General features: G+C 44.6%; 1 protein-coding gene and 1 long non-coding RNA gene across 4 annotated transcripts; one reads left to right on the top strand and one right to left on the bottom strand.

Moving 5' to 3' along the window:
- Nucleotides 1–4290: 4290 nt before the first annotated feature.
- On the bottom strand, nt 4291–12445 carry DUSP26 (dual specificity phosphatase 26). Of its 3 annotated transcripts, none has more exons than XM_008979307.4 (4): nt 12141–12445; nt 9874–10167; nt 6582–6796; nt 4291–5161 (listed from the first exon to the last, which is right to left on the bottom strand). In XM_008979307.4, the coding sequence occupies exons 2-4, from the start codon at nt 10092–10094 to the stop codon at nt 4962–4964; spliced, it is 636 nt and encodes a 211-aa protein (XP_008977555.1). In that variant the 5' UTR covers nt 10095–10167; nt 12141–12445; the 3' UTR covers nt 4291–4961. The 3 variants fall into 3 exon arrangements, with proteins under 3 accessions (XP_008977555.1, XP_008977554.1, XP_054099811.1); XM_008979306.5 differs by having other exon boundaries at nt 9874–10170; XM_054243836.2 differs by lacking the exon at nt 12141–12445 and adding an exon at nt 11481–11981.
- On the top strand, nt 10195–58471 carry LOC144578854 (uncharacterized). Its single transcript, XR_013525287.1, has 3 exons — nt 10195–10271; nt 25664–26236; nt 58034–58471. It is a non-coding gene; the product is annotated as an uncharacterized LOC144578854 (long non-coding RNA).
- The last annotated feature ends 13162 nt before the right edge of the window (nt 58472–71633 follow it).

Here is a 71633-nt window from a genome sequence, read left to right on the forward strand (position 1 = left end):
GGCTGAGGCAGGTGGATCATGAGGTCAGGAGACTGAGGCCATCCTGGCCAACATGGTGAAACCCCGTCTTTACTAAAAATATGAAAATTAGCTGGGCGTGGTGGCGCATGTCTGTAATCCCAGCAATTTGGGAGGCTGAGGCAGGAGAATCACTTGAACCAGAGTTAGAGGTTGCCGTGAGCAGAGATTGTGCCACTGCACTCCAGCCTGGTGACAGAATGAGATTCCATCTCAAAAAAAAAAATGCTAGACTCTAGCTAATCTCTTCAGGATTGGGAAGGGCTGGAAGAGGAAAGCTCTAGTTAATAGAGATTATTGGGCAGGCTCCATGGCTCATGCCTGTAATCCCAGCACTTTGGGAGGCTGAGGCAGGTGGATCACTGAAGGTCAGGAGTTTAAGACCAGCCTGGCCAAGATGGTGAAACCCTGTCTCTACTAAAAATACCAAAAAATCAGCTGGGCATGGTGGTGCATGCCTGTAATCCCAGCTACTCAGGAAGCTGAGGCAGGAGAATTGCTTGAACCCAGTGAGGCGGAAGTTGCAGTGAACCGAGGGTAGGCCATTGCACTCCAGCCTGGGCAACAGAGAGAGACTCTGTCTCAAAAAAATAATAGAGGGATTATTATTATTATTACTATTATGAGACAGCAGCTCACTCTGTTGCCTAGGCTGGACTGCAGAGGCATCATCTTGGCTCACTGCAACCTTTGTCTCCAGGGTTCAAGCAATCCTCCTACCTCACCCTCCCAACTACCTGGAACTACAGGTATGCGCCACCATGCCTGACTAATTTTTGTATTTTTTGTAGAGACAGGATTTTCCTATGTTGCCCAGGCTGGTCTCAAATTCCTAGGCTCAAATGATCTGCCTGCCTTGGCCTCCCAAAGTGCTAGGATTATGATGTGAGCCACAGCTCCCGCCTATTTCCTTCTTTGCCTTTCAAGTGACATGCCAGAGTTGGGTTGGAAACTAAGCCACATTATAGAGGGCTACATAAAACCCACCTGATGAGATTTTATAGTTCATAAAAGGTGAATCCCAGGGCCCCTTAGAACGAAATTTGGGGCCAGGAAAGTGGTTCATGCCTGTAATCCCAGCACTTTGGGAAGCTGAGGTGGGTGGATCACTTGAGGTCCTGAGTTCGTGACCAGCCTTGCCAACATAGTGAAACCCCAACTCTACTAGAAATACAAAAAGTTAGCCGGGTGTGGTGGCATGAGAATCACTTGAATCTGGGAGGTAGAGGTTGCAGAGAGCCCAGATGGCTCCACTGCACCCCAGCCTGGGCCACAGAGCAAGACTCCATCTCAAAGAAAAAAAAAAGACACAGACATATGCTATCATGCCTGGCTAATTTTTGTATTTTTAGTAGAGACAGGGTTTCACCATGTTGGTCAGGTTGATCTTGAACTCTTGACCTCATGATCCACCCGCCTTGGCTTCCCAAAGTGTTGGGATTATAGGTGTGAGCCACTGTGCCCGGCTACCACTTTTTAATTTTATGTGTTTTTTAGAGAAAGTGTCTTGCTCTGTTGCTCAGGCTGGAGTGCAGCGGCAGGATCACAGATCACTGCAGTCTCAAATTCCTGGGCTCAAGAGATCCTCCCACCTCAGCCGTGGGAGGCTGGAACCATCTCTACAAACAAATGAAAATTTTAAAAATTAGCCAGGCATAGGTTTTAACCTGGCTAATTTTTAAAACCACGCTTGGCTAATTTAAAAAATTTTCATTTGTTTGTTTGTAGAGATGTCGGGGCTGGTCTGAGACTCCTGGCCTCAAGCCATCCTCCTGCTGTGGCCTTCCAAAGTGCTAGGATTGCAGGTGTGAACCACTATGCCCACCTGGTTATCTACTTTTAAGGATGCCGTGATAGGGCCCACTCAGACACTCCAGGGTAATTGCCTCATCTCCAGGTTGTCATTTTAATCAAGGGCAAAGTTCCTTTGGTCCGATAAGGGGACATATTCACAAGTTCTGGGGATTTTGGTGTGTACAGGGCTTTCTCATAAACTTTTGAAACTCTTGCCCCTTCATCCCAATCAAAAAATGGTAATAAGAACAGAAACTTATGATAAACAGGGTTCATCTTTCCTTATAATCTGGCCCATTCTTTTTCTATTCAGTCCTCCTTTTCATTTAATTTAATTTTTTTTTTTTTGAGCTGGAGTCTCTGTCATCCAGGCTGGAGTGCAGTGGTGGGATCTCTGCTCATTACAACCTCCACCTCCTGGGTTCAAGCAATTCTCCTGCCTCAGCCTCACGAGTAGCTAGGATTACAGGCATGCGCCACCACACCCAGCTAACTTTTTGGTATTTTTAATAGGGACAGGGTTTCACCATCTTGGCTAGGTTGGTCTCGAACTCCTGACCTTGTTATTTGCCTGCCTCGGCCTCCCAAAGTGCTAGGATTACAGACATGAGGCACTGCGCCCAGCCTCAGTCCTCCTTTTCTTTAAGGGATCCGTTTCTAGCAGGGCCCTTTGGTGCAGTAATGCTGAACCCAGTACAGCGAGCATAATTCTGAGCTGCCTCCCTGTGTATTTCCAGCTCCATCTGCCGAACTGGGGCTTAGAATCAGTCATTTTTGTTTTTGTTTTTGTTTTTTTTTAACACAGGAATAATAAATTTATTATAACAATCACAGATGGTGGGGTAGTGCACAGAAAAAAGTGGGGGAAGAATCAGTAGTTTTCTCTTAGCTTTATCCCTGTGGAATTTCCCAGCTGGGATTAGTTGTAGGACTGGGCAAACATCCCCCCACCTCCACAGAGACAGCAAAGGCTCCAGGGGTCTGCTGAAGGGTTTGAGTCAACATGGCAGAGCTGGAGGCTGGAGGTGATAAGGGAAGAAGGGATAGGATGACAAGACTGACTTGGATCTCAATTTCAGAGCATTGAGGCTCCCTGGGCTTGAAGCACAGGCTGAACACAAGAGCACACTTATTCCCATTAATGCTCTGGTCCACTGACTGGAATCAAATGATTAACTGCCCAAGAACAGGATGGGGAAGGCTGGATTCTTCGGTTTTGAAAGTGGGAGTGAGACTCATCTGTGACAGGTGTCACCCTCGGCCCCCTGAATGATCGGACCGATTCTACCTGTGTGACATCCAGGCTGTGGCCTCCCAGTTCTCCCCCTTGAACTACACAGATTCCTCTAGAAGAGTGTCAACGCTAGAGAACCCTCTAGAAAAGATAGGGGAATCTTCAGTCAATTGATATCTCCAGATGTAGACTCTCAGAGCTAGTAAGAGTGGGGCTGACCAGTCTGAAGTCTCAGCAGCAGTTCTCCTCCCTCCCCCAATACACACACACATACACACACCAACATACAACCTGAGATCGAGTGGAAGACAATACATAGTAGGATGATGTTATCTACATCAATTCTGGAGCCTGAGAGCGCAAGTATAAATCCTAGCTCTTCCATTTACTATTTGTGTGTCCTTGGGCAAATTAGGTGAACTCGATCTGCCCATTCCTAAGCAACTGCAATTACACATACTTCACAGGGCTCTGATGAGGATTAAATGAGTTGGTATCTATAAAGACAGAAGAGTGCCTGAGCATAGCCATAACATGGCTTTGTTAAACAATAAAAACGTACAAACTGCTTTGTGAGGATAATCTGGAAGCCCGTTCTTCGATCAAATATACTTTTTTTTTAGAGACAAAATGTCGCTCTGTTGCCCAGGCTGCAGTTCAGTGGTGCCATCACAGCTCACTGCTAGTCTCAACCTCCCGGGCTCAAGTGATCCTCCCTTGTCAGCCTCCTAAGTAGCTGGGACTACAGGCATGCTCCAACTCACCTGGCCAATTTTTAAATTTTTTTGTAGAGATGGGGTCTCGCCATGTCGCCCAGGCTGATCTTGAACTCTTGGGCTGAAACAATAGGCCCCTTTGGTTTCCCAAAGTGCTAGTATTACAGGCACGACTCCCTGCTCCCGGTCACGTTATATTTCATAACACCCGCGTGTGTGAATAGAGATCTTTGAAGCTGGGAAGGTACAGGGGAATGCCCTCTGAGCAGCAAGAGCTTGTTGCAAACCTGAAATTTCTGGTCCTCTGCTGTCCCCTTGTGGACTAGCTGGAAACAACAGCCCAAGATATGGCTGTAGGAGCGTGAAATTGGACTTGGGAGAAAGGGCACCAGAACTGGTGGAGGTTTGAAGGCTGGGAGAGGATATAAGGGAGTCAGGAACTGCACTTTTTCCCAGCAAGGCCGAGGTTCCCAGGAGAGAGGCCTAGAACTCTTTCAAACTGTCAATGACTTCAAGAAACTGTCTTCCTTTTCATGATCTTTATTTTTCCTCTAGACACTTGGATTCCTTAAGCGAGTAACCATCTGAAGCCTGCCAGCCATGCACCTCTGTACGTGTTTGGCCCCAAGTAGCAGCCTGGGTCCAATGCCAACCCTCCACGCTACCTCTTCTGCCCTTGGAGTGAAAAGTCTGTGGGGTTCTCTCTCTGGTTCTGCAAACCTTTCTCACCATCTCTTTGCGGTCTGTCTCTACGCTAGGGGGTTCGTACAATTCTGCACAATTGCGTTCACGCCTGCTGCATCCCTGACTTTCTGCACAAGTGCAGGGCAGAGATGGCCCTTTTGTTTTGGTGAGGGAGAGAGGGGAACACTTGGGCACAAAGAGGGGAAGGGACTGTGAATCCCTGGGAGCACCCTGGCCTGATCCCAGCGGTGTTCGAGTCCAGGACAATCTCCATCTACAGCCTAGCTGCCTCCTTCCCCCGTCAACCCTTCCTGGGTGCCCGTCCACCACGTGGCCCAACCTCGCTCCCTGTCCCCTCCCACAAAGATTGACAGTGGCCTGGGGCTCGGCCTCTCCCGCCCCCAGGGGAGGATAGGTGATCTGGGCCTCCTGCTACCTGCCACCTGGGCTTCCTTTCTCCAGCTGGGAGCCAGGGACCCACCCACGGGCCTGGCCTGACCTCTCTCCCTCTCCCCTCATGCCTCTAGACCCTGCCGCAGCCTGCGGTCCAGGGCCAGGAGCTGCCTCAGGAAGCCCCGGTTGGGGATGATGCCTCGGTGGTCTTTGACTTTCTTGATGGCCTCCACGAGGGTGAGGTGGTGGTACAGCATGAGGTAGGCTAGTACCAGGGTGGCGGATCGGCTCACGCCCACAGCACAATGCACCAGGATCTTCCCTGAGAGGAGAGACACAGAGAGAGAGAGAGAGAGCTGTGAGACCGCTTATGGCAGCTTGAAGGAAGCTGGGGAAAGGGTGACATGAAGCTGGGCATGGTGGCTCACACCTGTAATCCCAGAACTTTGGGAAGCCAAAGAGTGGGGATCACCCGAGGTCAGGAGTTCAAGGCCAGCCTGGCTAACATGGTGAAACCCCATTTCTACTAAAAATACTAAGATTAGCTAGGCGTGGCAGCAGGTGCCTGCAATCCCAGCTACTCAGGAGGCTGAGGCAGGAGAATCACTAGAACCTGGGAGGTGGAGGTTGCAGTGAGCCAAGATCGTGCCATTGCATTTCAGCCTGGGTAACAAGAACAAAACTCCATCTCAAAAAAGAAAGAAAGAGAGAAAGAAAGAAAGAAAGAGGAAAGAAAGAAAGAAAGAAAGAGACAAGGGTGACATGGACAGGGAAGAGGAAGACAGGTAACTACAGGCGCATGAAGACAGGAACAGGTGCAGATGAGTGGAAGTTAGGAATGCAGATCCCCAGCAAACGGGGAGAGGCCTGGACAGAATGAGAGGAAGGGGACATGCAGTGGCTCAGTGTCCATAAACCTGAAAGGACTCAAAGGTGGAGACTCACCACTGATGTGAGGGCCAGCTTTGCACAGAGTAGCATGAATGCATCAATGGAAAACACTGTTGTGCCTCTCCGACCCCTTCCTCAATTTCCCCATCATTCTAGCTTGTTATTCTCAACCATTGTGTGTGTGTGTGTGTGTGTGTGTGTGTGTATTTAGAGATAGGGTATTGCTCTGTTGCTCAGCCTGAGTGCAGTGGTACAATCATAGCTTGCTACAACCTCTAATTCCTGGGCTTAAGAAATCCTCCTGCTGGCTGGGCACAGTGGCTCACGCCTGTAATCCCAGCACTTTGGGATGCTGAGGTGGGCAGATCACCTGAGGTCAGGGGTTCGAGACCAGCCGGCCAAAATGGTAAAACCAAATCTCTACTAAAAATACAAAAATTAGCTGGGTGTGGTGGCAGGCACCTGAAATCCCAGCTACTCTGGAGGCTGAGGCAGGAGAATCACTTGAACCCGGGAGGCAGCAGTTGTAATGAGCCGAGATCATGTCACCGCACTCCAGGCTGGGCGACAGAGTGAGACTCCATCTCAAAAAACCAAAAAAGAAAAAATTAAATCATGTATAATCTTGCCACCCAGGTGTAACTTGCCACTATTAACATTTTGAATAATTTCCTTCTTGTATTTTTCTGTATTGCTTTAAAAAAAATGTTGAGAGAATATTTTTTTTCTTTCCTAACAAGATCCTGAGCATTTTGATCATGTCACCGAAATCTCACTCCACTCTCAGACCCTTGGGCTTCCCCGAATTCCAGGTACCCTGTTCTTTCCTGCTCCCAGCATTCCCCTCCTACCTCCTGGCTGGCTCAGCGCACGGTGGATGAAGTCGGCAGCCGCCTGGAAGTGGATGCTCATGTCAAAGGCTGGCGAGTCGTGGGCCTCGACACCCAGGTAGCGGATGCCCAGCCCTTCGTAGGCCTCGGGCGTGCCTCGCCACCGGCTGTGCGAGGCGTTGAGGACGTGCGTGATGCCCAGGCGGCGAAGCTCCCGGCGGTTGTTAGCCATGTCCCTGCGTTGAGTAGAGGTTAGAGGAAGGGTGGAGAAAAGGAAGATCAGAAAGGGAGACTTTCGGCGATATTAGGGCTTCTCAAACCCAACTTGAATAAGTGAGTACTCCCGCCCTTTGCCACCGACTTGAGCCTCACAGCTTTTTTATTTTTATTTATTATTATTTATTTATTTTTGAGATGGAGTTTCACTCTTGTTGCCCAGGCTGAAGTGCAGTAGTTCGATCTTAGCTCACTGCAACCTCTGTCTCCCAGGTTCAAGCAATTCTCCTGCCTCAGCCTCCTGGGTAGCTGGGATTACAAGTTGGCACCACTAATGCTGTGCTAATTTTTGTATTTTTAGTAAAGACAGGATTTCACCATGTTGGCCAGGATGGTCTTGAACTCCTGATCTCCTAGGCCCCACCTAGGCTTTCCAAAGTGCTATGATTATGGGCATGAGCCACGACTCCTGACCAGCTGATTTCAATGTCATACAAGGAAGTACATCCTAATGGTGGAATCTAGCTGAGGAAAGGGTGGAGCGCCTGGAGAGAGAGTGGTTTTCCTGCTGTCTCTGGGGTATTCAGGCAGAAAGCGGAGATGGGCTTGCAGCCGTGGATGCTACAGGGCGGAAATGAATGTCAGGCAGATTGTTCTGCTTATTTCATTGGCCCTGCTCACGCTGAGATGGTCTGGTTCGAACCCTCACTGCCACACCTAACTCCCCTGAGACTCTGTACTCTCTCTGACACTCAGAATCCTCTAGTGTTTTTGCCAGATACGCCATGGCTCACATTTACCCTGTTTTATGATGTCACCTTCAGGTGTACACCCGGCTCAGACCCCTCAGCTTGGTGGCAGACGCCCCCCGGGCACCACAGTCGTATCTCAGGGCAGAGGCCCTGTCCAGTGCAAACTCCTCAAACAGAAGGAGCACTGAACTTGAGCCTCCAGATCCTGGCTCTGCTGCTTACAACCTGTGTGACCTTGGGCCAGTCACAAATTTTCTGAGCTTCAGTCTTCTCATCTATAACCTGGGGATAGTGAAACATACCTCACAGGGCTGCTGTGAAGATTAAGAGATATAATGCACGTTAAAAATATCCTTGTAGGCCAGGCACGGTGGCTCACGCTTGTAATCCCAGCCCTCTGGGAGGCCGAAGATGGTGGATTGCATGAGTCCAGGAGTTCTAAGTCAGCCTGGCCAACATGACTAAACCCTGTCTCTATTATAAATACAAAAATCAGCTGGGTGTGGTGGTGGGTGCTTGTAATCTCAGCTACTCGGGAGGCTGAGGCAGGAAAATCGCTTGAACCTGGGAGGCGGAGTTTGCCATGTGCCAAAATCTGGCCACTGAACTCCAGCCTGGGCAACAGAGCAAGACCCTACTTCAAAAACAACAACAGCCGAGTGTGCTGGCTCACACCTGTAATCCCAGCACTTTGGGAGGCTGAGGTGGGTGGATCACCTGAGGTTGGAAGTTCGAGATCAGCCTGATCAACATGGAGAAACCCTATCTCTACTAAAAAAATACAAAATTAGCTGGATGTAGTGGTGAATGTCTGTAATCCCAGCTACTCAGGGGACTGAGGCAGGAGAATTGCTTGAACCCGAGAGGCAGAGGTTGCGGTGAGCTGAGATCATGCCATTGAACTCCAACCTGGGCAATAAGAGTAAGAGTCTCCAAAAAAAAAACAATGCTGGTTGCGGTGGCTCACGCCTATAATCCTAGCACTTTGGGTCCGAGGTGGATGGGTTGCCTGAGCTCAGGAGTTCAAGATCAACCTGGGCAACATGGTGAAACCCCATCTCTACTAAAATTAAAAAAAAAAAAAAAAAAACCAGGCGTGGCAGTGTGTGTCTATAGTCTCAACTACTCAGGAGGCTGACAGGAGAATCGCTTGAATCCAGGAGGCAGAGGTTTCAGTGAGCTGAGATCACACCACTGCCCGCAGCCTGGGCGACAGAGTGGTCCTCCATCTCCAAAAACATCCCCCAAAACAACAACAAAACAACAAAACCAAAACAAAGAAGCCAACAAAAATCCTTGTATACGGCAAAGGCTTTGAGGGAGAGAAGTGGGGACGGCTCTTCCTTTGATGTTTCTGTCTCCACAGCTGCAGCTTTCAGAATCTCTGTAGGGGCCGCTGCTCTGCCTGCTCTCAAGAGGAACCACTGCAGCTTCCTACCTATGGCTCCTGGCTTCCAGCGCCTGCCTTTTCCCAGAGCCATCACACAATAGATGGAAGGTCAGAGAAGTCATCCATTGTGCCTGGTATGTAGCGCTAGCACTTGTTTTTTTCTTTTTTTGCAGTGCATTTTCTCAAGGTGCTGTTAAAGCCCTGGCACTTAAATATGTGATACATGAATGATATTATTACTGGAACAGAGTCTTTCTGTCCAGAGTTGAGTATTTTTATTTTATTTTAAAATAAGAGGCCGGGCATGGCAGTTCACGCCTGTAATCCCAGCACTCTGGGAGGCTGAGGCGGGCAGATCACAAGGTCAGGAGTTTGAGACCAGCCCGGCCAATATGGTAAAACCCCGTCTCTACTAAAAAAAAAATACAAAAGTTAGCCAGGTGTGGTGGCAGGTGCCTGTAGTCCCAGCTACTTGGGAGGCTGAGGCAGGAGAATTGCTTGAACCTGGGAGGCGGAGGTTGCAGTGAGCCGAGATTGCGCCATTGCACTCCAACCTGGTAACAAAGTGAGACTCTGTCTCAAAAATAAATAAATAAATAAAATTTGTCAGAGGCCACCTGCATTGCAGGGGGGAAAAGAAAAAGCAGAAATGGTGGTCTAGCTTTGTTGCCCAGGCTGGTCTAGAACTCCTGGACTCTAGATACTCCTGCCTCAGCCTCTTGAAGTGCTGGGATTCCAGGCAAGAGAAACTGTGACTGTCTAGAGTTGAGTGTTTTAATAATCCTGCCCAAACTCTCCCAAAGCTGCAGCCTCTACTCTCAGTCCATGTGCCCTGTCCCCTCAATCTTCAACCGGGAACCAAGGACACCACTCTATTCCTGTTGGCTGCCCTTACTCTTTGGTGCACACACATACACACACGCTCTGTCGTGGGCCCAGCCTGCCCGATACATACTGGTCTCCGAGGTAGAGGCCTGGCCAGACCTCGTCGGCATGGTTACAGGCTGTCTTGCCTGTGTAGAGGAGCCGCTCCAACTCAAAGACATTGAGGAAAGGATGTTGAACGGTTGGCATCTCCTCCAGGGTCCCTCGAGTTCGAACAGGAGACCTTGAGCTGTTCCGGGAGAAGCGGGCCATAAAAGTCACGGAAGCCCAAAGCCAGTTACCAGGGCACATCTTAGAGGTGGCAGAAACCGTGGCAGCTGCGGGAGTGGCTGCAGCGATGATGGGGTCTGTCACCAGGTGGCTGCTGCTGGAAGAGGAAGGGATGTGAGACACACTTGAGTGAGTCCAGAGCAGCTGCTTTCCTCCCCAGGGTTGGTCCTTGGGGAGAGGATTCTCGAGGGAGAAAAGGTAAGCCTGGCTCTGGCGGGAGCCTTCAGGGGTGGCTTTTCCTTCAAGCTGCGGCAGCTCCTTTTGCTCAGCTCTTTGGCTCTGCCACGCAACGAGGTGGGAGAGTCACATGTCCTTGTTTACGGGGAGAGGGAGCTGCCCAGCTGCTGGGTTTCTGCTCCATCACCCCACCCCCACTGCCAGCACACATACAGACATACACGCACACACACTTGGCACTTAGGTGGCTGTCCCCACTGCTGGGGCTCTTGCCAGCTGGAACCTGGGTCTCATCTGCCTGGGGCTATGGGCAGAAAGCCTAGGGAGCTGGGATGGGGTTGGGGGTGGCTTTGAACCCATCCAGAGAGAATTAGCAGGGAGACAACAGCAGCTGAGGCCATGACATGCCAGGCCTGCCACCTCTGTGCCAGAGAGTTAGACTTTAACCCCTTCCTGACCTGCTGCTGCCTTAGAGATAAACTTGTCATGGGAAGGGTGGGGGAGGGGGGATGGGATGAGTGGGGAATAGCAATGAAGAGAAAGAGTAAGTTTGGGGAAAAAATACTCGCTGAATGCATGAGCTCATGGATGAAGGCACCAATTGTGCACAGCAGGCAAACCACCCTCCTTGGATCAGAGTCAGGAAATTAGTGATCGGATCTCAGCTCTAATGTGAGAATTTCTGAATCCAAGCAGGGTTGGGGTGTTTTGTCTGTGTGTGTCTTGATGGGAGGGGGACAGATGTGGATGGTGGGGGCCTAAAAAGCAGGAAGGAAAGGGAAAAATGAGGGATTCTGCCAGGTCCAGGGGCTCAGAGGCTGAGAATTACCCATCGTATGGCTGTTGGAGGCAAGTGATTCTACAAAACGAATGAGGTTGATAATGAGGGCCTCAGCAGGTGTGTCTCAGATGACCTGTCAGCTGCAGGGCTGGGAAGGACCAGCATTTGAGGCTTGCCCTGGGATCTTCAGGCAGGGAGGCAGCAATGGCAAGGCCCCTCCCTCCCCATCCCCTCACACCTGTGGTCCTGCCTGTTTGAAGGCTGGAGGTCCTGGAGCCTTCAGAATCCCCTACCACTTCCTTTCTGGCCTTCTGCCAGAAGGACTTCAACTCTGTGACCGACAGTGAGAGGCCATCTTTGTCCCTGCCCACACTCTGGTTCCTATCTCACACCCCTAGCTAGGGCCCAGCTCTCCCTTCCCCCAGTGCCAAGGGAAACCATGCACTTACAGGGCATTGGAAACAGGGGTCTTAGGATCAGGACTGGTGAGGGAAGACTTGATCTTAGGGTGTCTAGGGAGAGAGAGAGTTTTCAATGGCTAGGACCAGAAGGAGCACAGAAATAATGCACTATAGCCGTCACCATCACCACCATCACCACCACAATCATCACTATCACCATCATCTTCTCCCTTTGCACCTCAGGCCTAACGACCCCATTACTTTATCATAATACAACCTTTCCTCTGAGAGAGTCTGCTGTCTACCATAAATGGAAAGGGGAACGCGCGGAGAAGCCCAGGTCTTAAGAAGGAGCGTCGTGGGGCTGTTTTTCCCGGGGGCTGCAGAAGCCCCTTTCCGTCCCGGGATACATTCAGCCCTGGGCATTCTCCAGTCCCATCCGTCGGCGTCCAGAGGCCCTGGCCCGCCGCGCCCTCCCTCCGCCTGCGGTCGCCGTTGTAACAGGTCCATGGCTGTCGCCCCAGTCTTCGCCAACCAGGCAGCCCGGCCGGGCGCGCGGAGGGAGGGTGCCCGGGAGAGCGCGGCTGGCTCGCTGGGCTCCGGTGCCTGCTTCACCGTCCCCTCCCTCCCCCGTAGTCCCGAGCCGGGCGCCTGTCCCCAGGCTGGGGAGCCAGCTGGGAAGGCGAAGACCCGCCGCAGCCCCTCTACCTCTTTGCAAGCGCGCGCTGGGCCTCAGTCCCGAAGGCGGATCGCCGGCGCAGACAGCGCCGCGGCCATGACGCTCCTGCTGCTGTCGCCGCCGCCGCTTCTGCCCAAGGCAGGTTGACAGATGAGCAGCTATTTTTAAGCCATGACACGCACGTCGAAGCAGGGTTCAAATCAGCGTGTGCGCTGCTGACACACAGGGACTGGGTCTCGCACTCAGTGGCCCGAGTCGCCAGGCAGCGTGGGCTCCCCGGCAACCCCCAGGAGCCCGCGCGCCTTGCAGACCAGACACGGCCCCGCCGAGCCCCAGCGGCACCGCCCGGAACACATGCGTGTGTTCTCAGAGCTGCACCAATTACAAAGCGTTTTGCCTAAAGATTACATTATAAGTCATCCCAGGCGGTGTCTTAAACACACACTCCTCCCAGACAGAATTAACTAATTACATAGACACGATTCTGTGCACTGGCGTGTACATGCCTCCGTCTCAAGAAACGGTGTCATAAGGAACAACTGTCCTCAGTTCCTTATGTGCTTCATTTAGCCTAAGGCATTTTATCCTCCCCACAAGTCTATGAGGGAGGCATGATTACCATGGTCTTCATTTTAGGGAGGAGGAGACCCAGACACTGAGACGCTAGGTACTCTGCCCGGGTCACACAGCTCGTTACTGGCAGAGCTGAGCTTGTTCGAGCAATGGCAGCCTGGCTCTACAGGTCATGTCCTTACCCACTCTCTAAACCAGTGCGTCCGGTACAAAATAGAGAAGCCACCATGGATTTCATTCATTCAGGAAGCCATTTCCACTAGCTCAGCTCATAGTGAATTTCACTTTTCCCTGACTCTCAACACATTCATCTTCATAGTAATTTCTTTCTTTTTTTTTTTTTGAGATGGACTCCTACTCTATCTCCCAGGCAGGAGTGCAGTGGCACAATCTTGGCTCATTGCAACCTCTGCCTCCCAGGTTCAAGCCGTTCTCCTGCCTCAGCCTCCCAAGTAGCTGGGATTACAGGCACTCACTACCATGCCCAGCTAATTTTTCTTCTTCTTTTTTTTTTCAGTAGAGACAGGGTTTCACCATGTTGACCAAGTTGGTCTTGAACTCCTGACCTCAAGTGATATGTGCACCTTGGCTTCCAAAGTGCTGAGATTACAGGCGTGAGCCACTGCACCTGGCCATCTTCTTATTAATTTCTCATGTGTTGCCTTCTAATGACATATTTGCTTCATCTGCATTTTTATTGAAGCACTTTGAAGGCAGGGACTGTCTACCTTCCCTAGTGCCTACCTTAGTGTGTGAGAGGGAGGTGGAGAAGATGATAAATGTTAGCAGATGATGCTGTTAAGAAGGAGCCTGTCTTGAACTCTGGCTGACTCCTAGAAGAAAGGCAGGAAGTAGATTGGCTCAGGCTGAAGCTGATGGTGTCAGCTATAGCTGAAACCAGGACTGACTCCATTCCCAGCAGTGGTGGCAGATCAGGTTTTGATCTCTGGGTCAGAGAAAGTATTGGCCAATGTGACAATCCCCAGGTTTCATGACATGCTGCCATCCAAGATTAATGTACCTCCTAGCCCTTTTTTTTCTCTCTAGAGAAACAAACAATTCTTTTCAATTTTCTTTGTCCTTGTGGTATGGCAGTTTAAATAAGAAATGAAATCCTTGTCATTTTAAACAAAGAGGCAGGGCATGGTGGCTCATGCCTGTAATTCTGGCACTTTGGGAAGCCAGGGCAGGTGGATCACCTGAGGTCAGGAGTTTGCGACCAGTGTGGCCAACATGGTGAAACTCTGTCTCTGCTAAAAAACAAACAAACAAAAGCTGGGTGTGGTGGCGGGTGCCTGTAGTCCCAGCTATGCAGGAGGCTGAGGTTGGAGAATCATTTGAACCTGGGAGGTGGAGGTTGCAGTGAGCCGAGATCTGCAACCTCACTCTGTCTCCTTGGCTGGAGTGCAGTGGTGTGATCTTGGTTCACTGCAACCTCTGCCTCCCAGGTTCAAGCAATTCTCAGCATCAGTCTCCGGAGTAGCTGAGATTACGGGTGTCTGCAACTGCACCCAGCTAATTTTTGTACTTTTAGTAGAGACAGAGTTTCAACCATCTTAGCCTGAGCAACAGTGCAAGACTCCATTTCAACAAACAACAAACAAACAGAGGCAAAAACAAACAAACAAAAAATCCCCCAAAAAATTGACCTGAGAAATCTGATTTTAATTTGTGCATCCAGGAAAACCTAGTTAAAACATTATCACAAAAGGAATCGTGAAGGAGCACTTATAAGATCAATATCATTTTAAATGAAAGGTCTTCAAGATCGGTAGGTTGAGAGGATGTTGTAGGTGAAACTGATCTCAATCTTTGACAAGACTTCTGTTTCAACCCTGCATTTCACCATTTTCAAAAAGCTGGGAAAATATGGTTTAAAGTATACCACAATGTGTACAGCTGTTTATGATAACTATAGAAATTGCCCGTAGACTGACATATTCATGAGGATCATTTCCTTGAGTCGATCTATAGCCCACTTGATTTCTTTTCTTCTCTTTCTTTTCTTTTTTTTTTTTGGAGGCAGGTCTCAGGCTGGAGTGCAGTGGTACAATCATAGCTCCCTGTAGCCTCAATCTCCTGGGCTTAAACAATCCTTTTGCCTCAGTCTTCTGAGTAGCTGGGACTATACAAGTGCCTGCAACAACGCTTGCCTAATGTTTTTTTCTTTATTTTTTTTTAATAAAGAGTCTCACTCTGTCTCCTTGGCTGGAGTGCAGTGGTGTGATCTTGGTTCACTGCAACCTCTGCCTCCCAGGTTCAAGCAATTCTCAGCATCAGTCTCCAGAGTAGCTGAGATTACGGGTGCCTGCAACTGCGCCCAGCTAATTTTTGTACTTTTAGTAGAGACAGGGTTTCAACCATCTTAGCCAGGCTGGTCTCGAACTCCTGACCTAATGATCCCCCCTGCCTCTGCCTCCCAAAGTGCTGGGATTACAGGAGTGAGCCACCATGCCTAGTCTCTAGAATTATTATTATTATTTTTTAAATAAAGACGGTGTTTCACCGTGTTGGTCAGGCTGGTCTTGAACTCCCAACCTCAGGTGATCCACCCGCCTTGGCTTCCAAAGTGTTTGGATTACAGGTGTGAGCCACCGTGCCCGGAGTCCCTAGAATTATTTTAAACCAAAGCGTGTGCCTCAAACCACTGTAGTAGACTTGAAGAAAATAGAAGAGTAGTTGTTAAAATGTATCAAGCCCAGGCATTTAACAGAAATGGTATGAATTATTCTCAGGCGACCCTCCTGGCTTTGTCCCTTTGGCGGGTGTGGCTCCCCATAGCAGGATGTACGAAGTGTGCTGTGTGCAGAAGGTTGGCACCAGCAGGCTGTTTCATCTCTGGAGAAGCTCCCTACTGGTCTGCAATGCTTTCTCCTACTTAGAGGATGGTGCTTCCTCCCAGCCATGCCCCAGGTACTGCCATGCCCATCCCTCCTGGGCTGGCCCACCCTGAAATCTGCTGCTAGGTGAAACAGCACTTTCACCGAATGCTTCAGGTAGCACAGAACCCACAGCTGTGACTTTATGTGGCGACAGGCTAAGTAAGGTGAGGGGAGGTGGAGCACAGAATGTTCTTTGAGGGTGCCCATTTTTCTTTTCTTTCTTTTTTTTTTTCTTTTGAGATGGAGTCTGGCTCTGTCGCCCAGACTGAAGTGCAGTGGCATTATCTCGGCTCACTGCAGCCTCTGCTTCCTGGGTTCAAGCGATTCTCCTGCCTCAGCCTTCTGAACAGCTGGGATTACCGGGGGGTACTGCCACATCTGGCTAATTTTTTTTTTTTGTATGTTTTTATTAGAGATGGGGTTTCACAGTGTTACCCGGGATGGTATCAATCTTCTGGCCTCCTTATCTGCCCGCCTCAGACCCCCAAAGTGCTAGGATTACAGGCATGAGCCACCTGCCCAAGGGTGCCCATTTTCATGATGTTATTTTTCTAAATCTGTGTCTTCCCAGTCCCAAGCCTTCTTCGGCTTCTTCCTGTTGCCCATTTAACTCCTGCTTTCCTCCACGCCCTCGTTGGTGCTAGTGGGGCTCTTGCTGGCCCTGAACTGGGGAGAAGGGCAGGCTGGTCTTTTGTGTAGAGTGAAAATCTTGGTTTGCTTTTACTCCACTCTGCCCTTCACCTTTCCCCCAGTGCACTCCACGCCATTTTCCTGTCAACTTACCTGGGGGTGAAACCATCTTAACACTGTTAATATTAAATATTGGTTTTCTTCTGAGGATCACACACTGTCGCAAGGAGCAGAATTTCTTTCCATTAGTGTGACTGTGTAATGTTCCTCTAGTGGTAATAAAGTAGGATTATTATTTGCAAAGCGGGATACAAAATGAATACACAGTAAATCTCAGTATTATAGCAACAACAACAACAATAACAAAGAGATGGGAAAAAAAGCCCAAATACTCATTTTGAAAAAGACTAAAAAGAAGTATGTCAAATATTAAAAGGTAAGCACTAGCCAGAGTAGGACTTCAGATGATTTTGTTTGTTTTCAGATAGGAACTTGCTCCGTCACCCAGGCTGGAGTGCAGTGGTACAGTCATGATTGCCATACTTGACTGGATTTTAGATATATCTTTTCTGAAACAGGGTCTTACTTTGTCACCCACGTTGGAATGCAGTGTCACAATGTTGGCTTACTGCAGTCTTGACCTCTGTTGGACATAGAAGTTGGAAATAGATGCTCCATACTGCAAAGAAAAATTAACACTGTATTGGGCCAAAGGATCTCTCAGCAAATACATTCTTTTTACTTCCTGTAGAAAGGCCACTCCCACTAGCAATCTTGCCCCAAGAGTACAACGAACAAAGGAAAGCAGACATATTGATTTCTTATGCATTTGGGGTTGTCCTTACTGTTGTGTCTGATCTCCATTGGCTGGAGCCAGACCTTTAATCTAAACTAAAACCCAATTGGATAATAACTTGAAACTTTTCTAAACATGTAAAAGCAATGGAGAGAAAAAAGGGAAGTCCAAATAAGGAAGAGACATAGACTGCGACCTGGGACATGCCTGTGAGAACGTTCATCACAGATATCTTGGTTAAAATACAAGGACATAGAATGTACTACGTGTTTGTAAGCATGTCTAACAGCTACATAGGATAGGGTTTCCAACAAAAAGGCAAGAAGGCTTTTAATGAAAGTGTTTAAAACAAACTATTATTTCCAATTCTTATGAATTTTTCTTAAGCAAGAAAGGAAATATTGAAGAGGAACTGTTCTATTTCCCACAACCTCCCAGGCTCAAGTGATCTTCCTCCCTCAGCCCTCACGTAGCTGGGATTACAGGTGCTTGCTATCATGCCCGGCTAAGTTTTGTATTTTTTTGTAGAGATGGGGGTCTCGCCATGTTGCCCAGGCTGGCTTTGAACTTCTGAGCTCAAGGGATCTGCCCACTGTAGCCTTCTAAAGTGCGGGGATTATAGGCGTGAGCCAACACACCTCACCTGAGACCATTTTTAATCTTGTCCTTTAAATTGTCTATATTTGCCAAATTCTCTGTAATCAGTATGAATTAATTTTAAAATTTCAGGTTCGTGAAATTGGCTGAGACTTTTTTAGTGGCTTCTTATGTGCCAGTTTTAGTAAATGTTCCATACATGCTTGAAAAGAATATATAATTCCTGTTTTGGGATGCAAATTTCTCTCTTTATCTCCCTTCTACATAAGTCTTTATTTTTATTTTGTATTTTCTTTTTGAGATGGAGTCTTGCTCTATCACCAGGCTGGAGTGCAGTGGCACAATCTTGGCTCACTTCAACCTCCGCCTCCTGGGTCCAAGTGATTCTTTCGCCTCAGACTCCTGAGTAGCTGGGACCACAGGTGTGTGCCACCATGCCCAGCTAATTTTTGTATTTTTAGTAGAGATGGGGTTTCACCGTGTTGGCCAGGATAGTCTCGATCTCTTGACCTCGTGATCCATCTGCCTCGGCCTCCCAACGTGCTGGGATTATAGGTGTGAGCCCCCATGCCCTGCCTTATTTTGTATTTTTTAATTTTTTGAGACAGAGTCTCTTTCTGTCGCCCAGGCTGGAGTGCAATGGTGTGATCCTAGCTCACTGCAACCTTTGCCTCCTGGGTTCAAGTGATTCTCTTGCCTCAGTCTCCTGAGTAGTTGGGACTACAGGCATGTGCCAGCACACCTGGCTACATTTTGCATTTTTAGTAGAGACGGGGTTTCACCAAGTTGGCCAGGTTAATCTCAAACTCCTATTCTACCCTCCTCAGCCTCCCAAAGTACTGGGATTACGGGTGTGAGCCACCTTGCTCAGCCTAGATTCACTTTCTTTTTTCAACTAAGTCTCGCTCTGTCACTCAGGCTGGAGTGCAGTGGCTCAATCTCAGCTCACTGCAATCTCTGCCTCCTGGGTTCAAGCAATTCTCCTGCCTCAGCCTTCCAAGTAGCTGGGATCCAGGAGTGCACCACCATGCCTAACTAATTTTTATATTTTTGGTAGAGCTGGGGTTTCGCCATGTTGGCCAGGTGGGTCTTGAACTCCTGACTTCAAGTGATCTGCCCATCTCAGCTTCCCAAAGTGATGGGATTACAGGCAGGAGCCACTGTGTCTGGCCTGGATCCACTCTTCTTTGTCCATTTCCTTCTTTGTGCTCATATACATTTCCACCAAAGGACCTATGAGCTATATTTATTTCACTTATTTATACACTTATTTAAATTCATATTGCCCATTCTAGAAGCATGAATGGATACAGCAGGCTGGGATGAACAGATCAGACATGGAAAAATAAGGCTACGAAAAGATAAAGATAGGGCTAGGTACTGCAGCTCGTGTGCCCGTAATCTCAGTACTTTGGCAGATCGAGATGGGAGGATTTCATGAAGCCAGAAGTTTGAGACCAGCCTAGGCAACATAGTGAGACTGTGTCTCTACAAAGAATAATAAATTAACCGGCCATGGTGGCTGGCACACACCTATAGTCCTAGCTACTCGGGTGGCTGAGGCGGGAGGATCGCTTGAGCCCAGTAGTTTGCGGCTGTGGTGAGTCATGGCTGCGCCACTGCACTGCAGCCTGGGTGACTCAAGAAACAAATAAACAAAAAAACAGTAAAAGTAGATTTCAAAATGGTCTTGAAAGAAATGATTAAATAAATATATAGATAGGGAGGAGTTCAAAAATAGAATATGGAAAAAAAAACGAAGAATGACCAACAAAATATGGTGTATGTTAAACGTCAATTCAAACTGCTACCGTTTAATTATGGGCTGGGCTTTATATACATTAGTGAATTAAATCCCATAAATAGATTTAATTAATTCCATTGTACAGTTGAAACAGGTTTAGAGCGCTGGCTATAAATCCACTCTGAGGCCAAAGAGCATATGAGTGGAATTTGAGCATGGATTTCAACCTAGAACTATTTTAAACCAAAGCCTGTGCCTCAAACCACTGTAGTTTACTTAAAGAAAATAGAAGAGAAGTTGTTAAAAGTGTATGAAGCCCTGCTGTGTGCCAGGCATTCAAAAGAAATGGCATGAATCATTCGCAGGTGACCCTCCTGGCTTTGTCCCTTCGGGGGTGTGGTTCCCCATGGCAGGATCTGCCAGGTGCGCCGTGTGCACAAGGTTGGGACCAGCAGTCTGTTTCATCTCTGGAGAAGCTCCCTACTACTCTGTAATGCTTCCTGCTACTTAGAGGATGATGCTTCCTCCCAGCCATGCCCCAGGTACTGCCATGCCCATCCCTCCTGGGCTTGCCCACCCTGAAATCTGCTGCTGGATGAAATAGCACTTTCACTGAATGCTTCAGGTAGCACAGGACCCATAGCTGTGACTTTATGTGGCAATGGGCTAAGGAAGGAGGGGCACAGAGTATTCTTCGAGGGTGCCCATTTTCTTTTTTTTTTTTTGAGATGGAGTCTTGCTCTGCGGCCCAGGCTAAAGTGCAGTGGCACGATCTCGGCTCACTGCAACCTGTGCCTCCTTGGTTCAAGCGATTCTCTTGCCTCAGCCTCCCGATTAGCTGGGACTACGTACCTCCACATCTATTTTTTTTTTTTTTTTTTTTTTAGTAGAGACAGCGTTCACCATGTTACCCAGGATGGTCTCGATCTTCTGACCTGGAGATCCACCTGCCTTGGACTCCCAAAGTGCTGGGATTACAAGCATGAGCCACCACACCCCCTCAAGGGTGCCCATTTTCATAACGTTATTTTTCTAAATTTGCATCTTCCCAGTGCCAAACCTTCTTCCGGTTCTTCTTATTGCCTGTTTAACTCCTGATTTCCTCTGCGTCCTCGCTGGTGTTAGTGGGACTCTTGCTGGCTCTGAACTGGGGAGAAGGGCAGGCTGATCTTTTGTGTAGAGTGAGAATCCTGGTTTGCTTCAACTCCACTTCTGTCCTTCACCTTTCCCCCAGTGCACTCCGCTGCCATTTTCTTGCTGACTTACCTGGGGGTGAAACCATCTTAACACTGTTAATATTAAATATGAGTTTTCTCCTGAGGACCACACACTGTTGCAAGAAGCAGAAATCCTTTCCATTAGCATGACTGTGTAATGTTCCTCTAGTGGTAATAAAGTAGGATTATTATTTGCAAAGCGGGATACAAAATGAATATACAGTAAATCTCAGTATTACAATAACAATGACAAAGTGATTAAAAAATACACATTTTGAAAAAAGATTGAAAAGAAGTATGTCAAATATTAAAAGATGTAAACTCTGGCCAGAGTAGGATTTCAGATAATTTTGTTTGTTTTCAGGTAGCAGCTTGCTCCGTCACCCAGGCTGGAGTGCAATGGTGCAATCATGGCTCACTCTAGCCTCAACCTCCTGGGCTCGAAGGATCCTCTTGCCTCAGCCTCCCAAATAACTGGGATTACAGGGAGGTACCACCACAGCCAGCTAATTTATTTATTTATTTATTTGCATAGAAGGGGGTCTCTCTATGTTGCTCATGCTGGTCTTGAACTCCTGGCTTCCAGTGACCCTCCCACCTTGGCCTACCAGATTGCTGGGATTACAGGTGTGAGCCATCATGCTTGGCTAGATTTCAGTTAATTTTTTTTTTTCTTTTTGAGACCAGGTATTACTTTGTCATCCGGGTTGGAATGCAGTGGTATAATCTTGGCTCACCGCAGCCCTGACCTCCTAGGCTCAAGCAATCTTCTTCCCTTAATCTCTCAAGTAGCTGGTATTACAGGTGTGTGCCACCATGCTCAGCTGAATTTTGTATTTTTTGTACAGATAGGGATCTCACAATGTTGCCCAGACTGGCCTCAAACTTCTGAGCTCAAAGGATCTGCCCACTTTGGCCTTCCAATGTACTGGGATTAAGGTGTGAGCCACCACATCCCACCTAAGATGATTTTTAATATTGTCCTTTAAGTTGTCCATATTTCCCAAATTCTCTGTAATCAGTAAGAATTAATTTTAAAATGCCAGTTTCATGAAATTGGTTGAGACTTTTTTAGTGGCTTCTTATGTGGCCAGTTTTAGTAAGTGTTCCATACATACTTGAAGAGAATGTATAATTCTTGTTTTGGGATGCAAATTTCTATCTTTATCTACTTTTACATAAGTCTTTATTTTTATTTTGTGTTTTTTAATTGTTTGAGACAGAGTATCTTTCTGTCGCCCAGGCTGGAGTGCAGTGGTGTGATCCCGGCTCAATGCAACCTCCACCACCTGGGTTCAAGTGATTCTCTTGTCTCAGCTTCCTGAGTAGCTGGGACTACAGGCGTGTGCCAGCACACCTGGCTAATTTTTGCATTTTTAATAGAGACAGGGTTTCATCATGTTGGCTAGGCTGTTCTCGAACTTCTGACCTCAAGTGATCTGTCTGCTTTGAGCTCCCAAATTGCTGGGATTCCAGGCATGAGCCACCTCATCCAGCCCCAGATGGTTTAAACTTACATACCTTCTTCATAGGGGAGATGGAGTTGGGGGAAATGCAGGCAATTGTGAAGAGTAGTAAATCAGTTTTTGGAGAAATAAATAGGCCCAAAGAGCAGACAATAGGTTTAAAATGATCAGGTTAGGCCGGGCGCGGTGGCTCATGCTTGTAATCCCAGCACTCTGGAAGGCCGAGGCGGGCAGATCACCTGAGGTCGGGAGTTCAAGACCAGCCTGACCAACATGGTGAAACCCCATCTTTGAAAAAAAAAGAAAAAGAAAAATAAAATGATTAGGTTAATAAACTGAATGGGACTGGCAAGTTATGGAAAGGTGAGGGGTGGAACTGCACTGTGATCAAATGTTACCTTATTATGCAGATAAAGTCTCTTAGTAATCTCTCAGAGCTGCCCTCAGAAGAATAGATTTAAAAAGTCCATCTGAAAACCGTGATGACTTTTATTCTTTTTCTTTTTTTGAGATAGAATTTTGCTCTTTGTTTCCCAGACTAGGGTTCAGTGACACGATCTCAACTCACTCCAACCTCCACTTCCCAGGTTCAAGCTATTCTCCTGTCTCAGCCTCCTGAGTAGATGGAATTACAGGCACCCACCACCATGCTTGGCTAATTTTTGTACTGGGTTGGTCTCGAACTTCTGACCTCAGGTGATCCACCTGCCTCGGACTCACAAAGTGCTGGGATTACAGGTGTGAGCCACCACGCCTGGCCAACTTTTATTCTTGTTTCTTCTCCTATTCTTTTCTTCTGGTTAATCTTTCCTGGTTATTTGATGAGATTTTTAGGGAGGGGATTTGAGACAATTACATTTCTTTTGGAAGATATTCTTTTTCAGATAAGAAAATATCTGAGAGTCTCTCTCTGTGCTGGAGGGTGGATTGAGGGAAAATAAGAGAGGTTTAGGAAGTCTTTTGTTCTAAGCAGTTTCTGAGGCCTTCTAATTTTCATTAATTCAAAAGTGCTCGGCATGCCAAAGCACCATACTTAGGGGTATTCTTCTCTAACCTCAATATGAGCATCTCCTCTCTACCTTTTCTCTCTTTCTGTCTCTCTCTTTCTCTTTCTTTCTTTCCCATCCCCTCCCCTCCCCTCCCCTCCCCTTTCCTCCCCTTCCCTCCCCTTCCCTCCCCTCCCTTCCCCTCTTTTCTCTCTCTCTTTCTCTTTTTGGAGACAAGAGTCTTGCTCTGTCACCCAGGCTGGAGTGCAGTGGCATAATCTTGGCTCTCTGCAGCCTTGATGTCCCAGGCTCAAGTGATCCTCTTGCCTCAGCCCCTGCAAGTGACTGGGACTACAGGCGACCAGCTATTTTTTTTTTTAGGTTTTGTAGAGGCATAGTCTCACTTTGTTGCTTGGGCTGGTCTCGAACTCCTGGCCTCAAGCTATCCTCCTGTCTCAGCCCCCTAAAGTGTTGGAATTATAAGACATAAGTCACCATGCTTTTTTCTTATATAACTATGTCATAATTTTGTTATATAAATATTCAGTGTTTAGAATATTAAAAACTGTACAATTGTTATTCGCAGTTGAATCAAGTCATATGCCATGATTTCTTCTCTTGCATAATGTTCTATCTTTCCTTCAGTAAATAATTATTCTTTTTTGTTTGTTTAATTTTCAACGAATGTCTCAGTAATTCAGCCCCCATATTCTTTCCCAATTGCTTAAATGTTCTCTTGGTAAGTATAGTTGTTTCTTAATATCATTGTTTTCATTAAGTTCTTTCTGGAGCCTTCTGACTTATCCTCATCTGGACTGGTTGCCATCTACTCTAGTACAGAGCTTGGTCCCCCTGGAAAGCAGAATCTTTTACTCTCATGCTGGGAATTCTTTTTGCCTCCAAATGTCCTGTTTCCTGAGCCTTTTCTGGTTTTTATTATTAAGTTTTTATGTATTTATCTTTTGGGATATCCTGCTTTAGAATGATAACATTATGCCAAATATGCCTAGTCTCCCCCTAATCAAGAGATCCTTTGTTTTACTTTTTCAGAGAATAAAACTTCAGTCTTATGCTGGTGTACAGCAGGAACAGTTGCCTGACTGGGCAGTGTTTAATTTAAACAGATTTGCAGAGAAGTCTGGGCTTTGAGTCTGTCCTTACCTGTGCTTCCAGAGGTACCAGTGTTGCCAGCTCCTTGGTCTTTTGGATGTTTCTGTGGTGTAAATCAGACTGATTGCCAAGTTTCCCCCTGTGACTTTCTTTTTGCTTTTCAGCCTCCAACATTTTGCTGCTATTAAAAGATTTTCTGTTCTTTTAATTCTATGGGAATATATATGTACATATATTTATATCCATATACATATATATGGATAAATATATATATAGATACTTATATCTCTCTATATAAAATCTACTGTCATTTTTCTGAGGTTTCAAAAAGAAACAGAATTAGATGCTTGCTTTTAATATGCTATCTTTAACTGGGAGTGCCAGCTGGTTTTTGAAAACACACACAAAAATGATGGCTCTTCTAATTTTTTTTCCCACTCAGTATTTATTTAGACTTACCAGCACTTTTTTTTCCCACCCCAACTATCCCAATGTTCAGCTCTAAGCATTTTTAAACAATTCTTTTGCATTTTTATACATATCTTTATACTGTTCATTCCCTTTAGATTTATTTTTTCTTATTCAATAGTTCTTTCTGTAAGGGACTATTGTTAGTAAATTAAGTGCTTAAATATCTATAAATTTTTAATTTTTCCTGACTTGTGAATGATATTTTGCTGGATAGAAATTTAGGCTCCCAATTATATTTTCCAGCACATCAAAGATGTTACCTCATTGTCTTCCAGCATTTATTTTTGCTGATGAGAAGTCTTTTCTTCCAGGGTTCTTACCATTTCATTGCTGTAATCTGCCTTCCCTTTTTGCAGGCTGTAGAATTTTCTCATTGTCCTTGTAGAATACTGGCTTCCCAAATAGCATCAGGATAACCATTTGATATCACAAAGCTGAGTTTATTGTCTATCACAGTAAGTGAGTATGCTAACTTCACAGATAGCAACTCTGAGAAGGAATTGCAAGATCTGATTTATAGATATTTTGAAGTTTGGTTTAAAGTGTGTCTTTCAATGTATGGATTTCATTAGAATTGAGTAATTATCATCATACAATAGTTTAGAATTTGTAGAAACAGCAAGGTAAGAATTTTGAGGAGTTCAAAGAGTCACAGGATGTAGACTGTATGTTGATGCTTTCTGGAGTTGCTGGATCTTTTGATAAGGTTTTACAGTGGACTAGGAAGTTATTTGCAACTTTCACTTTCTTGGACAAGTCTCTCAGGGTAGCAAAGTTATCCACATGATGACAATTGAATGGGAAAGTCCTGTAACAGCAGACAGCACACTATGTAGGGGTGGATACTTTTGTTTTTTATTTTTCTCCTTTTTACTATTTTTCATTCTGAGAAGAAGGATGGACCATTAGTACTTGGGTGTGATCAATCCAGGTCCTTACTGATTTGAGGTATCACAATTATGTATCAAGTTTCTGGGGATGGCTGGTTCAACCTCCAAGATTCTAAAGGTACATGTCTCAACCACTATTAGCATAAGGTTTCCCTGCTGTTTTCTTTGATGATGTTTTTTTTTTTTTTAGAATCTTGCTCTGTCACCAGGGGCCAGGCTAAAGTGCAATGGCACAATCTTGGCTCACTGCAACCTCCGCCTCCCAGGTTCAAGCAATTCTCCTGCCTCAGCCTCCTGAATAGCCGGGACTACAGGCACGCGCTACCACACTCAGCTAATTTTTGTATTTTAGTAGAGATGGGGTTTCACTACGTTGGCCAGGATGGTCTTGATCTCTTGACCTCGTGATCCGCCCACCTCGGCCTCCCAAAGTGCTGGAATTACAGGTGTGAGCCACCGCACCCGGCGATGATTATTTGTTGAATTATTGGTTGGGACGCTAATGCACCTCAGCATTTAAGACTCTGGAGATCACCATCTGGATGCTGCAACACAGACAAATATACTATTAAAAGGATCACGTTCAGAGTTTGTCTTCTACTTCTCAACCAGGAGCCAAATGTGCCCAAAGTAAATCAAGACTGCGGATCACATCCCTGGTGCGAGGATCCCACAAAATCAAATTTGGTTTTATTAGCCAAATTACCTAATTTTTCTGAAGATATTGACTATTACAGAAAAGATTCCAGAGGTCTGCAGGGAGGTAAGTACAACATTCTTGCCCTAAAAGAATAACTATTTCTTATGAAAGGTCAATATTAAATCCAAGTCATCTTCATTTTGCACCACTGCCTGTCCGATTTCTCTCTCTCTCTCTCTCTCTCTTTTATTTTTTGAGACAGTCTTGCTGTGTTGCCAGGATTGATTCACTGCAACCTCTGCCTCCTGGGTTCAAGTGATTCTTCTGCCTCAGCCTCCTGAGTAGCAGGGACCACAGGCGTGAGCCACCATGCCCAGCTGGGTATTTTTAGTAGAGACGGGGTTTTATCGTGTTGGCCAGGCTGGTCTTGAACTCCTGACCTCAAGTGATCCATCCACCTTGGCTTCCTAAAGTGTTGGGATTACAGGTGTGAGCCACTGTGCCCAGCCTCCAGTTTCATGAGCTTCTCAGGTGAATGGTCCTGTAGCCTTGATGGCATTGTCTGACTTTCCTGTCACACTCCAGGATTCTCCTTACTTTTCAGGACTCTTGTAACCCATGAAGTGAAGAGGTTTGGAGAAGAAGGAAAATAATCCAGAGTTCTCCTTCAGTGGGTAGGATTTAGGTTTAAAAATGAAGTCCGTGCATAGTCTCTCTTCTGCTTGAATTAAGTAATCTAATAATCTTTTTCTAGAGAAGAAATATAACCAAAAGGGTTCCTAAGTGACATTAGTGTCTCCCCTGAAAGCAGGTATTGGTTGATCAAGGTAATATGTTTCTGTCCAGCTTAAAGAAAATGGTTACTAGGTCTTTGTGCCACAATTTCAATATAAGTCATTGGAGGTGACCTACTAATCTATTTATGGCCAAAATAACCCTATAAGACTATCTAATGGTTGTAACATTCTGACACTTCTCATCAAGAATAGTTTGGCATCATTTATAGCTTGATTGCAAGAAGCTGTAAGAAAAGATACAAAAAAAAAAAAAGGAATAGTTTGGCATCAGACAAAGGAATCTGTAGTGTCAAGGTCACTAGATAGTTTTAAAGCAGAGTTTCTCAAACTTGGCATTATTGGCATTTTAGGCCAGATGATTTCTTATTGTGGAAGTGCCATAATAAAAACTTTGACTGGCCTTTATCCCTGGTTCTGAGAGGAGACTCTATATTCTTGAAATTTCAGTGATAAGTGTATCTCTGTTGTGCTAATGGAGCAACTCGGGGTGGGACCCAAGAAAGCTTCAGGATGCAGTCTTGTCACTGGAAAGACCAAACACATAGGCACAGCACTGGGGCTTTCAGTTACACACCCTCTGGAAAGGAGAGAGGGGTTGGAGATAGGGTTTGATCATGTGCTCAATGATTTAATCTATCATGCCTACATAAAGAAACCCCAATAAAGATTCTGGACACTGAAGCTCAGAGAAGCTTCCTGATTGGTGAACACATGGATGCTGAGAAGGGAAATGTACCCTATGCTATAGGGGGAGGGCATGGTATGTCTTCACTCCTTCCCAGGTCTTGCCCTATGTGTATCCTTTGTAATAAAGGTAATTGTAGGTATGCCACTTTCCTGAATTCTGTGAGTCATTCTAGTGAATTACTGAATTTGAGGAGGTCAGGAAAGCCCCGACATTCATAGACAATCAGCAGTATAAGAGGCTTGGGGATCCCAAAGACTGACAGCTGGTGTCTGAAGTGAGAGCAGTCTTGTGGAGGACTTTGAATCTAACCTGTGATATCTTCATTAACTCTGGGTAATTAATGTCAGAATTGTATGACAGAACTTCACTTGGTGCTGATGCTGAATGGGGGGGCTCTCCTGTGAATGGTAGGTTGTTTCTCAGCATCCCTGGCTTGAACCTGGAGGGTAGAGGTTGCAGTGAGCCGAGATTGCACCATTGCACTCCAGCCTGTGCGACAGAGCGAGTCTGTCTCAAAACAAAACAAAATTAAGACTAGGGATCTGGCTGAGATCTGGCTGGGCATGGTGGCTCATGCCTGTAATCCCAGCAATTTGGGAGGCTGAGGTAGGCGGATCACCTGAGGTCAGGAGTTCAAGACCAGCCTGGCTAACATGGTAAAACTCCATCTCTACAAAAATACAGAAATTAGCCAGGCATGAGGCAGGTGCCTGTAATCCCAGCTACCTGGGAGGCTGAGGCAGGAGAGTTGCTTGAACCCAGGAGGCGAAGGTTGCAGCGAGCCAAGACTGTGCCATCACTCTCCTCCAGCCTGGGCCACAGAGTGAGACTTCATCTCAAAAAAGAAAAGAATAGGGGTCTAATGCATAAATAGGTGAAAATGGTATCAAATCAGCAACAGAGAAAAGAAGGTCAGAAAACATAACACTAAAGAACGCAGACTAAAGAGTAGCAACCTGTGGTCTTACTGCAGAGTCCTCAGATGGGAATGTCTGCGTTCCCCACAGCCGTATTGTTGAGTAAATACTATCTCTTCCCAAAGACTGTATGTTTCTGCAGGTTTCTAAGAATGCACAGGTTAAGGCCTTCGATAAAGACAATCTTCCAATAGCTCAGGGATAGTTTATGTCTCCTTAGCTGAGGGACATCCTTCTTAGTTCTCTATTGCTGCCATAACAAATTCTCATTGAGCTTGTGACTTAAAATAACACAGGTTTATTTTCTTAAATTTGTAGAGGTCAGAAGTCTAAAATCAGCCCATGGAATGCATTCCTTCTGGAGATTTTAGGAGGCAATCTGCTTGTTTGCCTTTTCTGTTTTCTGGAGGCCACCTGTATTCATTGGCTCATGATCCATTCCTTGATTTTAAAGCCAGCCATGTGGTTTTAAAGGATTTTCAAATCCTTCTCTTTTTCTGCTTCTCTCATCCCATTGCTTTTTCTTTGTAAAACTCTTGTTTCCCTCTTATAAGGATGCTCGTAAGTACCTTGGTTCCACCTGGAAAATCCAAAATCATCTCTCTATCTCAAGGTAATTAATCTTTAGCTTAATTATATCTTCATAGTCCCATTTTTCCACAAAAAGTAATGAATTCACAGATTTCTGGATTTAGGATGTAGTCATCTTGGGGGTGGCTCAGACATGAACTGGAGGATCAGCATCTCACAGTTTTGCTGCTGTGCTAGTTATTAACAGCACTTGATAGGGTCATTTCCACCATGGTTCAAGGGCTGTCTTTCTCTGAAGTCTGTTCCAAAAAACCAGGTCTCCAGATTTTTTTTTTTTTGTCACCCACTCTGGAGTGCAGTGGTGCGATCTCGGCTCACTACAACCTCCACCTTTCTCCTGGGTTCACGTGGTTCTTCTGCCTCAGTCTCCTGAGTAACTGGGATTACAGACACCTGCCACCACACCTGGCTAATTTTTGTATTTTCAGTAGAGACTAGGTTTCTCCATGTTGGCCGGGCTGGTCTCGAACTCCTGACCTCAGGTGATCCGCCTGCCTTAGCCTCCCAAAGTGCTGGGATTACAGGCGTGAGCCACCATGCCAGCCCAGGTCTTCAGATTTTAAGTCATGCAAGGGTTGTTTAGCATAATGTTGAAGAACAGCTGCTCCTATCTATCGATGATAAAAATGGGTGTACTGTATTAGTCCCTTAAGACAGTTGACCACATCATCTTGGAACAGGATGATGTCTAGATTTAGAGGTAAACTTTCTAGACTCCTGAGCCAGCCCATTACTAAGTCATGGGTAAAGAGTTGCTAAGCCCCAGAAACAGTTGATCGCATTATCATTAAAGCCAATGACAATACCTTAGGCCATAGATGAGAGTCTTGGAGAATTTTGCTAATTTGAGTTTTAGAATTTCATATTTCTTTCTATCTTTTCTGAATATTGGGAGTCACATGGACAGTGAATTATCTAAATGTGTCAGGACTCTGTAAAGCTCTTTAATAACAGTCCCAGTAAAATCACTAGAAAGATAGAATTTCCCTGATTGGAAAGACCATACCGAGTACTTTTTTCGCTCTGCAATTTCTCTCTATTCTGTCGAGCCTTCCTGAAGATTTTGACAATGGCTCTCAGCTAAGAGCAAGATAAGAGCTTAAAATCAAACAGAAGAACTTTTTTGTGTTCAAATAGAAGTTCAATTTTTAAGATGCAATTGAGTTTTGAGGGTTGCTGGCCAGCTAGGAAAAAGAGGGGAACAGATAAGAGAAAAAGATGTGGGCAGAGGGAAATTTAAGGAACATGAGATGAGGATAAGGAGTAATAGAATAAAGACTATTCAGTTCGGAGTTGTGATTTAGGAAGAAAGAGCATTTTAAGTCTTTGTTTTTTCCCCCCTGGCCAAGAAAAAATCACTTCAGGAAGCTATTTGGAATTTGAATTTTTTTCTTCTTCTTTTTTTTTTTGGGACGGAGACTCGCTCTGTCACCCAGGGTGGAGTGCAGTGGCCTGATCTCAGCTCACTGCAACCTCTGCCTTCCAGGTTCAAGCAATTCTCCTGCCTCAGCCTTTTACATAGCTGGGATTACAGACGGGTACCACCATGCCATGCTAATTTTTGCATTTTTAGTAGATACGGGGTTTTGTCATGTTGGCCAGGCTGGACTTGAACTCCTGACCAGAGGTGACCCACCTGCCTCCACTGCATTGCAGGCTGGGCACCAGAGTGAGACTCAATCTTAAAAAAGAAAAAAAAAGGAAAGAAAATGAAACACAGAATGTTTGTTTAGGTACTCAAAGTATAGTTTCTACTAAAACTATATTGGCATGTATTGCTTTCATATCATTGTGAAAATGGAAAAATCCTACGCTGAACCATTGTTAAGTTGGTGACTGTATATATAGACATACATTTATGTAACTATATGTGATTTATTTCTAATTTTCTTCTAGTATAAGAGACACATGAAAGTATTTAGTTTAATCTCCTAAAATTAAACTAAAATCTCATATATAACCACAATGCCATTATGACCCCTAAGGAAATTGACAATAATTCTTTAATCTCTTTTAATATTTGGTCCATATATATATTTTGAGATAGTCTTGCTCTGTCTCGCAGGCTGGAGTGCAGTGCCATGATCTTGGCTCACTGTAACTTTGGCTTACTGTAACTTCTGCCTTCCAGTTCAAGTGATTCTCCTGCCTCAACCTCCTGAGTAGCTGGAATTACAGACATGTGCCACCATGCCTGGCTAATATTTGTATTTTTAGTAGACGTGAGGTTTCACCGTGTTGGCGAGGCCGGTCTTGAACTCCCGGCCTCAGGTGATTTGCCTGCCTTGGCCTCCTAAACTGCTGGGATTACAGGCATGAGCCACTGTGCTCAGCCCTTTTGAATTTAAAATATAATCCCTTTACCATGTTTTTCTTCTATTACCTTGACTTATTAGATGTAAGAGGCCAGTTGTCTTAAAGGATGTCTCATATATCTGTCTTGTTTGCTTCATCATAGTGTTATTTACATTTTCCCCCTACTCTTGTGTTTTCTCTAAACTCAGATTTATGTCAAAACTGAATTCCATGTCAGATCATTTGTAGATTTCCATTTTTTGTTACTGGTGCTTTAATTTGAACATTTGGTGGTGTCATGTTTCCCTGATTATTTGTGTTTCTATGACCATGTGTTGGTATCTGCACATTTGAAGAAACAGGTACCTATTCTGCTCTTTTCTTTCTTTGTTTTTATTTATTTATTTATTTGAGGTGGAGTCTTGCTCTGTCTCCCAGGCTGGAGTGCAGTAGCATGATCTTTGCTCACTGCAACCTCTGCCTCCTGGGTTCAAGCGATTCTTTTGTCTCAGCCTCCTGAGTAGCTCGGACTACAGGTGTATGCCATCACACCCAACTAATTTTGAATTTTTTTTTTTTTGAGGTGGAGTTTTGCTCTTGTTACCCAAGCTGGAGTGCAATGACGCAATCTCGGCTCACTGCAACCTCTGCCTCTGGAGTTCAGGCAATTCTCCTGCCTTAGCCTCCTGAGTAGCTGGGATTACAGGTATGCACCACCATGCCCAGCTAATTTTTTGTATTTTTAGTAGAGACGGGGTTTCACCATGTTGACCAGGATGGTCTTGATCTCTTGATCTCTTAATCCACCCACCTTGGCTTCCCAAAGTGCTGGGATTATAGGCGTGAGCCACCGTACCCGGCTCCTAATTTTGTATTTTTAGTAGAGACGGGGTTTTACCATGTTGGCCAGGATGGTCTTGATCTCTTGATCTCTCGATCCGCATGCCTCAGCCTCCCAAAGTGCTGGGATTATAGGCGTGAGCCAACTTGCCTGGCAATCTTTTTTTTTTAAGACAGAGTTTCACTCTGTTGCTCATGCTGGATGGTAGTGTGTGATCTTGGCTCACTGTAACTTTCACCTCCTGGGTTCAAGCAATTGTTGTGCCTTAGCTTCCCAAGTGGCTTGAATTACAGGTGTGCATCACCATGCCCGATTAATTTTTGTATTTCTAGTAGAGATTGGGTTTTGACATTTGGCCAGGCTCATCTCAAACTTATGGCCTCAAGTGATCCACCTGCCTTGGCCTCCCAAAGTGCTGGGATTACAGGTGTGAGCCACCTCACCTGGCTATTTCAATCTTTACAGATTGACTTTGATAGGAAAAGCTCTTTACCAGTCAGCCTTACCAGAGTTTCTTGGTGGGTCATGATGGCAGGCTTGCTGCTGGAGGCCTCAGGCAGACTGGCCTCGTATCCGAGTCCACAGGGCCTGCGCATCATGCCTGAGTCTGTGCGGTTGGGCCTGGAGCCTGGGTCCACTATGTCAGCTTTGAAACCTAGATCTGCAGGGACAGGCCGGGATCCTGAATCCATGGGTGCTGACCTGAAGCCTGAGTCCACAGAAGCTGACTTAGCACCAAAGTGGGCCTTGAGCCTTAGTCTGTAAGAATGTTTCTGGAGTGTGAGCCTGTGGGGGCACACCTAGATCTTGGGTCCATGGAGGCCACCCTAAGGCCTGCATCTGCAGGGGCTAGTGTAGAGCCTGTTTGTAGTTGTGGACCCGGTGCCTGGGTCTGCAAGGGCTGGCTAGGAGGCTGGGTCTGCAGTGGCCAACCTGGTGTCTGAGGTGGGCCTGCAGGCTGGGTCCACAGGGGTAGGCTTGTGTCCTGGAGCCACAGGGGCTGGCCTTGAGCCTGGGTCTCAAATCCCCATTTGTTAGAGCCTGTTACATAATTTGGCATTAGTGTAAGCATTGTATTTCGTCTGTAGTAGGCTTTTACTGAAGTTTTATGACCTACTCACCAGGCTTCTTTATTCATAACACAGATTGCAAGGTTTAGAAAAATACCGATCACTGAAGAACAGCTTAAATCATCTGTAATTTGGCTACAGAAGGAAGTATTTGAGGAAAATTTAGAGGTTAAATTAAGAATTTTAAAAGTTGGCTGGGTGCGGCGGCTCACGCCTGTAATCCCAGCACTCTGGGAGGCCAAGGTGGGTGGATCACCTGAGATCAGGAGTTCAAGACCAGCCTGACCAACATGGTGCAACTCCATCTTTTATTAAAAAAAAAAAGTTAAAAAAAATTTAAAAAGAACTTTAAAAGTTTATTATAATGGCCTTAATATTTGATGAGGTCAGATATACTTCCTTATTAAAGGGTATGTGGCTCACGCCTGTAATCCCAGCACTTTGGGAGGCCGAAGTGGGTGGATCATGAGGTCAAGAGATTGAGACCATCCTGGTCAACATGGTGAAACCCCATCTCTATTAAAAATACAAAAAATTAGCTGGGCATGGTGGCGCGTGCCTGTAATCCCAGCTACTCAGGAGGCTGAGGGAGGAGAATTGCCTGAACCTAGGAGGCGGAGGTTGTGGTGAGCCAAGATTGCGCTATTGCACTCCAGCCTGGGTAACAAGAGTGAAACTCCATCTCAAAAAAGAAAAAAAAGATAGATTTCAGGCAGTATTGTATCTGTTACAAAATGTTCCTAGCTATATGTGTAAATATAGTATATAAAATATGTATAAAAATATAATATAATATATACTGTATATAATATAAATATATATTATGTAATAAATATAAATATGTGTAATATATATTATATAATATATAAATTTAAATGTATATAAAATAAATACAATATATAAAAAAATAGGGGGGATTTCCAAGATGGCACGGTAGGAACAACTCAGGATTGCAGCTCTCAGTGAAGGCGCAGAGGGTGAATTCTAGCCGCATTTCCAGATGGATCTTTGTTGCCCACAGAACGGGGAAATTCCCAGGAGTAGGAGAGACACGGGACGCCAGTGCAGCCCTCTCAGCTTGCGCGGCCATTGCCACAGCGCAGCGGCACCCCGCACAAAACGCGCTGGTCTGGGTGCCCTGTTAAACCAGCAATCTGAGATTTGGGAGGGCAGATTAGCATATCCATCTGATTAAATGGGACTTGGATGGAGAGCCAGATCAGGAGATTCCTGGGAAGCGACATTTGAGCTGGTGCAGTGGGTCACTGCACAGGAAATCATACACATCCCAGTGCCCTTTCAGCAGGCGACTAAAACACCTGGGAGAGAGTCAGTCGTTCAACTTAAAAAAAAGAGAGAGAGAAAGGGCTCTGAGGCAGGGAGCCAGGTGATCAGGCTTGGTGGGTCCCACCCCCACAGGGACAAACAAAATGGCGATTCGAAACGCTCAGGGTTGAGAGTTTCACTGTGGGCACAGCTGAATCCAGGATGGTGCAGCTCGGTGGGGGAGGGGCGTCCACCACTACCGAGGCATTCCACGACTACTGAGGTATACTTCCATTGCTGACGCAGCCTGCCATTGCCGAGGCAACCCACCATAACAGAGAGACTCCGCCAGCAGGGCGGAGCCCACAACAGCAGGGCGGAGCCCATGGGCAACAAGGCAGAGCCCACGGCAACAGGGTGAAACCCACGACAGTAGGGTGGAATGCACTGCAGCAGGGCAGAGCGCACGGCAACAGGGCGGACCCCACGGTAGCAGGGTGGAGCCTTGGCAGGCAAATAGTGACTAGACTGCTTCCTAGCTGGGCAGGACAGTGCAATGGACACTCATAATGAAAGCCCTAACTCCCTGAGACAGAGCCTCTGAGGGTAAAAAGGGGGATTTATAAGTTCTGCTGCAGCAGACCTAAACACACCTGCCTAACAGCCCTGAATGAACAATGGAACTCACAGCTCAGTACTTCAGCTCCTATAAAGTACAGGCCATCTCCTCAAGCAGCTCCCTGACCCCTGTATATCCAAAGAGTCACTTCAAAAAGGACTAATCAGACTGACATTTGGCGGGCATCATTCTGGGACAAAGATAGCAGAAGAAGAAATTGGTAGCATCCCTCACTGTTCCGCAGCTGCTAAAGGTGTACCCCAGACAAGCAGGGCCTGGAGTGGACCTCAGCAGTTGTACAGCAGAGGGGCTAGACTGTTAGAAGGAGAACTAAGTAACAGAAATACTTCATCATCAACAATCTGGGCGTCCACTCAGAGACCCAATCGAAAAGTCAGCAACTACTCAGATGACAGGTGGATAAATCCACAAAGATGGGAAGAAACCAGTGCAAAAAGGAGGAAAACACCTGAAACCAAAACACCTCACCTCCTACAAAGAACGAAAACTCCTCACCAGCAAGGGAACAAAGCTGGACGGAGAATGAGTGTGATGAAATGATGGAATCATACTTCAGAAGGTGGATAATGAGAAACTTCTGTGAGCTAAAAGAACATGTTCTAAATCATTATAAAGAAACTAAGAACCTTGAAAAAATATTTGAAAAAAGATTCAAGGGAATGATAACAGAAATGGACAACTTAGAGAGGAATATGAATGAATTGAAGGCACTGAAAAACACAACATGAGAACTTCGTGAAGCATGCACAAGTTTCAACAGCCGAATTGACCAAGCAGAATAAAGAATATCAGAAGTTGAAGATCAACTCAATGAAATAAAACGAGAAACCAAGATTAGAGAAAAACGCAAAAAGAAATGAACAAAATCTCCAAGAAATGTGGGACTATGTGAAGAGACCTAACCTACGTTTGATAGGTGTACCAGAATGTGACGAAGAGAATGAATCCAAGCTGGAAAATACTCTTCAGAATATTATCCAGGAAAATTTCCCCAACCTAGCAAGGCAGGCCAATATTCAAGTCCAGGAAATACAGAGAACACCACAAAGATATTCCGCAAGAAGAGCAGCCTCAAGGCATATAATCATCAGATTCACAAGTGTTGAAATGAAGGAGAAATTACTAAGGGCAGCCAGAGAGAAAGGTTGGGTCACCAACAAAGGGAAGCCCATCAGACTCACAGCAGATCTCTCGGCAGAAACTCTACAAGCCAGATGAGAGTAGGGGGCAATATTCAACATCCTTAAAGAAAAAAACTTTTAACTCAGAATTTCATATCCAGCCAAACTGAGCTTCATAAGTGAAGGAAAAATAAAATCCTTTGCAAACAAGCAAGTACTCAGATATTTTGTCACCACCAGGCCTGCTTTACAAGAGCTCCTGAAAGAGGTACTATACATAGAAAGGAACAACCAGTACCAGCCATTCTAAAAACACACCAAATGCTAAAGAGCATCAACAAAATGAAGAATCTGCATCAACTAACGGGCAAAACAGCCAGCTAGAATCAAAATGGCAGTATCAAATTCACACATAACAATATCAACCCTAAATGTAAATGGGCTAAATGCACCAATCAAAAGACACAGACTGGCAAATTGGATAAAAAATCAAAACCCATCGGTGTGCTGTATCCAGGAAACCCATCTCACATGCAAGGATACACAAAGGCTCAAAATAAAGGGATGGAGGAAGATTTACCAAGCAAATGGAGAGCAAAAAAAAAAAAAAAAAAAAAAAGCAGAAGTTGCAATTCTCGTCTCTGATAAAATAGACTTTAAAGCAATAAAGATCAAAAGAGACAAAGAAGGTCATTACATAATGGTAAAAGGATCGATACAACAAGAAGAGCTAATGATCCTAAATATATATGGACCCAATACAGGAGCATCCAGATATATAAGGCAAGTTCTTAATGACTTACAAAGAGACTTAGACTCCCACACAATAATAATGGGAGACTTTAACACTCCACTGTCAATATTAGACAGATCAACCAGACAGAAAATTAACAAGGATATCCAGGGCTTGAACTCAGAGCTGGAACAAGCAAACCTGATAGACATCTACGGAACTCTTCACCCCAAATCCACAGAATATACATTCTTCTCAGCACCACATCACACCTACTCCAAAATCGACCACATAATTGGAAGTAAAGCACTCCTCAGCAAATGCAAAACAACTGAAATTAAAACAAACAGTCTCTCAGACCATAGTGCAATCAAGTTAGAACTCAGAATTCAGAAACTAACTCAGAACCACACAGCATCATGGAAACTGAACAACTGGCTCTTGAATGTTGATTGGATAAACAATGAAATAAAGGCAGAAATAAAGAAGTTCTTTGAAACCAAAGAGAATGAAGACACAACATACCAGAATCTCTGGGACACATTTAAAGCAGTCTCCAGAGGAAAATATATAGAAATAAGTGCCCACATGAGAAGAGTGGAGAGATCCAAAATTGACACCCTATCGTCAAAATTGAAAGAGCTAGAGGAGCAAGATCAAAAAAACTCAAATCCTAGCAGAAGACAAGAAATAACAAAGATCAGAGCAGAACTGAAGGAGATAGAGACACGAAAAACCCTTCAAAAAAATCAATAAATCCAAGAGCTGGTTTTTTGAAAAGATCAAGAAAATAGACAGACCACTAGCCAGACTGATAAAAAAGAAAAGAGAGAACAACCAAATAGATGCAATAAAAAATGATAAAGATTCCACAGAATTTTAAACACAGATTCCACAGAAATTTAAACAATCATCAGAGAATACTATAAACAACTCTATGCACATAAACTAGTAAACCTGGAAGAAATGGATAAATTCCTGGACAAATGGATAAATGTGTCCTCCCGAGCCTAAACCAGGAGGAAGCTGGAACTATGAATAGATCAATAACAAGGTGTGAAGTCAAGGCAGCAATTAAGAGCCTACCACACAAAAAAAGCCCAGGTCCAGATGGGTTCACAGCCGAATTCTACCAGACACACAAAGAGGAGCTGGTACCATTCCTTCTGAAACTATTCCAAATAATCCAAAAAGTGGGAATCCTTCCCAAATCATTTTATGAGACCAACATCATCCTGTTACCAAAACCCGGCAGAGACCCAACAAGAAAAGAAAACTTCAGGCAAATATCCATGATGAACATAGATGCAAAAATCTTCAATAAAATATTGGCAAACCGAATGCAACAGCACATCAAAAAGCTTATCCATCATGATCAAGTAGGATTCATCCCGGGGATGCAAGGCTGGTTCAACATACGCAAGTCTATAAACATAATTCACCACATAAACAGAACCCAAAACAAAAACCACATGATTATCTCAATTGATGCAGAGAAGGCATTCGACACAATTCAACAGCCCTTTATGCTAAAAACCCTCAATAAACTCGGTATTGATGGAATGTAACTCAAAGTAATAAAAGCTATTTACGACAAACCAACAGCCAATATCATACTGAATGGGCAAAAACTGGAAGCATTCCCTTTGAAATCTGGCACTAGACAAGGATGCCCTCTTTCACCACTCCTATTCAATATAGTACTGGAAGTTCTAGCCAGAGCAATCAGGCAAGAAAAAGAAATAAAGGGTATTCAAATAGGAAAGGTGCAAGCCAAATTGTCTCTATTTGCAGATGACATGATAGTATACCTAGAAAACCCCATCGCCTCAGCTCAAAAACTCCTGAAACTGATAAGCAACTTCAGCAAAGTCTCAGGATATAAAATCAATGTGCAAAAATCACAAGCATTTCTATACACCATTAACAGACTTAAAGGAGCCAAATGAAGAATGAACTGCCATTCACAACTGCTACAAAAAGAGTGAAATACCTAGGAATACAACTTACAAGGAACATAAGGGACCTCTTCAAGGAAAACTACAAACCACTGCTCAACGAAATAAGAGAGGACACAAACAGATGGAGAAACATTCCATGTTCATGGTTAGGAACAATCAATATCATGAAAATGGCTATACTGCCCAAAGTAATTTACACACTCAATGCTATCCCCATCAAGCTACCATTGACTTTCTTCACAGAACTGGAAAAAACCATCTTAAACTTTTTATGGAACCAAAAGAGAGCATGCATAGCCAAGTCAATTCTAAGCAAAAAAAAAAAAAAAAAAAAAAAAAAACACAGCGGGAGGCATCACACCACCGGACTTCAAACTATACTACAAGGCTACAGTAATCAAAACAGCATGGTACTGGTACCAAAACAGAGATATAGACCAATGAAACAGAGCAGAGGCATCGGAGGCAACACAACATATCTACAACCATAAAGTCTTTGATAAATCTGACAAAAACAAGCAATGGGGAAAGGATTCCCTGTTTAATAAATGGTGTTGGGAAAACTGGCTAGCCATGTGCAGCAAGCAGAAACTGGACCCCTTCCTGACACCTTACACCAAAATTAACTCCAGATGGATTAAAGACTTAAACATAAGACCTGGCACCATAAAAACCCTAGAAGGAAAACTATCCAGGACATAGGAGTAGGCAAGGACTTTATGAACAAAACACCAAAAGCATTGGCAACAAAAGCCAAAATAGACTAATGGGACCTAATCAAACTCCACAGCTTCTGCACAGCAAAAGAAACAGTCACTGGAGTGAATTGGCAACCAACAGAATGGGAAAAAATTTTTGCAGTTTACCCATCTGATAAAGGGCTGATATCCAGAATTTACAAAGAACTCAAACAGATTTACAGGAAAAAAACAAACAAGCCCATTCAAAAATGGGCAAAGGATATGAACAGACACTTTACAAAGAAGACATATATGAGGCCAACAAACATATGAAAAAATGCTCATCATCACTGGTCATCAGAGAGATGCAAATCAAAACCACACTGAGATAATCTCACGCCAGTTAGAATGGCGATCATTAAAAAAATCTGGAGACAGCAGATGCTGGAGAGGATGTGGAGAAAAAGGAACACTTTTACACTGCTGGTGGGAGTGTAAATTAGTTCAACCATTGTGGAAGACAGTGTGGCGATTCCTCAAGGCCTTAGAAATAGAAATTCCATTTGACCCAGCAATCCCATTACTGGGTATCTATCCAAAGGACTATAAATCATTCTACTATAAGGACACATGCACACCAATGTTCATTGCAGCACTGTTTACAATAGCAAAGACCTGGAACCAACCCAAATGCCCATTGAGGATAGCCTGGACTGGGGAAATGTGGCACATATTCACCATGGAATATTATGCAGCAATCAAAAATGATGAGTTCGTGTCCATTGTAGGGACATGGATGAATCTGGAGAACATCATTCTCAGCAAACTGACACATGAACGGAAAATGAAATGCCACATGTTCTCACTCATAGGCGGGTGAGGAAAAATGAGAACACTTGGACATGGGGAAGGGGGTACTACACACTGGGGTCTAATGGGGGGAATAGGGGAGGGACAGCGGAGGGGGGAGCTGGGGAGGGATAGCCTGGGGAGAAATGCCAAATGTGGGTGAAGGGGAGGAAGGCAGCAAAACACACTGCCATGTGTGTACCTATGCAACTATCTTACACGTTCTGCACATGTACCCCAAAACCTAAAATGCAATTTAAAAAAAAAGAAAAAAATATATATTTGAAAAGTTTTTGTTCTTGTCTCCCAGGCTGGAGTGCAATGGCATGATCTCAGCTCACTGCAACCTCTACCACTTCAGTTCTAGCAACTCTCCTGCTTAGCCTGCAGAGTAGCTGGGATTACAGGTGTGCACCACCAAGCCCAGCTAATTTTTTATTTTTAGTAGAGATGGAATTTCACCATGTTGGCCATGTGGATCTTGAACTTTCAACCTCAGGTGATCTGCCTGCCTCAGACTCCCAAAGTGCTGGGATTACAGGCATGAGTCACTGCACCTGACCTATATTTTTAATTAATAGATAAATGGCATAGCTTCAAGCCATGATTATTTTCCTCAATATGTAATAGTTTCACTTCTGTCATACATCTGCTTGATGGTCTTTGTGATATCATTAGGACTTTTCCATAATTGTGGTTCCACATTCAAAATAGGTCATGAAAGTTAAGTTAGCTAAATTTCAATTATTCATAGTAGAGGAAAGGTTGGGATTAAATGTACAACAGATTAAAAATCTTTGTAATAGCCACATTCTTTACCAGGGATCTTAAGTAAATGAACATGGCAACAAAAAGCATGGAAGGCCAGGCTCAGTGCCTTATGCCTGTGTTAGAAGCAAATTCTTGATGTCAGTAAAGAAATACCACTAGAACATAAATTTCCTCAGCAAGGCAATATTTACTTCTACAGAAGGGTGTGTCTCACTTGGGCTTGGTGGCTCATGCCTGTAATCCCAGCACTTTGGAAGGCTGAGATAGGTGGATCACGAGGTCAGGAGTTCAAGACCAGCCTGGCCAAAATGGTGAAACCCTGTCTCTACTCAAGATATACAAAAATTAGCCAGGTGTGGTGGTGTGTGCCTGTAATTCCAGCTACTCAGAAGGCTGAAGCAGAGCATTGCTTGAACCTAGGAGGTGGAAGTTGCAGCGAGCCCAGATCATGCCACTGCACTCCACCCTGGGTGATAGAGTAAGACCTTGTCTCAAAAAAAAAAAAAAAAGAAAAAAGGAAGGGTGTGTCTCATAGGTGGAGCAATGGCAAGAGCACACCTGAACAGGGGATGGGAAGAGGCTCTTATCCCTGATGCAGGTAGCCCCTATTGTTTTGTCATTCCCCTATTGGCTAGGGTTGGACCACACAGTCTAAGGTAATTCTGATTGGGTATTTTAAAGAGAGCAGGAGTGTGAGCCAGAGTGGCAGGGTAAGCAGTTTTGCTGGGAATGATGGTTATGAAACAGGTAACTAAAGTTGACTCAAGATAGAGCAGGTGACCAAGGATATCCAGGACTTGAACTCAGATCTGGAACAAGTAAACTTAATAAATATTTATAGAGCTCTCCACTTTAAATACACAAAACATACATTCTCCACTTTAAATACACAAAATATTGATTGGCCGTTATTAATATCCATGTTTAGGATAAAGCAATATTCCCATTCTCTCTCCCTCTTTTTCTTCCTCTTTCTTCCTCTCCTTCACTCCTTTTTTTTTCTTCTTTCTTTCCTTCTCTCCTTAAAAAAAAAAAAAAGAAGAAGATAGAGCAGGTGACCAGGGGTCAGTCAGGATGGAGTAGGTGACCAGAGGTGACTCAGGTCAGAGCTCAGGATGGAGCAGGTGACCAGGGGTACAAATGTGAACCACTGATTAGAACTGGTGGGAAGGTTGTTTAGTAGGGTGAAGAGAACAAGGAAGTTAAACCTTAAAATGGAGAACAAAGAATAGGGGAGCTCAACACACTGACATATTGATTCTTTGAAGAGAAATTAAAAAACTCACTGTATTTAACACCTGTAATCTCAGCACTTTGGGAGGCCAAGGCAGGTGGATCAATTGAGGCCAGGAGTTTGAGACTAGCCTGGCCAACATGGTAAAACTCCTCGTCTACTCAAAATACAAAAATTAGCTGGGTGTGGTGGTGCGTGTCTGTAATCCTAGCTTGAGCCCGGTAGGCGGAGGTTACAGTGAGCTGAGATTGTGCTATTGCACTTCACCCTGGGTGACAGAGTGACAAGCCGTCTCAAAACAACAACAACAACAACAACAACAACAACAACAACAACAACAACAACATGCAGGGAGAAAAACGGGTCGGGGAAAGAAAAAGAGGCCTAGGAAGAATTCACCTCTTAGCCACTGGGGGCTGCTCTGGTGTTTCTTATAAGTGTCTCTGTGCAGCAAACACAGTTTACCAGCCAGGAAATCTCCCACAAAACACTGGAAAGCCCAAACATGAGGAAAACATGATCACCAAAAGAGGAAACTGTGGAGTCAGAGCTGTTAGTCCCTGGTAGGATCAAGATGGATCATGAAGAAGGGATCTCCTTTGACGACTGAACTATTTATGAAAGTCTGGTAGGGAAGAAGTAGGTGGGCCAAACCACAAGACATCTGAACATTATAGAACTCAGATTTCCTCCTAATTAGAGAGCATGTCAGGAAGGTAAATACCTCTGGGGAAGAGGTGTCAAATTCACATGGAGGTGCAACTGACTAACATCAGGCACTTTCCTGAAAGTGAACTTTTATGGGACAGAAGAAGGAAATAAATGTTTCCTCCTATTTCTTTTTTTAATTTTTGCATCTTCCATGATATCTGAAAACGTTTCCTTCTAAAATAGTTTCTAGTGATAAACCTTTCTATTATGGAAACAATGAAAAAAAGACATAAATAATATATATTACTCTTATTCCCACAAGGCAAAGATAACTTCTGCTGATTTAGTGAATTTATTTTCAGTTTACGGTTTGACACTGGAGGTATAGAATAAATTTATAAGACAAAAACATTTGGAAACCATATTAATTTTTAAACTCTGGTATATGAAATATTCATTGTTTTGAATGTACCAAATGCATAAAACACAATAAGACAATTTAAAAAAACATCCCAAATCCTAACACTTAGAGATAGACATAATTATATTTTGCTGTTTTGCCTTCCATTTTTCCCTGTGCCTACACAGATGCACATATATTTTTATGAAAATTAGAATCATAGTGCACATAACTATTTTGTAACCTGCCTTTTTTTCTGCTTAGGAGTATTTCATGACTATTGCTCCATTCACTAAATATTTTTTAATACAAACTGTTTTAAACAGTTACATATTATTTTGTTATATAAATGTATTATCCTGTAACCAATTAGAAAGGGCATTTTAAAAATTGCAAGAAAGAAGTTGTTTTCTAATACTCTTCAGCAATTTGAAAATAACAATTTAAATTCAAGCAATTATAAAATTCTTATTTGTCTGTAAAAGAAGATTCAATAAAGCAGCTCAAGTAGGAGATAATAAAAATAAAAATAAAACAAAGCAAAATAAAAAAATCGTAAAAAGAATGAAAAGAAAGCCAAACAATAACACAACACCATCTTATAATTTTATAAGTCTATAGTTTTCTGTTAACTCAGACGTGAAAAGTAGAAATGTTCTTTTTTAAAGTTTCTTTCTTGTTAAAGAGTAAGTGTACTAATAACTTTGTTAAGCACTTTTTTCTGTTTAGAAAAGTTTTAATTTGTTAGCCAATCGGGTTTTAGTTTAGATTATGAGGTCTGGCTCCAGCCAATGGAGATTAGACACAGCAGTATGACCCGAAGTGTGTAAGAGATAAATTTGTCTGTTTCCCTTTGTTCTTTGTACTCTTGTGGCAAGATGGCTAGTGAGAGTACCCTTCCTGCAGTCCAGGAAGTAAAAATTGCATTGCTATAAGATCTGTTGTCTCAGTGCTAATTTTTCTTTGCAGCACCAAGCATCTATTTCCAACATCAAATGAATCTGCCTAATGAGGCACAACTAGCGGAAATTACATGTTAGCATTTACCCTGCAAATACTCCAACTCAATCTACTCCAAACCCAAACTGATTTCCTATTGCTCCCCTATCTCATTAGGAATGTGTCTCCCTTACCTTCAGTTGTTATTCTAAAACCTAAACTCAGGTTCCCTTGGTTCCTTCGTCACCCCCACATGACTCAGTGTACTGAACTAAATTATTAATATATCAATTCCTTACCTTCTAGTCTTTCAAACTACCCCTCTCCTTCACCATCATTGTCACTCCTTACATGGTCCCTCCTCATTTTCGTATTTTTATTATTTTTATTGAGACGGAGTTGCCCAGGCTGGAGTGCAGTGGCACAATCTCAGCTCACTGAAACCTCTGCCTTCTGGGTTTTCAAATGATTCTCCTGCCTCAGCCTCCCAAGTAGCTGGGATTACAGGCACCCACCACCACTCCTGGCTAATTTTTGTATTTGTAGTAGAGATGGGGGTTTTACCATGTTGGTTAGGCTGGTCTCAAACTCCTGATCTCAGGCAATCTGCTAGCCTTGGCCCTCCAAAGTGCTGGGATTACAGGTGTAAACCACTGCACCCGACCTAGCAGTCACCTTTTAAGTGCAAATTTGCACTGGGTATGGTGGTTCATGCTTGTAATCCCAGCACTTTGGTAGGCCCAGGTGGGTGGATCACCTGAGGTTAGGTGTGAGGGCGCACACCTGTAATCCCAGCAACTCAGGAGGCTGAGGCAGGAGAATCGCTTGAATTGGGGAGGCAGAGATTGCAGTGAGCTGGGATCGAACTGCTACACAGCCCGGGTGACAGAACAAAATTCTGTCTCAAGAAAAAAAAAGAAGGAAAAATTAGAAAAAAGGCAACTTCCTTTTGTCCCAGCTGCTTAAAGTAGTTTGATGGTTCCCTGCTGTTGGTAGAAAAATTCCAGATTCCTTAGAATGGAGGCCCCAGTCTAGCCTCATTTCTGGCTATTTCTCACCTTGAATTGTATTGTATGCCAGTCCTAAGAAACCACATGAAAATTCAAAAGATTCCATGTTCTTTCTATCTTCATCTTTGAATGGGCTTAAGATCACTTAGCCTGTTCTTCCCTTCCTTTTTGCTTGGCTAAATCTACTCATATTTTGAGCTCATCTCCAGGGTGATCTCACCTGGTATACATGTCTCTCCCTCTTCTCACTCTCCAGTCTATGCAGTTACCTCTTTTATGTGCTGTGTAGCCCCTGAAGCATAATTCTATTATAGTGCTTATCCTACTGCATCATATTACCTGTTTATTATTTCTCATACTAAACTGTGAACCATCTGAGTTAGGGACACTGGTTTTTAGTCCTACATTCCATTAAAAAAGTTATTTATTTGTTTATTTATTTTTATAAGATAGAGTTTCACTCTTGTTGCCCAGACTGGAGTGTAGTGGCGTGATCTCGGCTCACTGCAACCTCCACCTCCCAGTTTCAAGTGATTCTCCTGTCTCAGCCTCCTCAGTAGCTGGCATTATAGCCTGCCCGCCACCATGCCCAGCTAATTTTTGTGTTTTTAGTAGAGACTGAGTTTCACTATTGGTCAGGCTGGTCTGGAAATCCTGACCTCGTGATCTGCCCACCTCAGCCTTCCAAAGTGCTGGGATTACAGGCATTCCATATTTTTCTGCTTAGTACTGGGGACATTGTAAATATTTTCCTCAGTGAATGATTAACACTGGCGTGAAAAAGGGTTAAGACCGTTCATCAACAGCTGTTAGAACCAAGAAAATAAATTCTGATGTGTGGGAACTTCTCAGGACCTAGGATATAGCTTAGAGCACTTGAGTGAGAGAGATCAAATGTCCCTCATAAGTAAGGAAGAAGTTTGTGTCTGTGAATCTATGCGTTGTTAAGTGCATGGGTGCAGTGATTTAAAAGTATGTTTATAGGGGTATGGTGGTGCATATTTGTAGTCCCAGGGATGATTGTGAATTTGAGCTGAGCCCAGTTTGGGCAAAATAGAGAGACTGTAGTCTCCAAACAAAACAAAACAAGACAAAACAAAAGAAAACTTATAAAAAACATGTTCACAAATACTTTGGTAGTTCTCCTTTTAAAAAGTAAAGCCCAATACTCCTGCTTTTGAATGTGGGTTGTACTGCCCGACTTTCAATAAATAAGATGTTGTGGAAATGATGATGTGTGACTTCTGAAACTAGGTCATAAAAGATGATGTGATTTCCTCCTTGTTCTTTCTCTGGGATAACTGGCTATAGGGAAACCGGTGCCGTCTTGTGAGGACACTCAAGCAACAAAATGAATATGCCCAAATGGCAAGGAACTGAGGCCACCTGCCAAAAGCCAGCAAGACACTGAAGACTCTTGATAACAGCCATGTGAATGAATCATTTAAGAAGTGGTTCCTGGCTAGCCAGGTGCAGTGGCTCATAGCTATAATCTCAGCACTGCAGGAGATTGAGGTGGGAGGATCACTTGAGGCCAAGAATTCAAGACCAGGTTGGGCAACATAGCAAACTCCTGACTCTACAAAAAAATGTAAAAATTAGCTGGCATGGTGGTGTACACCTGCAGTCCTGGATGTTCCAGGACTGAGGCAGGAGGGTTGTTTGAGCCTGGGAGTTTGAGGCTGCAGTGAGCTGTGATTGTGCCACCCTGCACTCCAGCCTGGGCAACAAGGCGAGACCCTGTTTCAAAAAATAAAACAGAAAACCTCATAAGAATAGTAGATTCTCCATCTCCAGTTGAGCTTTCAGATAACTGCAGTCTCAGCTGATGTCCTAACTGCGACCTCAGGAAAGACCCTCCTCCAAACTATCCAGCTAAGTCGCTTTTTAACTCCTGACCCACAGAAATTGTGAGATAACAAAATTTGTTAAGCTTTTCGTTTTGGAGTAGTTTCTTATACAGCAATAGATAACCCACTCAGTGGGCAAGGACAGGATCACTCTGAGCTCCTTGTGTTGAAGAAGCGTGGCTGCTTTCTGGCAGGCAGCACTGAGAAGTGAAAATATTCACATCTTGAATTGTAACTGTGGCTTTTATAGGTACCCCAAGGGCCCAAAAGAGCTCCAGACACAGCATAATTAGGTGGGTAGCTCAACCAGTTCACCGAATTGGCTGTTTTTCTCTATCAGCGAAAAGAGAAGTATCTTAGCTCATTTTGTGCTGCTGTAACAGAATCCCACAAACTGGGTCATTTATAAAACACAGAAATTTATTTGTCACTGGAATCTGGGAAGTACAAGATCAAGGTGCCTGGCCAGGTGCAGTAGCTCACACCTGTAATCCCAGCACTTTGGGAAGCTGAGGCGGGTGGATCACCTGAGGTCAGGAGTTTGATATAGGCCTGGCCAATATGGCAAAACTTCGTCTCTACTAAAAATACAGAAATTAGCCAGCCATGATGATGCACATCTGTAATTCCAGCTATTCGAGAGGCTGAGGTAGGAGAACTGCTTGAACCTGGGAGGCGGAGGTTGCAGTAAGCCAAGATCACGTCACTGTATTCCAGCCTCGGTGACAGAGTAAGACTTGTCTCAAAAAAAAAAAAAAAAATGACATGCCAACCTCTGGTGGGAGCCTTCTTGCTGTGTCCTAACATGGCAGAAGGTATCACATAGCAGAAAGGCAAAGGGGAGAGGGAGGTGGCAGAGAGAGAGGGAAAGTGGGCAGAATTTGTTCTTTTATTAAGAATCTACCCCCATGATAAGAACATGAATCTCTTCATGAGGACAGGGTCTCATGGCCTAATCACCTGTCAAAGTTTTCACCTCTTACTTCTGTTACAAGGATAATTAATTAATTAACATTTTTTCCTGAGCAACTGGATTGATAAACTTTAATTTTTTATTTAAAAATATTTTTAAAAAATAGAGAAGGGGTCTGACTCTGTTGCCCAGGCTGGTCTTGGGGACTCCTGAGCTCAAGTGATCCTCCCACCTTAGCCTCATAAAGTGCTGGGATTACAGGCGTGAGCCACCATGCCAGCTGGTAATTAAATATTAACATGAGTGTGAGAGGGAACAAATATTTAAACCATAGTAGGAAGGTTTCCAGCAAAACTTTCAGCCTTATTATTTGACATTAGGACCCCAAAACATATACAGCTGAAAGAGAGAGAGAGAGAGAGAAAAAAAACATTGGGAAAGGAGATACCATCTTTTTCTCAACTTCCCTTGCTCTACCTCATAAATGCAGCACCTGTCTTTGAGTTCTGTTTATAAATATGAGCTGTAAGGTTGGTTTTTTTGGTTTGGTTTTTGACAAAGTCTTTCTCTGTCACCCAGGCTGGAGTGCAATGGCGCGATCTCGGCTTACTACAACCTCTGCCTCCTGGGTTCAAGCGATTCTCCTGTCCCAGCCTCCTGAGTAGCTGGGATTACAGGCATCTGCCACCACTCCCAGATAATTTTTTGTATTTTTAGTAGAGATGGGGTTTCACCATGTTGGTCAGGCTGGTCTCAATCTCTTGACCTCATGATTCACCCTCAGCCTCCCAATATGTTGGGATTATAGGCATGAGCCACCTCACCCCACTTGAGCTGTAAGCTTTTTCACTGGACAGTGAGGGTGAGTTCTGATGGAATATTATGGTAAAATAAAGAACTGATGACTCCAATGGGACATTTGGAATAGTCCTTGATTAAATTCTCACACACTCTGGTAAAGGGATTCCCTTATATTGTGAACTCTTGAACCAAAAGAAACTGGGCTCAAGTCTAGGTGTTCTGCTTGTAAGCTCTGTGTCAATGGACACTTTTTTTTTTTGAGACAGAGTTGCTTTGTTGCCCAGGCTGAAGTTCTGTGGTGTGATGTTGGCTCACTGTGACCTTTGCCTCCTGGATTCAAGAGATTCCTGTGCCTCAGCCTCCCGAGTAGCTGGGACTACAGCTGTGCGTCACCATCTTGGCTAATTTTTTGTATTTTTAGTAGAAAAAGGGTTTCACCATGTTGCCCACGCTGGTCTCTAACTTCTGAGCTGAGGCAATCTGCCCGCCTTGGCCTCCCAAAGTGCTGGGATTAGAGGCGTGAGGCCACTGTGCTGACCGTGGTCACCTTCTTAAACTGCCTTAGTTCCAGCTTCCTTATGTCTAGAATACAGGAAAAGAATACTGAACAGCCGGGTGTGGTGGCTTGCGCCTGTAATCCAAGCACTTTGGAGGCCAAGGAGGGCGATCAGCTGAGGTCGGGAGCTCAAGACCAGCCTGACCAACAAGGTGAAACCCTGTCTTAAAAAAAAAAAGAATACTGATCATGGCCATTGAACAGATATGTTGAATGTTGATCATGCGTCAGCTAATTAGTGAAGTTCTGGGTACACAAATGGCCGCTTCTCTTAAGGACTTCTCAGCCTAGTAGAGAAAACAGACAAGTTAACACACACTTTCATTTTAAGATTCTGGTTCGTGCCTCCAGAGGGATAACTGGTCCCAGGGGACACTAAAGGGCAGATAGTTAACTCAGTCTTGGCAGCATGAAGCTGGCATGGAAGGTTTTCAAGAGGGAAGCCTTCTGAGATAATACCTGAAAGATGAGTAGATAGTAACTAGAATAATGTTGGGAGCAGGCAGGGGTCCTTGCAGAGAAACACCATTTACAGAAGATTGGAAGGCTGGGCGCAGTGGCTCACACCTGCAATCCCAGCACTTTGGGAGGCTGAGGCGGGTGGATTACCTGAGGTCGGGAGTTTGAGACCAGCCTGACCAACATGGTGAAACCCTGTCTGTACTGAAAATACAAAAAATTAGCTGGCATGGTGACACACGTCTGTAGTCCCAGCTACTCAGAAGGCTGAGGCAGGAGAATGGCTTGAACCTGGGAGTGGAGGTTTCAGTGAGCTGAGATCAAGCCACTGAACTTCAGCCTGGGCAACAGGGCAAGACTCTGTCTCAGAAAAGAAAAAAAAAAAAAAAGGATTGGAGAGGAGAGTTAGCTGGTGTGTTCAGGGACTGGAGGTAGCTTTGTATGGTTGGAAAATGGGGTGCTAGGTTGAGTTGAGGAAGGATAAGAGATCAACAGAAGCCAGATGGAGAAGGACTTCACTGTGTTGGTGTAAAAATTAAATGAGATATGTGGAATGTATTTAACTAATGGTTCCTTCCTGACTTAATCTTGTGCAATGAAGAAAGATATTCTGCAATAGGGAGAGTTTTCAGTGAAGAATTCTTGTCCGGGGACATTTATCTCCTTGAGGGACAAAGATTACATATTAATCTTTTTTCTTTCTTTCTTCCTTTTTTTGATAAAGTCTCACTCTTATCACCTAGGCTGGAGAGTAGTGGTGTGATCTTGGCTCATTGCAGCCTCCACCTCCCAGGTTCAAACTATTCTTCTGCCTCAGCCTCCTGAGTAGCTGTGTTGACAGGTGCATGCCACCACGTCTGGCTAATTTTTGTACTTTTAGTAGAGACAGGGTTTCACCCTGTTGACCAGGCTGGTCTCGAACTCCTGACCTCAAGTGATCCACCTGCCTCAGCCTCCCAAAGTGCTGGAATTACAGGCAGGAACCACTGTACCCAGCCTCTTTTTAAAAAGCAGAGTCTAGTGTCCAGGCTGGAGTGCAGTGGCCGGATCTCGGCTCACTGCAACCTCTGCCTCCCTGATTTGAGTGATTCTCCTTCCTCAGCTTCCCAAGTAGCTGGGACTACCAGCACTTGCCACCTTATCTGGCTAATTTTTTGTATTTTTAATAGAGACAGGGTTTCACCATGTTGGCCAGGCTGGTCTTGAACTCCTGGCCTCAAGTGAACCACCTGCCTCAGCCTACCAAAATGTTAGGATTACAGGTGTGAGCCACTGCACCTGGCCTGTTAATCCTTTTTAATATGGTGAACAAAGCCAGTTGCTATGTTGCACTAAAGCAGGGTTCCAGGCTGTTTTCAGAGTGCCTTCCTTCAGACAATCTCTCCTTTGGTGCCATTTACATCTTAAGCTTTGTAGGATCTGTCAGCGTGTGCTTCTGCTTGAGATTTTGTAGTGGTGATGAGTGGATGTCTCAGGGGTGGGTAAGAGTTGACAACAACTGAGACTGCAGTGAATAAAATAGATAAAAGGCAATTATTTGTGAGAAAAAATAATTGGCAAAACCACTCTGCTGTCGGATTTGATAGAGCTTGGACATACAGTAGTCATGGCAGACATTTTCCAAGGCTGCTGCAGATGGGCGGGAGTGAGAGTGGGGTGATGAATGCAGGGAGGGAAGCGAAAGAGAAAGCTTCCTGCCTTTAGGTTCTTACGCTAAATGAGCTGCATGCATGTGTAAGCCAACATGGGGTAGATTGCAGAAATGCCACACAGAGCCTTGAAAAATATCAGATAGAGAGAAATTAATTCTGACCGAGGGATCGAAGAAGAATGCAGAGGGTAGAATTTGGGCTTAAAGGAGGGATCAAGAGCACACACAAATGAGTTGGCATTGAGGGCGTTCACTGAGTGTTCTCTGATTCCGTTCCCTTGCTACGTTCTTTCCGTTCCCATCCTTGCTAAGACTAAGCAGTAATCTGCACCTGGAAGGAGCTCCGGGAGCATGTCATGCAGGGACAGCAGGGTTTCGTTGATGATGCTTCTGTCTTGAAGGATGACATGGGCCTGAAGAAACCTCAGCACATGTGACTTGAATGCACATGTGCCAGGCCTTGAAACCTTAATTTCTTGGAAAATGAAGTTTAATCACTAAATATAGTCACTTAGAAAAATACAATTCCTGGTTTAGGTGCGGTGACTCATGCCTCTAATCCCAGTACTTAGGGAGGTTGAGGCGGGCAGATCACAAGGTCAAGAGATGGAGACCATCCTGGCCAACATGGTGAAACCCCAACCCTACTAAAGATACAAAAATTAGCTGGGCATGGTAGTGGGTGCCTGTAACCCCAGCTACTTGGGAGGCTGAGGCAGGGCAATTGCTTGAACCTGAGAGGTGGAGGTTGCAGTGAGCCAATACTGCGCCATTGCACTCCAGCTTGGGCAACAGAGCGAGACTCCATCTCAAAACAACAACAACAAAAATCATTCCCAAATCTGTACTTGATTTTGAATGCGATATTGCGATATTGGTCTAAATCCACCCAATTACTTTTTTTTTTGTATTTTTACTGCAATAAAATATACATAATATTTACCATTTTCACTATTTTATTTATTTATTTATTGAGACAGAGTCTTGCTCTGTCACCCAGGCTGGAGTGCAGTGGCATGATCTCAGCTCACTGCAACCTCCACCTCCTGGGTTCAAATGATTCTCACGTCTCGGCCTCTGGAGTAGATGGGACTACAGGTGTGCACCAACACACCCAATAATTTTTGTATTTATGGCAGAGACTCGAACTCCTCACCTCAAGTGATCTGCCTGCCTTGGCCTTCCAAAGTGCTGAGATTACAGGCTTGCACCATCATGCCCGGCCTATTTTTTTTTAAACCATTTTCAAGTATACAATTCAGTGACATTAATTACATTCATTATGCTATGCAACCATCATCATTATCTATTTGCAAAAATTTATTATACTGAACAGAAACTTTGTAGACATTAAGTAATAACTTCCCATTCTCACCCCGTCTCCCCAGCCTCTGGTAACGTCTAATCTACTTACTGTCTCTGTGAATTTGCCTATTCTAAGTACCTCATAGAAGTGGAATCATTATATTTGTCCTTTTGTGTCTGGCTTATTTTACTCAGTATAATGTTCTCAAGGTTTCCATGCTGAGCACGGATCAGAACTTTATTCCTTTTCATGGATGAATAATATTCCATTGTATGGATATGTCATATTTTATCCATTTATCTGTTGATGGATACTTGAGTTGTTAATATATTTCGGCTATTGTGAATAATGCTGCTATGAACCTGGTTGTACAAATTATCTGTTTGGATCTCTTCTTTCAATTCCTTTAGGCATATACTTAGGAGCAGAAGTACTAGAGCATACCCTCTGTTTACCTTTCTGAGGATCCACCAAACTTTTTCACAGCAGCTGCATGATTTTATACTCAACAGCAATGCACAAGGGTTCTGTTTTTCCTACTTCTTTGCCATCATTTATTTTCCAACACGTGTTTTTCCTTTTGTTTTTGGTTAGTAGCCCTCCTAATGGGTATTTAGTGGTTTTGACTGCTTTTTCCTAATGACTAGTAATGTTGAGCATCTAAGGGCTTGGGATTTTCTTGCTTGGTTGAGCATCTCACAGACATTTTCTCGCCTGGTTTTCCAACTATTAGCATCACCACCTTAGGGATATTGAAACTGAGGATATTACACGTTGCAACTTGACCAAAATCTTCTAAATCTAAAAGTTGGAGCCAAGATGACAATCCAGGACTTTTGACTCCAATATCTTTTTTTTGGGGGGGAAGGGGGAAGCAGAGTCTCGCTTTGTCGCCAGGCTGCAGGGCAATGGTGTGACTGGAGAGCAATGGCGTGATCTTGGCTCACTGCAATCTCTGCCTCCTGGGTTCAAGAGATTCTCCTATCTCAGCCTCTGGAGTAGCTGGGACTATAGGTGTGCGCCACCATGTCCAGATAATTTTTGTGTATATATATATATATATTTTTTTTTTGAGATGGAGTTTCGCTCTTGTTACCCAGGCTGGAGTACAATGGCGTGACCTCGGCTCACCGCAACCTCCGCCTCCTGGGTTCAGGCAATTCTCCTGCCTCAGCCTCCCGAGTAGCTGGGATTGCAGGCACGTGCCACCATGCCCAGCCAATTTTTTTGTATTTTTAGTAGAGACGGGGTTTCACCATGTTGACCAGGATGGTCTTGATCTCTTGACCTCATGATCTGCTCGCCTCGACCTCCGTGAGCCACCGCTCCCGGCCAACTCCAATATCCTTTCTAGTACACCTTGGTGTATAAATAGTTATATACCTTATAATGTAAGGCAGTTTTAATGTTATTTTTATATGGCAAAGTAAAAATAACATTCTACTCAAGCCCTTCTGTTTCAAGCCTGAATAATATTTTTGGCTCATGAAAAAGAATAACCTTTTGGGCTGGGCATGGTGGCTCATGCCTGTAATCCCAGTGCCTTGAAAGGCCAAGATGGGAGGATTGCTTGAGCCCAGGAGTTCAAGACCAACCTAGGCAACATAGAAAGACTCTGTTTCTACAAAAAATTAAAAAAATTAGCCTGTTGTTGTGGTGTGTTGCCCAGGTTGGACAACATAGTAAGACTTTGTTTCTACAAAAAATTAAAAAAAATTAGCCTAGTGTTGTGGTGTGTGCCCATAGTCCCAGCTACTGGGAGGCTGAGGAGGGAGGATTGCTTGAGCCCAGGGGCTTGAGGTTACTGTGAGCTATGGTTGCACCACTGGACTCCTGCCTGGGGGACAGAAACCCTATCTTAAAGATACCCCCCCCGAAAACAACAGTAACCTTTTACCTGTTAAAAATGAACACTAGCCAGGTGTGGTGGCTCACACCTGTAATCCCAGCACTTTGGGAGGCTGAAACGGGTAGATCACTTGAGGTCAGGAGTTAACCAGCCTGGTGACCATGGTGAAACCCCGTCTCTACTAAAAATACAAAATAAGTAAATAAATAAATAAAAATAAATTAGTCAAGCGCAATGGTGTGCACCTGTAGTTCCAGCTGCTCAGGAGGCTGAGGCAAGAGAATTGCTTGATCCTGGGAGGCGGAGGTTGCAGTGAGCTGAGATTGTGCCACTGCACTCCAGCCTGGGCGACAGAGTGAGACTCAAAAACAACAAAGCAAACAAAAGAAACAAACAAAAACCCCCAAAACAAACACTATTCCCTCATCCCACAAATACCCCCACACTTAGGTACATCAAGAAAACAGGTGACATCATGAAATACTTAACAACCATTTACTGATCAGGAAGGGCCAGGGACAATCTCTGCTTCCAGTTCAGCAGCAGTAATTCCTGAGAGCAAAAAGGCAGAAGCTTGGAAGAAAAACAGAAAAATTTTTTTTCCCATAATTTTGGACCTGAATTTGATTTTCTTCCTCCTGGGCTAAGCCTCGCATTCTTAGAAAACAAAGTTTCTATTTGTACTCGGAAGGAAATACAAGCCACTCAAGCACAATCCCTTTTTCCAAGTTAAGGATCAGCGCGCGCCACCTGGTGGAAAGAACGTGAAAGCACAGGCTGTGTTTCTCCACCCTTTAATTGGGCGTTTCTCTGCTCTGAGCTGCTTGCTGCTCACTTCCAGCCTGTGTAGGACCCTAACGGAGCAGGAGTCAACATCTTCTCTCTGGAGACTACTTATCTGTTTTACTTTTCCTTCTTTTTCACTTTCAAATTTTACTTTCATGACCTTGGGTATGGGGAAGCAAAGATGTTCTGAGGACACAGAACTGTGATACTCCCTTGTCTCTCAAATGCAATGGGGATCAAAGTTTCAGATCTGGTTCAGAGGCAGCAGAGTTCCAGCCTTGCTGCTGGGAAGGGCTGGGGGTGTTTTGGGAGGTGACCATGACACACTCAGTGGTTGGGGCACTCATGCCAGTTCTGGATGTCCTTAACATTGATCACTTTTGGGGGACCTAGAGTCTCGGAGATCCCCAGACCTCATGGAAGTTCAAAGTCCAGGGTGAAGTGGGAGTTGGGCCAGAGTGGCCACTGCAGGGACAGCTTTTGTGGCCATAGGGCACTTCTCCACCACGCTGCCAGCTTCCCGCTGGCCCCTGTGGGGGACCCGTGTCGTGAGCAGTGCAAGGTCAGACAGAACCAGGTTCACCTAGGTTTGTGTCTTTCCACAAGATTAGGCTTTTACTGATGCCATTTCAATCATAAAAGCCACAAGCTCTGAGCTACACAGGCATTCTCCTAAATACCACCTGCTCACTCAGTAGTCAGAACTGTGGGCACCCAAGTTCAAGCCACTCCATAAGTCAGTCGATACTGCAAACCATTCATAATAGTGTACTTAAAATGTAAATGTTATATATTAGACACAAGCAAGTAACATTTAACATCAAGAGAAAAGCGGATAGGAATAAGGGTTAATGAACCAGTCCAGGGAGAGCGACGTGCACAAGGAGGGTGTCCTGGGCTGATCTGGACAGTTGCCAACGTCTCATAAGGAAGAGTTTTTGATTTGAGCAGAGCTTTGGTGGCAGATACCAGGTGTCGGTCACAAGCACCAGCAAGATGGGGTCTGTCACAATGGCTACTGCCTGGCGAAGTCTGACTCATCTTATGACCTTTGAGTCCTCTGATGAGTGCTGATAGTAAAGGGTCATGTCCTTATCTGGTTGGGTGTTGTCGCCATTGATTAGGCAAACATCTGGTCCTACTGGCATAATGCCTTTTGAAATATAAAATAAAGTCTTTTTCTAAGATGGAGTCACTTATGTCAAGGGTGCCCTATACAACCCGGCAGATGCAGTTGGTTCCAAAGTTGGTATCCTGAGTCTGAACACACCACAGGCAGCATAAGGCCTCATAACTATCTCTTTTCCACTTGACAGTCAGGTTTAGATCTGCATAACCTTCTTTTAGACAATACACATACAGGTCTCTGCTGATGGCTTTCTGCTTGTAGGGAATCCATGAGACCCAGACATTGGGTGCCAGAACATAGGGATTCATGAGCCCCACACATTGGGTGCCAGAATGTAGGGATCCGTGAGCCCCATGTTGGGCACCAGAAACTAGAGAACCAGGCCTACAAAACCTGTGGGTACCCCAAGTTCGGTGGCAATAAAGGAATGAGAAAAAGATTAAGAGAGATGGTGGGACCAGGGAGCCATCACTTATTACTCTGGAGGAGGCAGTGAAGGCCCCGAGCTCTGATCATCAACACTTTATTGATTACAATGACTTTGATCTACAGGGTAAGGGTAGAGTAATAGTGGGGTCAGTGAGCCATAAGTGAATCAGTGAGCCAGAACTGGTGTGTCATCCTAAGGATTGATAACAGTGGTTGGTTTGGGAGTTTCACAAAACAAGAACATTAACCTGTTATCTATGTGCAGCTGGTGGAATGCGGACCTTACAAGGAGCCTACAAGTCTGGCTACGTCATAGTGCTACGAAGGGGTTTTACACCCTTGAGCACAATGTTTATGGTAACAGAGCCGAGGTCACCCTGCACTGGAACATGAGGCGTGGAGAGGCCTTCCTCCTCAGAGGCCTCCTATGGCCTTCCACGGTTTTTGTTGTTCGTTGTTTATATGTTACACATAATCAATTTATGTAGGCACTCTGTAAGTCCTTTCTCCTTTGCTGCTTTTCCCAACACTGCTAATGAAACATCTCTAAGACACAGCAGGATTTCCGATGATGAATGGTGAAGATGGGCCAGAGACACTCTCCTGGCCTCTTCTTCCTGACGTTCTCGCTCAGATTCCTTTGTCTTCTGATATAACTCATTCAATGTTGGCTCAATCAGCTACCAGCTATCACAGCACACTTTCTGACTTTTTTTTCTTTCATTTTCCATGTGTAGGATATTTGAATTGAGCTGAGTCTACAGGGTTGGGCATAGAGAAATCACTTTGAGGATCCTCTCCCCTCTGCTGCCTGTATCCCTAAACCTCAGGGAATGCCCACCGGAAGGCTGGTTGCCTCGCCGGGAGGCCAGACACACCCACCTCTGCACTCAGACCCTGACTCGGCACCCGGCACCAGGCTCTGCACTGGGCACCTAGCTCTGCTGCATGGCTCCCCTGGAAGGCTCTGGCTGATGCAACCCTGGCCGGCTCTCGCACCGGAAAACCCTCCCAACAACTCGCCAACCAATAGCGGCCCGCCCCGTCCCAATCCCGCTCCCCTGGAGCCAATCAGAGCATGTTGCTCGTTCCTCATAGCCATAAAAACCCCACCGCCCAGGAATTCAGCGTGACTTCTCTGGCTCCCTTTCCCCTGACCACAGAACCTTGCCCAGGAGCTGATTAAATTTCTTTATTTCAATAACTGGCCTCAGTTGCCTCATTTAAACCTCAGTTGCCTCATTCAAACCTTACACCCGTGGGCTGTTTAAAGGGTTTCCACATGCTTGGGTCAGCCCAGCCCCCATCTTATGTCTCGGGATTAACTCAAGGATTTTGGGCTTTCTTTACATCTGCTAAATCCCCTTAAAGCTGCACTTCAACTAGGGCTTGATTGGACAACTGAGAGAAGGTGTGCTACAGACCATCAGGAGAACAGGAAATCACCATGTCCAAATCATCACAGACCTGCAATTGAATCAGTCACAAATCCAGGATGGAAATATGTTTTTAAATTTAAAAAGCAGACTGCAAATGTTTTCACAAGATTGGTTCTTGATAGGTGACGCGGTTCTTTATATGGCGAGAGTGATGTCATATCTTCTGCATAATGAGTAGAAAATGAATTCAGCGTTTCCTCTAGCACAGGGGATCCTAGTGAGCGCTCCATGGTTGATGGTGTATAAGAGTTCTGCTTGGGGCAGGGCGTGGTGGCTCACACCTGTAGTCCCAGCACTTTGAAAGCCAAAGGTGGGTGGATCGCTTGAGGTCAAGAGTTCAAAACCAGCCTGGCTAACATGTCTAAACCCCATCTCTACTAAAAATACAAAAAAATTAGCTTGGGTATGGTGGTGTGTGCCTGTAGTTCTAGCTCCTTGGGGTGCTGAGCAGGAGAATTGCTTGAACCGAGGAGGTGAAGGTTGCAGTGAGCCGAGAGAGTATGCCACTGCACTCCAGGCGACAGAGCAAGACTGTCTAAAAAAAAAAAAGGAGTTCTGCTTGGTTTCAGAGCCCTCACTGGTAGAGCTCCTTTTCTGGTTCCTTCACAGTTTCTGGCCTGGCAGACGCTGCCTGTAGAAGCTTCTGGCAATCCTCTCTCCTACTTATGGAGAGAAGCCTATGTATGTGAGGGTCCTTTTGGTAGTCTCAAAATGGCCCTTCTAAATATATTTATGGTGGGATGTGCTGGCTTACAACTGTAATCCCGGTGCTTTGTAATCCTGAGGCAGGAGAATTGCCTAAACCCAGGAGTTGAAGATTAGTCTGGACAGCATAGCAAGTCCCCATCTACACAAAAAATAACACACTAGCCAGGCGGGGTAGTGTGTACCTATAATCCCAGTTACTTGGGAGGCTTAGGAGGGACGATTGCTTGAGCCCAGGAATTTGAGAAATCGCTGAGCTGTATATATATTTTTTAGAAACAGGGTCTTATTGTGTTTCCTAGCCTGGTCTCAAATTTCTTGGTTCAAGTGACCCTCCCACCTCAGCCTCCTGAATAGCTGGTACTACGGGCGTGCACCACTGCCCCGGTAATCTCCTGTCTTCATTCAGTTCCAGTGCCCTTTACATTCTATTCTGTATAAACAGTGCCCCTCCCGAGTCCAGCAACCCTATGGTCCCGACCCATAAACAATAACAGAATCACAGAATCTGGCCGGGTGCGACGGCTCACGCCTGTAATCCCAGAACTTTGGGAGGCAGAGGTGAGTGGATCACTTGAGGTCAGGAGTTCTAGACCAGTCTGGCCAACATAGTGAAATCCTGTCTCTACTAAAAATACAAAAATTAGCCAGGCGTGGTGGTGCACACCTGTAGTCCCAGCTACTCAGGAGCCTGAGGCAGGAGAATTATTTGAGCCCAGAAAATGGAGGTTGAAGTGAGCAGAGATCATGCCACTGCACTCCAGCCTGGGTGATAAGAGTAAAACCTTTTTTAAAAAAAAAAAAAAAAGAATCACACAAATTTTCTGAAGATTTATTAAAATTGTTTTATCATTTTATTTACTTTATGATAGATTATGAGGTGATTTTATATACAGAGGTTTTTTTTATTTTATCATTTTACTCTATGATAAATTATGAGGTGATTTTAAGTACAGAGGTTTTTTTTTTTTTTTGAGATGGAGTCTTGCTCTGTCACCCAGGCTGGATTGCAGTGGTGTGATCTTGGCTCACTGCAACCTCTGCCTCCCAGGTTCAAGTGATTCTTCTGCCTCAGCCTCCTGAGTAGCTGGGATTACTGGCATGTGCCACCATGCCCAGCTAATTTTTTGTAGTTTTAGTAGAACTGGGGTTTTGCCATGTTGGCCAGGATGGTCTTGAACTCCTGGCCTCAAGTGAACCACCTGCCTCTGCCTTCCAAAGTACTGGGATTAGGGTATAAGCCACTGTGCTCAGCCAAAAATATAATTTTAGATTTATTTATCTTGAAAAATTGTATTATAGGTGGGGTGTGGTAGCTCACACCTGTAATCCCAGCACTTTGGGAGGCTGAGGCAGGAGAATTGCTTGAACCTGGAGGCAGAAGTTGCAGTGAGCCAAGATCATGCCATCGCACCCCAGCCTAGGCAACAAGAGCGAAACTCTGTTTCAAAAAAAAAAAAAAAGAAGAAAGGAAAGATTGTACTATAAAGTTTACTCTAATGCATACATACAAATATGCTCCTTATGAGAGTGTAATGCCTGATGATCTAAAGGGGCAGTGTCATCCGTCCCTACTCCTGTCCTCCCATCCACAGAAAAATTGTCTCCTATAAAACCTGTCCCTGGTGCCAAAGACGTTGGAGACCACTATTTATTCAACAAATATGGTTTGAGGATATTATATGCAGCGCATACTGCTCCAGTTCATAGAGACTCATTTTAGCGTATCCTCATTTAATTCCTGACGTGTTAATTTGTCTTAAGTCCCTTACCTGTAAAAAATATCTGTGTTGACAAACAGAAATTCCAAACTGGCATCGTATCCCATATGGTTTGAAGACTGAATTCATATCAAAACAGCGATTCAAGTTAAACCTCTGTTATGCCGTCAAATCTAGAAAAAAAAAAAAGGCCTTTACTGCCTAAACTTTCGAATATATGCATTTTACATTAAATTATAAAATGGTTTGTTTTAGTATTTGTATGTTTTATTTATTTATTTTTTTGAGATGGAGTCTTGCTCTGTTGCCCAGGCTGGAGTGCAGTGGTACAGTCTTGGCTCACTGCCACCTCCGCCTCCTGGGTTCAAGCGATTCTTCTGCCTCAGCCTCATGAGTAGCTGGGACTATAGGCACACACCACCACACTTGGCTGATTTTTGTACTTTTAATAGATACAGGGTTTCACCATTTTGGCCAGGTTTGTCTCAAACTCTTGACCTCAGGTGATCCACCCACCTCAGCCTCCCAAAGTGCTGGGATTACAGGCATGAGCCACCACACTCAGCCTGTATGTTTTATTTATAACTGACAAGATGAGAGGTTTCAAGCTGATATTTGCAAGCACTTCACTGCAAGTGAAACATTTTTGATATGGATAGCATTCACTCCGATTTAGTGAAGAGGCAACTAGGGTATAATCACCGCTATGTTTTCATTTTTCAACCTATATTTTAGGCAGAGATACTCAATGTGTTTCTAAAGCACTGCATAAGCAGAAGGTAACTCAAACCCATGAGAAAGATCTACTTGAAAGGAATTTGCAGAAATATTTTCACCTTACTTTCCTGTTTTAATTTCTGTTTCTTACATTTCCTTTCTTCAACCAGTGTCACATTATTGGAATATATTAAATGATAATTGAGAGTAAAAATCAAAAGGTGACCACCGTGATAGCTAATGAGGTTCAGCTGAATGGTAATTCATCGGTCAAGTGGCAGAACTGTAAAGCACTCACTGAAGACACACGGAGGTGAGGTGAGGTGGCTCACACCTGTAATCCCAGCACAATGGGAGGCTGAGGCGGGAGGATTACTTGAGGTCAGGAGTTTGAGACCAGCCTGGCCAACATGGTGAAAACCCATCTCTACTAAAAATACAAAATTTAGCTGGGAGTTGTGGCATGAGCCTGTAATCCCAGCCAATCAGGAGGCTGAGGCAGGAGAACTGCTTGAACCCTCCTGGGTGGAGGTTGCAGTGAGCCGAGATTGTACCACTGCACTCCAGCCTGGGCAACAGGCAAGACTCCATCTCAAAAAAAAAAAGAAGAAAATATACAAATACTGAAACAAACCATTTTACAATTTAATGTAAAGTGCATGAATTCAAAGTTTAGGAAGTAAAGGCAGTTTTTTTTTCTTCTAGATTTGATGGCCTAATATAGGTTTAACTTGAATATATATTTTGATATGAATTTAGTCTTCAAACCATATGAGATACGATGCCAGTTTGGAATTTATGTTTGTCAACAAAAATAGTTTTTACATGTAAGTAACTTAAGACAAATTAAACAACATGTCAGGAATTAAATGAGGAGAAGCTAAGATGAGCCTTTATGAATTGGAGCAGTATGTGCTGCATATAATGTCCTCAAGACATATTTGTTGAATAAACAGTGGTCCCCAACCTTTTTGGCACCAGGGATGGGTTTCATGGGAGACATTTTTTTCGTGGATGGGAGGACGGGAGTAGGGAGGGATGACACAGTGCCACCTTAGGTCAGCATACAACCTAGATCCCCGCATGTGCAGTTCACAATAGGGTTTGTGCTCCTGTGATAATCTAATGCTGCTGCTGATCTCACAGGAGGTGGAGCCAGGTGGTAATGCTCACTTGCCTGCCCCTCACCTCCTGCTGTGCAGCCCACTTCCTAATAGCCATGGACTGCAACTGGTTTGTGGCCAGGGGGTTGGGAACCCCAGGAATAAATGAATATATATCTTTAAGACTACATTAAAGTAAACTTTATAATACAATTTTTCAAGATAAATAAATCTAAAATAATATTCTTGGCTGGGCACAGTGGCTCACACCTGTCATCCCAGCACCTTGGGAGGCAGAGGTGGGTGGATCACTTAAGGCCAGGCGCTCAAGACCATCCTGGCCAATATGGCAAAACTCTGTCTCTACTAAAAATATAAAAAATTAGCTGGGTGTGGTGGTGCAGGCCTGTAGTCCCAGCTACTTGAGAGGCTGAGGCAGAGGAATCTCTTGAACCCAGGAAGCAGAGGTTGCAGTGAGCTGAGATGGCGCCACTGCACTCCAGCCTGGGTGACAGAGCAAGACTCCATCTCAAAAAAAAAAAAATATTTTTTCTACATAAAATCACTCCAAATCCCCCTTCATTTTATGCCATAATTGAAAGCTTCCTGGGCCCATCTTTGAGCAGGGTGCCAAGGAGATGCTGGCACCATGCTTCTTGAAGAGCCTGAGGAACTGTGAGCCAAACAAAACTCTTTTCTTTCTAAATTACCCAGCCTTAGGCATTTCTTTACAGTAACACACAAAATGGCCTATCACGGTCCTCTACACCCATGATGTACTTTCCTTCCTTCCTTCCTTTTCTTTTCTTCTTTTCTTTCTTTCCTTTCTTTCTTTTCTTTCTTTCCTTCCTTTCTTTCTCTTTCTTTCTTTCTTTTCCCTCCCTCCCTCCCTCCCTCCCTCCCTCCCTCCCTCCCTCCCTCCCTCCCTCCCTTCCTTCCTTCTTCCTTCCTTCCTCCTTCCCTCCCTCCCTCCCTCCTTCTTTCCTTCCTTCCTTCTTTCCTTCCCTCCCTCCCTCCCTCCCTCTCTTTCTCTCTCTCTTTTTTTTTTTTTTTTTAAGTCTCACTCTGTTGCCCAGGCTGGAGTGCAGTGACACGATCCTGGCTCAATGCTACCACCACCTCCTGGGTTTAAGCCATTCTCCCACCTTAGCCTTCTGAGTAGCTGGGCCTACAGGCACGAGCCACCATGCCTGGCTAATTTTTGCATTTTTAGTAGCGATGAGGTGTCACCATGTTGGCCACACTGATCCTGAACTCCTGACCTCAGGTGATTCACCCGCCTCGGCCTCCCAAAGTTCTGGGATGACAGACAGGAGCCCTCATGTCCACTGCTCCTTATTCCTAGAAAATGATCTTGTCTTTCATTTTAGGGGTGATTTAAACTTAAGCAAATATCAGAATCGCTGGAGGGTGAGTCTGTTTTTCTTTTTCTTCTTTTTTTGGAGACGGGGTCTCATTCTCTGGCCCAGGCTAGATTGCAGTGGCACCGTCATAGCTCACTGCAACCTCCAACTCCTGGACTTAGATGAGCCCCCCTCCTCATCCTCCTGAGTAGCTGGGACTACAGGCAAATGCCACCATGTCTGGCTAATTAAAAACAGTTTTTTAAGAGATGGGTTCTTGCTATGTTGACTGGGCTGGTCATGAACTCCTGGCCTCTAGTGATCCTCCTGCCTTGGCCTCCCAGAATTTTGGGATCACAGGCACACACCATCATGCCCCGCTGGGTGATTCTGTAAAGCACAGAGTGCTGGGCCTCACCCCCAGAGTTTCTGATTAAGTAGCACTGGGACAGGGCCTCAGCTTTACATTTCTCACAAGTTCTCTGCTGATGCTGATGCTGCTGGCCCAGGGATGACACTCTGAGAACTACTGCTTTAGAGAAAATAACAGTTATTAAGAGAGAACTTCCTCAGGGACTAGCCACTATTGCCACTTCTTGACACTTAAGAAGTTTCCTACACTTCCTTCCTTTCTACCTAGTAATGTTAAAGTGAGGGCTGATTGCTTCCACTGTCATCTGGATCCTAATGCTGTGCTGTCTCCCCAGACATGGTCCAATCAGTTTTTCACCCTTCCTTCCTTCCTTCCTTCCTTCCTTCCTTCCTTCCTTCCTTCCTTCCTTCCTTCCTTCCTTCCTTCCTTCCCTCCCCTTTTCCCCTTCTTTTCTTTTCTTTTGATGGAGTCCTGCTCCGTTGCCCAGACTGGAGTGCTGTGATCCCATCCTGGCTCACTGCAACCTCCATCTCCTGAGTTAAAGTGATTCTCCTCCCTCAGCCTCCTGAGTAGCTGGGATTACATCCATGTACCACCACACCCAGCTAATTTTTGTAGTTTTAGTAGAGATAGGGTTTTACCATGTTGGCAAGGCTGGTCTTGAACTCCTGACCTCAGGGGATCTGCCCACCTCTGCCTCCCAAAGTGCTGGGATTACAGGCACGAGCCACCACACTCAGACAATTTTTCGCTTTTTCTACTCTATTTCAAACTTTTTTTTCCCCTTCTCCTGGATTTCTCTTTTGAATAGGCATGTATGAGTCTCTCCCATTTTTTAAAAAACAAAAAACTCCTCCTTGATACCACGAGGCCGTTTGGTTGTTTCCTGAACATTATAGTTCAATTTCTTAAAAGAGTTGATATATTCACTGTTTTTTTTTTTAATACCGACTCTCACTCTGTTGCTCAGGCTGTGCAATCTCTGCTCATTGCAACCTCCGCTTCCTGGGTTAAAGTGATTCTCCTCCCTCAGCTTCCTGAGTACCTGGGATTGCAAGGATGTGCCACCACACCACGCCTGGCTAATTTCTTTGTATTTTAGTAGCGACAGGGTTTCACCATGTTATCCAGGTTTGTCTCAAACTCCTGAGCTCAGGCAGTCCACCCACCTTGCCCTCCCAAAGTGCAAGGATTATAGGCATAAGCCTCTGTGCCTGGCTGACATACTCACTGTTAGCACTTATGATACGCAGAATTCTAAAAATGTCCACCCCAAGATTTCTGTCCTCTGGTTTCCTTTCTTCTTTCTTTCTTTCTCTCTTTCTTTTCTTTTTTCCTTCCTTCCTTCCTTCCTTCCTTCCTTCCTTCCTTCCTTCCTTCCTTCCTTCCTTCCTTCCTTCCTTCCTTCCTTCCTTCCTTCTTTCCTTTCTTTCTTACTTTTTGAGATAGAGTCTTGCTCTGTTGCTCAGGCTGCAGGGCAATGGCATGGTCTCAGCTTTTTGCAACCTCTGTCTCCCAGGTTCAAGCAACTCTCGTGCCTAGGCCTCCCAAGTAGCTGGGATTACAGGCACATGCCACCATATTTGGCTAATTTTTGCATTTTTAGTAGACATGGGGTTTCACCATGTTGGCCAGGCTGGTCTCACATTCCTGACTTCAAATGATCCATCTGCCTTGACCTCCCAAAGTGCTGGGGCCATGAGTCACCGTGTCCAGCCTCCTCTGGTTTCTCAATCACTGTGGTGAAAGGACTTTGCAGATGGAATTGACTTTACTAGTTGGCTAAATTTAAGCTTAGGGAGATTATTTTAGATTATCTGGGTGGACTCAATGTAATTGTTTTAGTCCTTAAAAGCAGAAAAGGAAGGCAGGAGAAACAAACCAGGAGAGGTCAGGGAGATATGAAGTGTGATCAAAATTTGATCTTGCCGGTTAAAGTGGTTCATGCCTGTAATCCCAGCACTTTGATCTCTTGAGCCCTGGAGTTTGAGACCAGCCTTGGCAACATAGTGAAACTCCATCTGAACAAAAAGTTTAAAAATTAACCCAGCATGGTAGCATGTGCTTGTAGTCTCAGCTACTTGGGAGGCTGAAGTGGGAGAATCCCTTGAACCTGGGAGGTCGAGGCCGCAGTGAGCCATGACTGAGTCACTGGATTCCAGCCTGGGCAATAGAGTAAGATCCTGTCTAAAACAAGCAAAAACAAGATTCGGTCTGACATTTCTGGCTTTGATAACAAAGCCAAGGATTGTAGGCAGCCTCTAGAAGGTAAGAATGATTTCCAGCTGGCAGCCAGCAAGGAAATGGGATCTTGGTCCAACAATCACATGGAATTGAATTCTTCCAACAGCTGGAGAGAGAAGATTCTTCCCTGGAGCCCCCAGATAACAGCCCAGCCAGTCCACACTTTAATTCAGTCCAGTGAGACCGGAAGTGATTGTAACTGTCCAGTGGGTTCTTCCTGCCCACTGCACAAACAAAATCAATTCATGGAGGTCATGACACTGCAGTAAAAAGCTGACATGAGGCCAGCCATGCCATGGGGGACACAGTTATTACTCAAATAAATCTCCCTGAGCATTTGGGGACTAGGTGTTTTCAAGGATAGTTTGGGGAAAGAGATAGGGGTGGCTTGGCAATAGGTGCTTGCTGCTGATTGCTTGGGGGTGCAATTATACGGGTGTGAAAAATGATCTTCTGTACCCAGAGCTGCTTCTGAGTGGGGCCACCAGAGCTGGTTGGCAGGTGTCAGTCATACAAAAAACCTGACAGCCTATCTCAAAAGGCCAATCCTAGATTCTGCAATAGTGATGTGACCTGCAGGAGTAATTGGGGATGTTGCATGTCTTGATCTTGTGACCTCCAGAATAATGACTGGCAATTGTTTCTATCTACACCTTAGCAGAATTCAGGCTCCTCTGTCTTCCTAGCCTGGTGGTCTCGCATTAGCTTTACGAAGGTGGTTGAGTTCTGGGGAAGAGCTATTACCATTTGAACTATCAACTAAATGTCTCCCAAAGGTAACTTCACCTAAGCTCAGACATGTCTAAGGGCAGCTTGAAGGCCAAAGGCACAATGGGGGTTTGGCCAGATCAGATCTTCTTCACTGCCATGATTTTCTTACTGCTATAAATTTTGCAAAAGTGGTTTTGCACTCAGCTTGGTTTCTGAGCTACAGAACCATGGGATAATAAGTGTGTGAGGTTTCTTTCTTTCTTTCTTTTTGAGAGATAGAGTCTTGCTCTGTCTCCCAGGCTGGAGTGCAATGGCACAATCTCGGCTCACTGCAACCTCTGCCCCTTGGGTTCAAGCAATTCTCCTGCCTCAGCCTCCTAAGTAGCTGGGACTACAGGTGCGTTCCACCAAGCCCGGCGAATTTTTGTATTTTTAGTAGAGTTGGTGTTTCATCATGTTGACCATGCTGGTCTCAAACTCCTGAACTCGTGATCTGCCTGCCTCGTCCTCCCACAGTGCTAGGAGCGTTTACAGGCATAAGCCACCCTGCCCTGCCAATAAGCGTGTGAGTTTTAAGGCATTAAGTTTGTGCTTGTTACAGCACCAATAGGAAGCTAATATACCACTTTCTCATCTTTCATTCATTCTTGGCAATTGATTTCAGCTTTCTTCTCCATCACTTTACTGAAACAATTATGATCAAGTTTTCAAAGATATTTTGTGGTGAAATCCTACAGATGTGTTTCAGGCCTATCTAACTGGATACCTTTGTAGGATTTGGTGCTGCCTGTCTGACTCTCACCTCCTTGAGTTTCATGACACTGTGCTGCAGGGTTTTCTGTTTTCTCTCTGTTACTTCTCACTTACCTCCAGTGGCTTCTTTTTTTCCTTTGCTGAATGATGTATTTGCATTCCCTAGAGTTCTTGCTTCTCTTCTCATTTTATGACCTCTCCTTGAATGAGCTCATCTTTTTTTTCATGACTTCTACTAAATAATGATGAAAGAAGTTTTTGGGGCTGGGTGCAGTGGCTCACACCTGTAATCCCAGCACTTTGGGAAGCCAGTGTGGAAGGATTGCTTGAGGCCAGGGGGTAGAAAATAGGCTGGGCAACATAGGGAGATCCTATGTTTTTATGTCTCTATAAAAAATCAAAATAAGTTGTTAGGGGAGAAAAACTTCCTTTTTCCTTGTATGTTCAGTGCCTGGGGGCTTGTGAGTTAAACTAATATAAGACAGATTAACAGGAAAAAGACATAGTTTGTATTACTATTTATGTGCACAGGAGTTCACAGACATGAAACTCAAAGAATTAGACTTGGGGGATTATGTACCATTTTAAAGAAAGGAAAAGTGGGTTCGGGCTTTGAGAGATGATAAATCATGGGAAATAATTAGGAAATATATGGAAGAAAGTAGTGAAGGTAAGGGTCATTGTGGCAAGGTTTGTTTACCTTACTAAACAGGAGTTGGGATAGCAGACTCTCCCATCCCCAGGGATAACAGTCGCTCTCCTCTTCCTGGATCAGAAGAGGGAGACCCCTTCGTGAAACAAATTTATGCCCTACTTTTAGCAGGAGAAGGGGTGCGCAGAGAACTCTTCTGCATCTACTGATTCTCAATTACCTTCACCTCAGAATAATTCCTATGCTAAAGTGGCATATTCCATTGCCAAAGCCAGAAATCTGGAGTCATCTTTCGCTCCTGCTCATCATTTGCATGCAATCAGTCATCAACTTCTTTGGTCGTCTTTATTCTCCCTTTACTTTATGGTTTCTTCATTTTTAAGCTATGATGATATTTACAATGATACCATCAATAACTAACATTTATTGAACTATTACCATGTATAACTATGAAAGGGGCTTTATATGTATTTTCTTTTTCTTTCTTTCTTTCCTTTCTCTTTCTTTCTTTCTCTCCCCTCCCTCCCTCCCTCCTTCCCTTCCCTTTCCTTCCTTCCTTCCTTCCTTCCTCCCTCCCTCCCTCCCTCTCTCCCTTCCTTCCTTCCTTCCTTCCTTCCTTCCTTCCTTCCTTCCTTCCTTCCTTCCTTCCTTCCTTCCTTCCTCCTTTCCTCCCTTCCTCCCTTCCTCCCTTCCTCCCTTCCTTTCTTGCTTTCAACAGGGGCTTGCTCTGCCTAGGCAACAGAGTGAGACTCCGTCTCATAAAACAAACAAACAAACAAACAAACAAACAAACCAACAATTCAAGAAGCAAAAACCAAATAACCCCATTAAAAATAGGCATGAACAGATACTTCTCAAAGGAAGATACACAAGCGGCCAACAAGAGGCCAAAAAATGCCTCATATCACTAATCGCCAGAGAAATGCAAATCCAACCCACACTGAGATACTATCTCACAACAGTCAGAATGGCTAGTATTAAAAAGTCAAAACACAACAGATGCTGTTGAGGCTGCAAAGGAAAGAGAACACGTATAAACCCTAGTTGTTGGGAATATAGTTTAGCTCAGCCACTGTGGAAGGCACTTTGGAGAGTTCTCACATAACTTAAAACAGAGCTACCATTTGACCGAGCAATCCTATCACTGGGTATATACCCAAAGGAAAGTAGATTGTTATACTAAAAAAAAAAAAAAAAAAACAACAAAAAACCATGTATGTTTATCACTATGCTATTCACAATCCCAAACATGTGGAGTCAACCTAGGTGCCTATCAGTGGTAGACTGGATAAAGGAAATGTGGAATAATTCCTAAAGGTGGCATGTGAATTAGTTAAAAATATTAAAAAAGAAAAAAAATATGGAATACTACATAGCTATTAAAAAAGAATGAATTTATGTCCTTTGCAGCAACACGAATGCAGCTGGAGGCCTTTATCCTAAGTGAATTAACATAGGAACAGAAAACCAAATACTGCATGTTCTCACGTAAAAGTGAGAGCTAAACACTGAGTACTCATACATAAAGATGAAATAATAGACACTGCGAACTGCTAGAGGGGGAAGGGAGAAAGAGCATCATGGGTAGAAAAAGTAACTGTTGGGTACTATGCTCAGTACCTGGGTGACGGGATAATTCTTATTGTAAACCTCATCATCACACAATATACCCAGGTAACAAAGATATACATGTACCCCTGAATCTAAAATAAAGGTTGAAAAAAATATATACTTGCCTCATATAAGAAAACTAATAAATAATTCCATGCTAATTTCTCCTCCCCATGTTCTCTTTCTCTTTGCTTGGTTCTTCTTTTCTTTCCCCCTTTCCATCCCAGACAGATGCCACGTTACTGAAATAAAGAACTCTGGCTAAGGCCGGGCGCGGTGGCTCAAGCCTGTAATCCCAGCACTTTGGGAGGCCGAGGGGGGTGGATCACGAGGTCAAGAGATCGAGACCATCCTGGTCAACATGGTGAAACCCCGTCTCTACTAAAAATACAAAAAATTAGCTGGACATGGTGGCGCGTGCCTGTAGTCCTAGCTACTCAGGAGGCTGAGGCAGGAGAATTGCCTGAACCCAGGAGGCGGAGGTTGCGGTGAGCCGAGATTGCGCCATTGCACTCCAGCCTGGGTAACAAGAGCAAAACTCTGTCTCAAAAAAAAAAAAAAAAAAAAGAACTCTGGCTATAAACATGGGAGTCTGCATCTCAGCCCTACTGCTGGCTGCTGACTGTTTTGTTTTGTTTTTTTTTTGAGTCGCAGTTTTCCTTGTTGCCCAGGCTGGAGTGCAATGGCGGGATTTTTCTGCTTCAGCCTCCCAAGCAGCTGGGATTACAGGTGTGCGCCACCATGCACAGCTAATTTTTGTACTTTTAGTGGAGACGGGCTTTTGCTATGTTGGCCAGGCTGGTCTCGAACTCTTGACCTCAGGTGATCCACCAACCTCGGCCTCCCAAAGTGCTGGGATTACAGGTGTGAGCTACCATGCCTGGCCTGTTTTTCTTAAATTGCATAAGCTCTTGGGATTCTTCAGAGAGTCTCGATCAGCAGGAAAGCCCTCACTAGATGAAGCC

This window comes from Callithrix jacchus, chromosome 13 (assembly GCF_049354715.1).
Source record: "Callithrix jacchus isolate 240 chromosome 13, calJac240_pri, whole genome shotgun sequence".
In the NCBI taxonomy this organism is placed as follows: Eukaryota; Metazoa; Chordata; class Mammalia; order Primates; family Cebidae; genus Callithrix; species Callithrix jacchus.

Bases quoted from the DNA above. Each gene is read 5' to 3' on its own strand.
- DUSP26 (XM_008979307.4), bottom strand. From the start codon at position 10,094: ATGTGCCCTGGTAACTGGCTTTGGGCTTCCGTGACTTTTATGGCCCGC. The intron at 6,797-9,873 runs GTATGTATCGGG...TACTCAACGCAG, and splicing joins GGCCTCTACCTCGGAGACCA to GGACATGGCTAACAACCGCC. The intron at 5,162-6,581 runs GTAGGAGGGGAA...CTCTCCTCTCAG, and splicing joins TGCGCTGAGCCAGCCAGGAG to GGAAGATCCTGGTGCATTGT.